This window comes from Thunnus albacares, chromosome 8, assembly GCF_914725855.1.
Source record: "Thunnus albacares chromosome 8, fThuAlb1.1, whole genome shotgun sequence".
In the NCBI taxonomy this organism is placed as follows: Eukaryota; Metazoa; Chordata; class Actinopteri; order Scombriformes; family Scombridae; genus Thunnus; species Thunnus albacares.
The window spans coordinates 30,218,809-30,288,068 of NC_058113.1; the positions used below are offsets into that span (position 1 = coordinate 30,218,809).

At 38.4% G+C, this 69,260-nt stretch overlaps 2 protein-coding genes and 2 long non-coding RNA genes across 6 annotated transcripts; 1 reads left to right on the forward strand and 3 right to left on the reverse strand.

Annotated features, from left to right (window-relative positions):
- The first annotated feature begins 1,619 nt into the window (after positions 1-1,619).
- LOC122987423 lies at positions 1,620-19,513 on the forward strand. 3 transcript variants are annotated; one of them, XM_044359310.1, is made up of 4 exons: positions 1,620-2,141; positions 4,111-4,166; positions 4,285-4,644; positions 4,778-5,362. In XM_044359310.1, the coding sequence occupies exons 1-4, from the start codon at positions 2,113-2,115 to the stop codon at positions 4,987-4,989; spliced, it is 657 nt and encodes a 218-aa protein (XP_044215245.1). In that variant the 5' UTR covers positions 1,620-2,112; the 3' UTR covers positions 4,990-5,362. The 3 variants fall into 3 exon arrangements, 2 of the variants coding, with proteins under 2 accessions (XP_044215245.1, XP_044215246.1); XM_044359311.1 differs by lacking the exon at positions 4,778-5,362 and adding an exon at positions 18,240-19,513 and having other exon boundaries at positions 1,621-2,141; XR_006404486.1 differs by lacking the exons at positions 1,620-2,141; positions 4,111-4,166; positions 4,285-4,644; positions 4,778-5,362 and adding exons at positions 17,548-18,106; positions 18,240-19,513.
- LOC122987434 lies at positions 13,070-26,097 on the reverse strand. The gene is made up of 3 exons (XR_006404488.1): positions 26,007-26,097; positions 13,478-13,709; positions 13,070-13,344 (listed from the first exon to the last, which is right to left on the reverse strand). It is a non-coding gene; the product is annotated as an uncharacterized LOC122987434 (long non-coding RNA).
- On the reverse strand, positions 22,816-24,199 carry LOC122987433. Its single transcript, XR_006404487.1, has 4 exons — positions 24,128-24,199; positions 23,720-23,804; positions 23,555-23,614; positions 22,816-23,455 (listed from the first exon to the last, which is right to left on the reverse strand). It is a non-coding gene; the product is annotated as an uncharacterized LOC122987433 (long non-coding RNA).
- Positions 26,098-48,120: 22,023 nt separating the features above from the next.
- Positions 48,121-60,526, reverse strand: LOC122987422 (NACHT, LRR and PYD domains-containing protein 12-like). Its single transcript, XM_044359309.1, has 7 exons — positions 60,372-60,526; positions 59,986-60,197; positions 57,990-58,112; positions 55,926-56,099; positions 50,994-51,170; positions 49,323-49,496; positions 48,121-49,159 (listed from the first exon to the last, which is right to left on the reverse strand). The coding sequence occupies exons 2-7, from the start codon at positions 60,114-60,116 to the stop codon at positions 49,141-49,143; spliced, it is 798 nt and encodes a 265-aa protein (XP_044215244.1). The 5' UTR covers positions 60,117-60,197; positions 60,372-60,526; the 3' UTR covers positions 48,121-49,140.
- Between the last annotated feature and the right edge of the window lie 8,734 nt (positions 60,527-69,260).

Genomic DNA, 69,260 nt, shown 5'->3' on the forward strand with positions numbered 1-69,260 from the left:
CAGACATTTCAGGTAAAATCCCTGTTTCATGTCATTTCAAAAGCTTTTTTGAATAAAATGACATTGTGTGATTCAACAAAAGAGTGAAATAAATGCAAGAAATCAGTGCTGTAATTCCCTGTAATGCAAGGGTGGAATATAAAAAATATCTATAACTTTACTGTCTATGTTAATACTTTGACAGGGGAGTGTGTGCAGGCAGGCAGCCGACTGTGGGAGGGTGAAGAGGGAGCTGAGAGACAGATGATGGAGGGGAGTTGGTGTTAGGAGCAGCCATGGGGGACAGTCCTCTGTGGCTGGGGAGGGAGAGAGCCTCCATGTGAGGTTCAGGAGGTGACTGGGGACCTTGCTGTTTGGGTCCTGGCTGTTGCTGCAGGATCTTGCTGTTTTCAGCCAGCAACTGCTCTCTGTCCACCCTGACCAGAGCTCTACAACACACAGTCAGAGCAATAGAAAGGACTGTGTACATGCAAGTAGAGACTAGAGACATAATTAATGTGTTATATCAGTTTGGGAAAAGTATCTGTGGTGGACCTGTTTGATATTGTTCCATGTTGACCAGTCTACATTTTAGTGTGAAGAAATCATGTGTGTTTAGGGGGAAAATCGTAGGATTTTGTTTTGCCTCTTTACTGCCACCTGCTGTCAAAAGTGTCAATAGTTCTGTCAAAAAGTGCAGTAATTATAAAGAGGAAACAGCTCCTATTAAACAATAATTTGCTGCATTATAAAGTGACTTTATCAATAAATGTGATACATGTCCTGATCACATTTATGGATTATGCTAGTCAAGGCAGCAATATTTCTCTGAGCAGTTATGAATATATTTAGAAAACAGGATCCAATGACTCCCTGAACGTAAGGAAAACAGGGAAGAGAATAAATAGTAGAAGCTGGTGAGTGTTGGAAACGCATTAGATGGTTTTGGACTTTTTACAGGCAATGTTGGACGTAAGAAAAAATGAAAATTAGATGAGTGTTAAGGGAATGAATAGAGAGAACCACTTCCTGAAGGAGTCTGAGTCTATGTAACCCTCTGGTAACTTGGGAACACTCTCTTTATTATATGGTCCCCCCGGATTGCCCCTATCATCCTGTAGATGATAAAAAGGTAAACACACACTTTACCTTTATATTTCAACATGACCACATCCGCAGCTTCTGTCTCTCATTCTCTCACTTACACTCTCCTCCATTCACCAGCAGGAAGCAGGATTTGGGGTCAGGGAGGCAACTTCAGGTTTGACTTTGGGTTTTCAGTCCTTAAACGCTGGTTCACTTTTTACCGGGTCCATCACCATGGTAACTGACGCTGAACAGCTCAAATGTTCCGGAGCAGGTTAACTTCAGAGGATCGGATCACAACCGGTCAACACTCTGACCACTGACCAATCAGATGACTGGAAAAAAGAGTCATCATTCCTACAAGATCTCGACATGGACAAAAGTCCTGAGTTTACAATAAAGTGACGAGTAAAAAAGAGCAAATATATATATATCTCTATAGGTCAGTGGAAACATTTTATTGCTCTAGACTTTCTATTTCCACTCTGGTTTTAAAACAGAGCTTTTAACAAACAGAGAGATCGTTTGCGACACTATTCACATAATGATGATTTTAGCTGCATTTTAATAGTATAAAGTTTCTTTTATCCCCGGAGTGACAGCTGACAGTGTGGATGATTTTACACTCTGATTCATCACTGCAGCTCAGAATAACATGAGACAACTGTGTGATGATAACTGGAAATAAAAACGAAATATTGTCTTTTATCAGAACAACAACCTGATCTAGTGTTAACTGGCTCCTATGATCATAAATGCAACATTTCATTCAGAAAGACTCATCAGTTATTAACTACTTGTCCACTCTTTACTCTCTCTTTACTGACTCTGATGACGTCGCTCGTGATTAACAACCCCGCCTCTTTCACATGAACGCGCTCGCAGCTGGAGAACCCAGAGTTGACTGAGCAGCTTGATAACCGGCTTCGTAGTTCTGGTTTTCTGGACGGTCAATGTTAAGTTCAGTGGAGCCAGGTAACGAAAAGATATCCAGGGTATGTTGAACTTGCTTCGTAGTACAGGCCTCCGGTCAATTCCTGGATTTTAATGAAGGGTTGGATTATTTGCACAGAAACGTGAGTAAAAGACTCGTTTAATTTTACTTTTTTCAATGGTTGATGTATTCATGTCTCGAGCTAATGATGAGCTTTGATATTGAGAGATTTAGTGTATAAAGTACACTCAGCAGTGTGTCATTGCTGTTTTTTTCTCTCATGTGAGCCGTGTGTTTTGACTCTACTATGGTTTGAAATTTTTATAGCACTCATCTGGATATTATGGATATCATCAAGGTTATGGAGATATTACATTATACATACTAGCAAATGCAAGGTGAGGCTAATGTTAGTCATTATTTTTGTATATATATGTTATATTTGTTAAATAACACGTTAGCGTGGCAGGGGAGGATAATCGCCTGTTTGTCAGTCGGAGTATATCGTGTTTCGACATAAGTGCACAATCAAACCACTCCTGCCGAGTTTTCATTTCGGCCAGACACGGATGCTCAGAGTGAAGGAGTAGTCTGGGGAAAGTAACTAACCGCGCACACAACTTCACTCATGGTGTAAGATGCTTTATTCCATAACAGCAAACTGTTAAATACTAGAAACATCGTAGAGTTAGTGTGGAGAACAGTAACACTAATCACTGTGTACCAGATAACATCTGTGGTGATTTAGAACACAATTTACCTAAACTTATGTCCGTAAACACGATGTCTCACATGCTGGGAACTCCGTCCACCTACCCCCAACAACTACAGTATTAAATCAAATAAAACAACTGGTAAATGTGTCTGAAAAGAAAATTAGTGGTTAAAGAAACAAGAAAAAGAAAAAGTTTAAGGAGAAAGAGAAACAGTTTACGCCTGGCATTGACATGCGTCTTGAGTGACTGCCTGTGATCAGATCTCACTTCTCCGCTCTATATGCAAATAAACACGTACATAATTTCTGTTTGCAAAGACCAAATGTGTTGTTGTTTTTTGCGTCTGAACATATATATATCGTCCAGCCTGCAGAGAATGTTGCCTTTGGCTGTTTCATGTTTATTACGTGACAACAACACACACACACACACACACACACACACACACACACACACACACACACACACACACACACTTTTTAAGTGTAAGAGACATAAAAATATGAGACAATTTTAGACTTAAGTGGGATTTACTTTATATTTAGTGAGAAATACTGTTCAGGTGTTCAATAAATGTCCACCCTGATGGTCTGAGGCTGGTAAATGGGATGTCAGGCTACACTGAGGAGAGCTTAGAGGTGTTGCTGTATACTCACCATGCAGTCACAGCATCTTGACCATTTGTGATTTCATCAGGTGGGGAACATGATGTAGTTTGATTTGGTTTGTTGTAAGATTTCATGTTACATTCTATTTGAATATGTGTTGCTATAATTCAGCAGATCATGCTGTAAATTATGGTGGTGGTTTGGTGTTTGAGCACCTGCCCCTCTAAAGGTCTCTGTACAGCCCTGTTCATACACAATATAATCAATAGTTGTCCAGGCCCTACTTACCACTGTGGTATGCAAAGGTAAGACTCAGGGAGCACTAGCAAGGAAGCTAAAACAATAATCAACAATCAACAATAATCAGAACCTGATTGATAGGAAGGGATGGGCAAGTGAACAGACAAGGGCTGTGTTCAAGATCAGTTTGGGGGAAGTGTTTCCTAGTGCTCCCTACCACACGAAGAACCCTGAAATATTAACTGCACCTTCAGATATTGTAATCAACTTAACCTGCAGCATCTTGTAGCACAGTTACATTACTGCACACAGACACCTGAGAAAGGCTTTTAAAAACATGTTACTTGAACTGAATTCATAGAAGAACAAACTGTAGACTGACTGAGATCTGACTAAAAGTACTTTGGTCAGTCATGTATAATAAGGAAGATGAACATGAGCACATGTTGTGATGCATGAATGAAGCCTGACTTATCTTTTCACAAGTGTGATGACTGAACTTTGACCTCATGTGTTGATGACTCCTCTCCTCTGTCTCCTCTCACAGGGAGAAGATGATCTGCAGGATCCTTCTGCTCATCAGCCTGACCTCCTGTGTCTGTGGTTAGTTTAAACCTTCAGTTTGACATAAAGATGAACAACAGAATAAACGTTTAAGGGCTCAAATGTTAAAGTTCTTAGTTTGTCTGGTCCTCACTTTCCCTCTCTGTCTCCTCAACAGGAACATTTGTATTGAACGTGACAGAGACCTCCTACCAGGCAGAGGAGAACCACAACATCACACTGGAATGGATGTTTACAACCAAAACTGACAGTTCCTCCACCGTACTTATAATTATTTGTCAACTGTTAACTGATGTTAAATGCTTGGTCCTGTATCATCTATCTGAGGGTGTTGAGGTCTCAGAGTCTCAGGATGGACAGTTTGCAGGACGAGTTCAGTGTGACAAAGACGCCCTCAGAGAAGGACGAATCAGACTTCATGTGTCCAGACTCAGGATTGATGACTCAGGTCTGTACCAGTGTGAAGTGAGAACAAATTATGGTTGGAACATAGGAAAAGGCCGACTCAATGTCACTGGTAAGATGATTCAGTAAAACTCAGCAGAACTATGAAATATGTTCCAACTTAATGTGTTGTGGTTATTTAGTTTTCTTTAGTGAAATGTTGTTTCTTCACATGAATGACACAGATGTGTTTGGTGTCTTTACAGCAGCGAGGGATTGGCCTGAACCTGAGAGACCAAACACAGCGAGTCGGGAAAGGATCGGCCTCTACTGTGTACTGGGACTGACAGCAGCAGCTATATCTGTACTGGCTGTTTATTCATTCACTCTCTGCCTGTTAAACAAGATTTATACTCGGTCCAGTGGTGGATTTCAGAAAACTTATAGTTTAGCAGATGGATCAGAGGAAACAGTTTGATTTGCTTTTATACCAAAGAAACAGAACATACTAGTTTCCCATTGGCTGTCAGGTAACCATAGCAACAACATTGATGCTTCATGCACTTAAATTACAAACTGTAAAAACTAATAATGGAAAAAACACATTCTGCCTTTATTTTATGCTTTTCTGTGAGTGTTGGGACATGCTGGACACTTACACATCGATTATGTATGTATAAAGAGAATGAACATAAAGGTAATTATTTAAGTTGTGTATGATGGACACCAGGGTGTCTAGTTGGACTATTCATGTTAAACATTAAGTCATGTTAAGAGATGTAATGTTGATGGTATGATGTCAACATGACTGTCAACAGATCATTTTCACTGTCTATTTTTGATGAGAAAAGCCTCACACGGGAAAAAATAGGCAACACACCAAATCTCTAGATGATGCACAGCTGCAGCTACGCCTGAGCTGCGTGGCTCAGGTGCTACCAGGTGTGCTCCTGTCAGTTCCCCTGACCACTGGTGCTGGCAAAACAACTGGAGTTGGTTCCTGGACGTGGCACTGCGGCTGCCCACTGCTCCTAGTGTAGAGGATGGGTCAAATGCAAAGGTCACATCACACAACCATCTGACAGTCATCCTTAGTGAGGACTTATTGTGCTAATTAGGAGTTCCAAGCTCTTGTCAAATAATATTTCTCATCTATTTAGGGTGTAAAGTTTCCAAAATCTAATTTAACAATGCATTGCCTTTCCTCATGTACAGTTTATAATGTGTACATATTGTAAATAAATCCCTATTTTTATGATAGAAAGTTTGACTCTTTTGTGTGTCCATTCTGATAGGTAATCCAACCCAGTGAACAATGAGTTGTGATGTTCAAACCTCAAACAAGTCTGAAATGAACCAAACACTCTACAAACTTGTGTTCTCTACTAGCACCTCTGTATGTTTTAACCAAGTTACAACTAATCACATATAATTTTTTGCATGTTGTTACTCTTAGTATGTTTTACTGTTATGTATTTGTACATGTTCTATTGTGTATATATTTCATATACTTAATTACAACACAGAATCTGTAGTAAGAGTTCATGTGAGGCACTGCTCTGAACCAGACTGTCTGAATCTTTATTGGCAAGAAAGGGCCACAACATTTTGTTTTATGATCTTCACACAAAACAGAAACACACAAATAGATGTTACAAGAAAAGAAAATACATTGTAAAAAATAAATACATCTATAGAGAGAAAGAATATGAGGTGAGCAAAAATAAAAACCAGTTTATTTCCAAAATTGCCTGAAACATCTTTTCAATTCGTGGGGTCAATAAAACAGACCATTGAGGAGTTCAATTAGATTTTTGAGAAATCAAAGAAAAATCCTAAAAAAAAGTGCTTCAATACTGATAAAGAGAATTTAATTTTTTTAAGTTGGAAACAACTTAAAACTACAGTGGATTCCTCAATTTGTACATCTTCATTTCTTATTGTAATATGTGGCAATACATATTAATACACAAGTAACATTTTTTATTTGAAAAAATAATCTGCAAGATCGTAAGTCAGATCACACTGAAGCATAAATTCTGAGCAAATATCACAGATAAAACACATAACAGCAGCAGATCTCTGTGATACATCTGTTATGTTTCAATGAGACTAAAGGTGTAAATGAGCACACAGCTGTAACCTGCAGCCAGGTCAATTCCTTTTAATATTTTTTTTAACTTTTAATTTTACTTTTTCCAATGGATGATATTTTCATGTCTCAACCCAACGATGAACATTAATATTGAGAGATTTGGTGTATAAAGTACACTCTGCAGTGTATCATCGCTGCTCTTTCTCTCATGGTAGCCGTGTTTGTCGACATTGTGCTTCTTTATAACTGTATTAAGCTTCAACAATGTTCATTTATATCATGCAAAAGTACTCGTTATTGGGAATGGAACAGGTTGGTAGTCTTCAAAGCGAAAAGTGTGTTTAGTAGTAGTTCTGGTAATCACATGTTTGCTGAAATGAGGGGCGGGATAGTGGATCCAACCTCATCAGTTTGCATTAAAACTAAACTAGATTTCGTGTGAGTGAGTGTTAGTAGGCTATGTAAGAGTAGAGTGTACAAGAAAAACTGCAAATCTGTAGGAGATTTAGCTTTGTATGACATTTTGATGATAAAGCGATTCTGTAATATTAACCAAACGAAAGGTTAACAGCGATCACAAACCATAAACACACACAAGACATACTAATATTTCTAGGCAGGTATTCACACTATAAACACGATAATCCGTCTTTTCAATATCTGTCAGTTTACCGAGTACAGGAACTCGTGGACATATTTTCTAAATTTACGACAATTTTGGGTGCAACCGGCATACGACATTTTACATGCAAGTTATTAATAAAGTGCTAAAGTGTGCTAAGTGTTAAATACGCGCTGTTTGATGTTTGTGTGTGTGTGATCATAAGTAAGGGAACTTTGTATCGCTATTTCTTTCATGCGGTTTGGTTCGATAGTGCGTCAAACCCACGTGCGTTGGATTAAAGCCGTTTTACATCATCATAACATTTACTAAACACACAAAAAAACAATCTCAGCTTTGTCATTAAATCCCATACCATACCCACCTAAAATGATAAGCGGAGAAAGGTATATTTTCATCTTGCTGAGTTGTTATTATTGTTCTGTTAGGTTTGCAGCAGGAGTTCCCCTCTCCGCCTTCTTCCGTATGAGTGAGAGGCGGGACTGGAGAGTGACAATGATCTTTATTCCGTTTCGACAGTAGTGAAACTAATTTCCTTGTGACTGGCTGTGACTATATAAGAGTAAACTGCATTTCTGTCGGAAGACTCTGTCTGTGTTTCTCTCACAGCTCATCAACCTTCTTCGTGAACTTCTGCAGCTGTTTACATCATCATGTCTCCGGATTTTCCGCACTTTGCTCTGCTGTTGTCACACTGTAAGTAGTTTTTAATTTACTTTTTTAAACGTGAAACATGTATTTTACTAAATTGATTGAAATGATAGTTATTGTAGGGCCTATCTGATAATTTTGAAATAAACAAAAGCTGATTGCATTTATCAACTAAAAATGGATGAGGCTTAAGTAAATCTTTTTCAATCAGAGTGGGGTTTTTTTTGGGGGGGGGGGGGGTGCGGTAGACTCGAGCTTAGACCGATCGGCTGAAGTCTATACGGGATGTGTACTTTATTTTACTTGATATTCACCTATTCGTTCACTCATAGTCCTATAATGATGGTCTGAAGGGGAGTAACTGACCGCGACCACGACTTCATTCATGGTGTAAGATGAACAGCAAACTGTTAACTACTAGAAACATCGTAGAGTTAGTGTGGAGAACAGTAACACTAATCTCTGTGTACCAGATAACATCTGTGGTGATTTAGAACACAATTTACCTAAACTTATGTCCGTAAACACAATGTCTCACATGCTGGGAACTCCGTCCACCTACCCCCAACAACTACAGTATTAAATCAAATAAAACAACTGGTAAATGTGACTGAAAAGAAAATTAGTGGTTAAAGAAACAAGAAAAAGAAAAAGTTTAAGGAGAAAGAGAAACAGTTTACACCTGGCATTGACATGCGTCTTGAGTGACTGCTTGTGATCAGATCTCACTTCTCCGCTCTATATGCACATAAACACGTACACAATTTCTGTTTGCAAAGACCAAATGTGTTGTTGTTTTTTGCGTCTGAACATATATATATCGTCCAGCCTGCAGAGAATGTTGCCTTTGGCTGTGTGATGTTTATTAGGTGACAACAGCACACGCACACACACACACACACACACACACGCCACAGAGCAAATCATAGTCTCCTACATGAGAGAAGAACAAGATTTCATGTTACATTGTGTTTGAATATGTGTTGCTATAATTCAGCAGATCATGCTGTAAATTATGTTGGTGGTTTGGTGTTTGAGCACCTGCCCCTCTAAAGGTCTCTGTACAGCCCTGTTCATACACAATATAATCAATAGTTGTCCAGGCCCTACTTACCACTGTGGTATGCAAAGGTAAGACTCAGGGAGCACTAGCAAGGAAGCTAAAACAATAATCAACAATCAACAATAATCAGAACCTGATTGATAGGAAGGGATGGGCAAGTGAACAGACAAGGGCTGCGTTCAAGATCAGTTTGGGGGAAGTGTTTCCTAGTGCTCCCTACCACACGAAGAACCCTGAAATATTAACTGCACCTTCAGATATTGTAATCAACTTAACCTGCAGCATCTTGTAGCACAGTTACATTACTGCACACAGACACCTGAGAAAGGCTTTTAAAAACATGTTACTTGAACTGAATTCATAGAAGAACAAACTGTAGACTGACTGAGATCTGACTAAAAGTCCTTTGGTCAGTCATGTATAATAAGGAAGATGAACATGAGCACATGTTGTGATGCATGAATGAAACCTGACTTATCTTTTCACAAGGGTGATGACTGAACTTTGACCTCATGTGTTGATGACTCCTCTCCTCTGTCTTCTCTCACAGGGAGAAGATGATCTGCAGGATCCTTCTGCTCATCAGCCTGACCTCCTGTGTCTGTGGTTAGTTTAAACCTTCAGTTTGACATAAAGATGAACAACAGAATAAACCTTCAGCCTCACAAACACATTTTATGACTTCCATTTTAAAATATGTCAGTGAAAACATTAGAACTATTAAAGCTGGTAGATGACAGTTGGGAAGATCCTCTATCTTCAGTTATTGATTAGATTGTATTAATTATTGGCATCATGCATTACCTTTTTATACTCTTGTATCTTTAAACACTTAGCTGTATTTCTAAATATATATAGGTGGAGTTTAAGGGCTCAAATGTTAAAGTTATTAGTTTGTCTGGTCCTCACTTTCCCTCTCTGTCTCCTCAACAGGAACATTTGTATTGAACGTGACAGAGACCTCCTACCAGGCAGAGGAGAACCACAACATCACACTGGAATGGATGTTTACCACCAAAACTGACAGTTCCTCCACCGTACTTATAATTAATTGTGAACTGTTAACTGATGTTAAACCCTTGGTCCTGTATCATCTATATGAGGGTGTTGAGGTCTCAGAGTTTCAGGATGGACAGTTTGCAGGACGAGTTCAGTGTGACAAAGACGCCCTCAGAGAAGGACGAATCAGACTTCATGTGTCCAGAATCAGGACTGATGACTCGGGTCTGTACCAGTGTGAAGTGAGAACAGATTATGGTTGGAACAGAGGAAAAGGCCGGCTCAATGTCACTGGTAAGATGATTCAGTAAAACTCAGCAGAACTATGAAATATGTTCCAACTTAATGTGTTGTGGTTATTTAGTTTTCTTTAGTGAAATGTTGTTTCTTCACATGAATGACACAGATGTGTTTGGTGTCTTTACAGCAGCGAGGGATCGGCCTGAACCTGAGAGACCAAACACAGCGAGTCGGGAAAGGATCGGCCTCTACTGTGTACTGGGACTGACAGCAGCAGCTATATCTGTACTGGCTGTTCAGTCATTCACTCTCTGCCTGTTAAACAAGATTTATACTCGGTCCAGTGGTGGATTTCAGAAAACTGACAGTTTAGCAGATGGATCAGAGGAAACAGTTTGATTCACCTTTATACCAAAGACACAGAACATACTAGTTTCCCATTGGCTGGCAGGTAACCATAGCAACAACATTGATGCTTCATGCACTTAAATTACAAACTGTAAAAACTAATAATGGTTAAAACACATCCTGCCTTGATTTTATGATTTCTGTGAGTGTTGGGACATGCTGGACACTTACACATTGATTATGTATGTAAAAAGAGAATGAACATAAAGGTAATTATTTAAGTTGTGTATGAAGGACACCGGGGTGTCTAGTTGGACTATTCATGATAAACATTAAGTTCATGTTAAGAGGTGTAATGTTGATGGTATGATGTCAATATGACTGTCAACAGATCATTTTCACTGTCTATTTTTGATGAGAAAAGCCTCACACGGGAAAAAATAGGCAACACACCAAATCTCTAGATGATGCACAGCTGCAGCTATGCTTGAGCTGCGTGGCTCAGGTGCTACCAGGTGTGCTCCTGTCAGTTCACCTGACCACTGGTGCTGGCAAAACAACTGGAGTTGGTTCCTGAGCGCGGCACTGCGGCTGCCCACTGCTCCTAGTGTAGAGGATGGGTCAAATGCAAAGGTCAGATTTCGTTTCAGTGTATGTGAGTGCTGAGACAAAAAAGAAATCTTGATCTTAACACAACCATCTGACAGTCATCCTTAATGAGGACTTATTGTGCTAATTAGGAGTTCCAAGCTCTTGTCAAATAATATTTCTCATCTATTTAGGGTGTAAGGTTTCCAAAATCTAATTTAACAATGCATTGCCTTTCCTCATGTACAGTTTATAATGTGTACATATTGTCAATAAATCCCTATTTTTATGAGAGAAAGTTTGACTCTTGTGTGTGTCCATCCTGATAGGTAATCCAACCCAGTGAACAATGAGTTGTGATGTTCAAACCTCAAACAAGTCTGAAATGAACCAAACACTCTACAAACTTGTGTTCTCTACTAGCACCTCTGTATGTTTTAACCAAGTTACAACTAATCACATATAATTTTTTGCATGTTGTTACTCTAAGTATGCTTTACTGTTATGTATTTGTACATGTTCTATTGTATATATTTCATATACTTAATTACAACACAGAATCTGTAGTAAGAGTTCATGTGAGGCACTGCTCTGAACCAGACTGTCTGAATCTTTATTGGCAAGAAAGGGCCACAACATTTTGTTTTATGATCTTCACACAAAACAGAAACACACAAATAGATGTTATAAGAAAAGAAGATACATTGTAAATATATATATATATATTTATATATATGTAGAGAGAGAGAGAGAGAGAGAGAGAGAGAGAGAGAGAGAGAGAATATAAGGTGAACAAAAAGAAACATTATTAAATTTTAAAAATTGCCTAAAACCTCTTTTCCATTCGTGGGGCCAATAAAACAGGAGTTCAATTTGATTTTTGAGAAATTTCAGTCAGCAAAGAAAAATCCTAAAAAAAGAAGTGTTGCAGTATTGATAAAGAGAATTTACTTTAATTTCTTAAAGTTGGAAAAAACTTAAAACAACAGTGGATTCCTCAATTTGTACATCTGAATTTATTATTTTAATATGTTGCAATACATATAAATACACAAGTAACATTTTATATTCAAAAAAATAATCTGCAAGATCATAAGTCAGATCACACTGAAGCATAAATTGTAAGCAAATATCACAGATGAAACACATAACAGCAGCAGATCTCTGTGATACATCTGTTATGTTTCAATGAGTCTAAAGGTGTAAATGAGCACACAGCTGTAACCTGCAGCCAGGTGAGGATCTCTTAACAAGATGAGCTGACTTCCAGTGAAGTGTTCCCTCTGCTGGTCTTTATCCTTAATACCAGTATTTCCAGTTCAAAGGTTTACAAGCAGGATTAAAAACAGTAAATCTCAGTGTCAATTGCACTATCACTCTCTCCAGGAAATACACGGGACCACGGTTCTTCAGTTATAGATGGCTTTATTTCTCCTCATCATCACCACCATAAATCGCTATGAGCCACCGTCGAACTGTTCAAATAAACATTTGTACAGAATAAAGACACATTCTCATCACACACAGACTGCAAATTCATCTGCTTGACGCAACACAACATGTGAACAAACAAACCTCGCTGGCTGCACACAACCGAGAGGGAATGAGTCCACTTGATCAAATAAAATCTTGAGAAACAAAAATATAGTCTTTCATAAAATATCTTTCTTGAAACAGAAAGATAAATCTTCAACAATGCAACAATGTTGCTCTTCTTGAACTTAACAACTTCTACGTTTTTCTTACTTCTCCTGCTTCATATGTTTACATGCCCTCTTGCGGGCGTATTGTAACAACAAAAAATGTCCAAAAAAAGAAATAAAATATGTAACAAAACAACAACAATGAGATAAATAATATTTAAATAAATGCACATTACAATAAAATAACAAAGATCAATGTTGAGAAATTAGTTTTTACAGTTTGTAAGTGCGCAAAGCATCAATGTTGTTGCTATGGTTACCTGACAGCCAATGGGAAACTTGTGTGTTCTGTGTCTTTGGTATAAAAGTGAATCAAACTGTTTCCTCTGATCCATCTGCTGAGCTGCAAGTTTTCTGAAATCCACCACTGGACCGAGTATAAATCTTGTTTAACAGGCAGAGAGTGAATGAATAAACAGCCAGTACAGATATAGCTGCTGCTGTCAGTCCCAGTACACAGTAGAGGCCGATCCTTTCCCGACTCGCTGTGTTTGGTGTCTCAGGTTCAGGCCAATCCCTCGCTGCTGTAAAGACACCAAACACATCTGTGTCATTCATGTGAAGAAACAACATTTCACCAAAGAAAACTAAATAACCACAACACATTAAGTTGGAACATATTTCATAGTTCTGCTGAGTTTTACTGAATCATCTTACCAGTGACATTGAGCCGGCCTTTTCCTCTGTTCCAACCATAATCTGTTCTCACTTCACACAGGTACAGACCCGAGTCATCAGTCCTGATTCTGGACACATGAAGTCTGATTCGTCCTTCTCTGAGGGCGTCTTTGTCACACTGAACTCGTCCTGCAAACTGTCCATCCTGAGACTCTGAGACCTCAACACCCTCAGGCTGATGAGCAGAAGGATCCTGCAGATCATCTTCTCCCTGTGAGAGGAGACAGAGGAGAGGAGTCATCAACACATGAGGTCAAAGTTCAGTCATCACACTTGTGAAAAGATAAGTCAGGTTTCATTCATGCATCACAACATGTGCTCATGTTCATCTTCCTTATTCTACATGACTGAGCAAAGGACTTTTAGTCAGATCTCAGTCAGTCTACAGTTTGTTCTTCTATGAATTCAGTTCAAGTAACATGTTTTTAAAAGCCTTTCTCAGGTGTCTGTGTGCAATAATGTAACTGTGCTACAAGATTGCAAGATGATTCAGGTGTAAACTGTTTCTCTTTCTTTCAACACCACTACATCCTGCAATTCTTCCTCACTTCTGGCTCCTCTCTCCTGATTCCTTCACTCACTCTGGAAATGTAAAAAGTCTTCCATGTAAAAATCGGAGTGAGGATGAAGCAGAACTTTAACACGTATGCTGATAATTACAGTAATTGTGGACAAACAACACACAGTGGGAATGCATAAGCAGTCAAGCTATCCAAACTATCAAACTGCATTAACATTACTGTCATGTAAAGGAACAGCACTAGATAAATGGGACGCTTAAAACAACACTAATGTCAATTTAAAAAACTTTAGCTTTACTGAAGAGTTTTCGCTGCTACTTCGTTGTGTTTTGTCAAACACATTATAATTTGATGCTGCATATTGTCTCTGCATGTGCCAGTGTATAAAGGCATTTATCATATAAAATGCAGTCAGCTTTTGTGTGTATTCACAAATATCAGGTCAATCAATTCACTAAAATGCATGTTTCACGTTTAAAAAAGTAAATTAAAAACTACTTACAGTGTGACAACAGCAGAGAGAAGTGCAGAAAATCTGGAGACATGATGATGTAAACAGCTGCAGAGCTTCACGGAGAAGGTTAGTGAGCTGGGAGAGAAACACAGACAGACCTCCGACAGATTTGCAGTGTCTCTTGTATACTTTTCCCTTAAATTGTTTAGATTTAGGCCCGCCCCTCATGTCAGCATGAAGTGCTTGAAGTGCTGAAAGTCCTTTACTATATTCTGCAAACGCAACTTGTTGTACTGCTAATTTGTTTACCTCGTTTGCATCAAAAAGTACCTACTACTATTTCTCTTGAAACATGGCCAGTTACATAAATGGCGTAGTCTGGAGGAAGTAATTGATTGACCTGATATTTGTGAATACACACAAAAGCTGACTGCATTTTATATGATAAATGCCTTTATACACTGGCACATGCAGAGACAATATGCAGCATCAAATTATAATGTGTTTGACAAAACACAACGAAGTAGCAGCGAAAACTCTTCAGTAAAGCTAAAGTTTTTTAAATTGACATTAGTGTTGTTTTAAGCGTCCCATTTATCTAGTGCTGTTCCTTTACATGACAGTAATGTTAATGCAGTTTGATAGTTTGGATAGCTTGACTGCTTATGCATTCCCACTGTGTGTTGTTTGTCCACAATTACTGTAATTATCACCATACGTGTTAAAGTTCTGCTTCATCCTCACTCCGATTTTTACATGGAAGACTTTTTACATTTCCAGAGTGAGTGAAGGAATCAGGAGAGAGGAGACAGAAGTGAGGAAGAATTGCAGGATGTAGTGGTGTTGAAAGAAAGAGAAACAGTTTAGTTTCAGTTTAGTACGTAAATGTAAGACTCAGGGAGCACTAGCAAGGAAGCTAAAACAATGATCAACAATAATCAGAACCTGATTGATAGGAAGGGATGGGCAAGTGAACAGACAAGGGCTGCGTTCAAGATCAGTTTGGGAGAAGTGTTTCCTAGTGCTCCCTACCACACGAAGAACCGTGAAATATTAACTGCACCTTCAGATATTGTAATCAACTTAACCTGCAGCAAATGCAAAGGTCACATCACACAACCATCTGACAGTCATCCTTAATGAGGACTTATTGTGCTAATTAGGAGTTCCAAGCTCTTGTCAAATAATATTTCTCATCTATTTAGGGTGTAAGGTTTCCAAAATCTAATTTAACAATGCATTGCCTTTCCTCATGTACAGTTTATAATGTGTACATATTGTCAATAAATCCCTATTTTTATGAGAGAAAGTTTGACTCTTGTGTGTGTCCATCCTGATAGGTAATCCAACCCAGTGAACAATGAGTTGTGATGTTCAAACCTCAAACAAGTCTGAAATGAACCAAACACTCTACAAACTTGTGTTCTCTACTAGCACCTCTGTATGTTTTAACCAAGTTACAACTAATCACATATAATTTTTTGCATGTTGTTACTCTAAGTATGCTTTACTGTTATGTATTTGTACATGTTATATTGTATATATTTCATATACTTAATTACAACACAGAATCTGTAGTAAGAGTTCATGTGAGGCACTGCTCTGAACCAGACTGTCTGAATCTTTATTGGCAAGAAAGGGCCACAACATTTTGATTTATGATCTTCACACAAAACAGAAACACACAAATAGATGTTATAAGAAAAGATGATACATTGTAAAATATATATATATATATATAGAGAGAGAGAGAGAGAGAGAGAGAGAGAGAGAATATAAGGTGAGCAAAAATAAATTATTTCAAAAAAATCTCAGTCAGCAAATAAAAAAATCCTCAAAAAAAAGCAAATATCACAGATAAAACACATAACAGCAGCAGATCTCTGTGATACATCTGTTATGTTTCAATGAGCCTAAAGGTGTAAATGAGCACACAGCTGTAACCTGCAGCCAGGTGAGGATCTCTAAACAAGATGAGCTGACTTCCAGTGAAGCTCCCTCTGCTGGTCTTTATCCTTAATACCAGTGTTTCCAGTTCAAAGGTTTTCTCTCAAACATACATGTGAAAGACTGATAATCAATAACAGACAGTAAATAAGAGCTCAGTTCAATTCAGTTCAAGTAACGTTTTTAAAAGCCTTTCTCAGGTGTCTGTGTGCAGTAATGTAACTGTGCTACAAGATGCTGCAGGTTAAGTTGATTACAATATCTGAAGGTGCAGTTAATATTTCAGGGTTCTTCGTGTGGTAGGGAGCACTAGGAAACACTTCCCCCAAACTGATGTTGAACGCAGCCCTTGTCTGTTCACTTGCCCATCCCTTCCTATCAATCAGGTTCTGATAAATGGTAAATGATGAATTGATGGACAACACTGAATAAAACTTTATTGTGTTAACTTATTGACACTTTTCCCGCTCTGACACAGGCTCTTTTTTAAAGATAAATGTGCAGCATCCGCACACACACTTACCACTGTGGTATGCAAAGGTAAGACTCAGGGAGCACTAGCAAGGAAGCTAAAACAATAATCAACAATAATCAGAACCTGACTGATAGGAAGGGATGGGCAAGTGAACAGACAAGGGCTGCGTTCAACATCAGTTTGGGGGAAGTGTTTCCTAGTGCTCCCTACCACACGAAGAATCCTGAAATATTAACTGCACCTTCAGATATTGTAATCAACTTAACCTGCAGCATCTTGTAGCACAGTTACATTACTGCACACAGACACCTGAGAAAGGCTTTTAAAAACATGTTACTTGAACTGAATTCATAGAAGAACAAACTGTAGACTGACTGAGATCTGACTAAAAGTCCTTTGCTCAGTCATGTATAATAAGGAAGATGAACATGAGCACATGTTGTGATGCATGAATGAAACCTGACTTATCTTTTCACAAGTGTGATGACTGAACTTTGACCTCATGTGTTGATGACTCCTCTCCTCTGTCTCCTCTCACAGGGAGAAGATGATCTGCAGGATCCTTCTGCTCATCAGCCTGACCTCCTGTGGTTAGTTTAAACCTTCAGTTTGACATAAAGATGAACAACAGAATAAACCTAAAGCTGGTAGATGACAGTTGGGAAGATCCTCTATCTTCAGTTATTGATTAGATTGTATTAATTATTGGCATCATGCATTACCTTTTTATACTCTTGTATCTTTAAACACTTAGCTGTATTTCTAAATATATATAGGTGGAGTTTAAGGGCTCAAATGTTAAAGTTCTTAGTTTGTCTGGTCCTCACTTTCCCTCTCTGTCTCCTCAACAGGAACATTTGTATTGAACGTGACAGAGACCTCCTACCAGGCAGAGGAGAACCACAACATCACACTGGAATGGATGTTTACAACCAAAACTGACAGTTCCTCCACCGTATTTATAATTATTTGTGAACTGTTAACTGATGTTAAACTCTTGGTCCTGTATCATCTATATGAGGGTGTTGAGGACTCAGAGTCTCAGGATGGACAGTTTGCAGGACGAGTTCAGTGTGACAAAGACGCCCTCAGAGAAGGACGAATCAGACTTCATGTGTCCAGAATCAGGACTGATGACTCGGGTCTGTACCTGTGTGAAGTGAGAACAGATTATGGTTGGAACAGAGGAAAAGGCCGGCTCAATGTCACTGGTAAGATGATTCAGTAAAACTCAGCAGAACTATGAAATATGTTCCAACTTAATGTGTTGTGGTTATTTAGTTTTCTTTGGTGAAATGTTGTTTCTTCACATGAATGACACAGATGTGTTTGGTGTCTTTACAGCAGCGAGGGATTGGCCTGAACCTGAGACACCAAACACAGCGAGTCGGGAAAGGATCGGCCTCTACTGTGTACTGGGACTGACAGCAGCAGCTATATCTGTACTGGCTGTTTATTCATTCACTCTCTGCCTGTTAAACAAGATTTATACTCGGTCCAGTGGTGGATTTCAGAAAACTTACAGCTCAGCAGATGGATCAGAGGAAACAGTTTGATTCAATTTTATACCAAAGACACAGAACATTCTAGTTTCCCATTGGCTGGCAGGTAACCATAGCAACAACCTTGATGCGTCATGCACTTACAAATTGTAAAAACTAACTTCTCAACATTGATCTTTGTTGTTTTATTGTAATGTGTAATTGAAACTGAGATTCACTGTTGCTGTTTTTAATCCTGTCTGTTACAGTGAGCTCTTATTTACTGTCTGTTATTGATTATCAGTCTTTCACATGTATGTTTGAGAGAAAACCTTTGAACTGGAAACACTGGTATTAAGGATAAAGACCAGCAGAGGAAGCTCTTCACTGGAAGTCAGCTCATCTTGTTTAGAGATCCTCACCTGGCTGCAGGTTACAGCTGTGTGCTCATTTACACCTTTAGACTCATTGAAACATAACAGATGTATCACAGAGATCTGCTGCTGTTATGTGTTTTATCTGTGATATTTGCTTAGAATAACAGAAACCAGCAATTTCTCTTTTTAATATCTCAAACTACAACACTGATGAAAGTGCTTTGTGGATGGACTGAAAATGACTTCAAATGTGTTCCAAGCTGTAAATGAATAGTGTCAGGCAAAGCAGTTTACTCCTTGTACCACAGATTAAATACCTTTGAATCACAGTGTAGAAGTTAATAGTCCAAATTCACCCATTCATGAATCTCACAATATCTTCTGTTTTTTTATTTGTAAACAAATTATATCAGACTTTGTGCACACTAAGTGTCATCCATAAAACATCACTGGTGGTGAATTGTAAAATGTAACCATTATAGATTTTTTTTAGTGTTTACAGTGGAAAAGTAAGTTTCTTGTTGACAAATCTGCTTGGATACTGACCTGCACAGACACATTGAAAAAAAGAGGATCCAAAACATTAAAAAACAAACAAGAAATGAATGTATTTATGTTAGATTACTATATAAAGAAATTGTAGACACACATCCTTTTATCAGAAATGCAAGTTTTATATGTGTACAATCATTGACAGTATATAATAAAGTCATTGCAGACAGGAGGTGTTAATTTTGTTTTTAACACAATACTGCCACCTACTGGACCTTTTTGAAAGGTATTTTTTTTAAAAATAGATGAATTAGAAATACTGTATGTTGTCAACTATCTGTTTCATTTCAGACATTTCAGGTAAAATCCCTGTTTCATGTCATTTCAAAAGCTTTTTTGAATAAAATGACATTGTGTGATTCAACAAAAGAGTGAAATAAATGCAAGAAATCAGTGCTGTAATTCCCTGTAATGCAAGGGTGGAATATAAAAAACATCTATAACTTTACTGTCTATGTTAATACTTTGACAGGGGAGTGTGTGCAGGCAGCCGACTGTGGGAGGGTGAAGAGGGAGCTGAGAGACAGATGATGGAGGGGAGTTGGTGGTAGGAGCAGACATGGGGGACAGTCCTCTGTGGCTGGGGAGGGAGAGAGCCTCCATGTGAGGTTCAGGAGGTGACTGGGGACCTTGCTGTTTGGGTCCTGGCTGTTGCTGCAGGATCTTGCTGTTTTCAGCCAGCAACTGCTCTCTGTCCACCCTGACCAGAGCTCTACAACACACAGTCAGAGCAATAGAAAGGACTGTGTACATGCAAGTAGAGACTAGAGACATAATTAATGTGTTATATCAGTTTGGGAAAAGTATTTGTGGTGGACCTGTTTGATATTGTTCCATGTTGACCAGTCTACATTTTAGTGTGAAGAAATCATGTGTGTTTAGGGGGAAAATCATAGGATTTTGTTTTGCCTCTTTACTGCCACCTGCTGTCAAAAGTGTCAATAGTGCTGTCAAAAAGTGCAGTAATTATAAAGAGGAAACAGCTCCTATTAAACAAATATTTGCTGCATTATAAAGTGACTTTATCAATAAATGTGATACATGTCCTGATCACATTTATGGATTATGCTAGTCAAGGCAGCAATATTTCTCTGAGCAGTTATGAATATATTTAGAAAACAGGATCCAATGACTCCCTGAAGGTAAGGAAAACAGGGAAGAGAATAAATAGTAGAAGCTGGTGAGTGTTGGAAACGGATTAGATGGTTTGGACTTTTTACAGGCAATGTTGGACGTAAGAAAAAATGATAATTAGATGAGTGTTAATGGAATGAATAGAGAGAACCCCTTCCTGAAGGAGTCTGAGTCTATGTAACCCTCTGTTAACTTGGGAACACTCTCTTTATTATATGGTCCCCCCGGATTGCTCCTATCATCCAGATGATAAAAAGGTAAACACACACTTTACCTTTATATTTCAACATGACCACATCCGCAGCTTCTGTCTCTGTCTCATTCTCTCACTTACACTCTCCTCCATTCACCAGCTTAGAAAGACACAAAAAAACATACAAACACACAGAATTAACAAAAGTCACTGTCTATTTAGAGTCTAAACTCAGAGAGAACAATTTAATTGCATAATACCAGGTAAGGCTTAATTTGAGAGTAATGACTGACTATCTTGCAATATAATATAATATGAAGTGATCCATTTTGTGTGTAAATATACAGTTCATTAATTAATAAATATGATGCACACAGCTCGCAGCGTGACTTAATAGTTAGGGGAGAACGGGGTAAATTGAGCCAGTGGGTAAAATGAGACACCCCCTTTATCTAGAAAACCATAAACAAAAGTAATAATGTGACCACAAATAAAGAAAGTATAGTTCACATCACTCAATCCATCTTGGACTCCAGCACATGGAGAGAGTGGTCAGCAAAACAGAGCAAAAACAAAAGATTTTTGTCATGTCAAGTGAATTCATCATGTTACTAAAGTTATCAGTCTTGTATCTTAATTAAAATAAATCAGTTTTGGACATTATTACATGTTGATTTAAGTCAGTGTAAGCTACAAAACAAGGTCATAAACTTAGCATAATTGTGGATCTGAGCCACTGTGTGAAACAGTTTTGTCAAAATGAAGGTTGTGGGGTAAAACGTGCCAGTGATGTTGGAGCAAGTTGAGTCAATGGTTCAATTTACCCCCCAAAATTATTTTCTGATATTCTAGAGACTAGACACACTGTTCCTGTTCATGTTTGATCACCGTTACAAGTGTTACAATGTTGATGAATAAATACCTAATTGTTATCTAATGTTATGTTTAAGCCAAACACAAACATGCTGTACATACAGACGGGTGACAGATTAAAGGAAAAACCAACATAAAGTGTTTTAGTAAGGTGTTGGGCCACCATGTGTCACCAGAACAGCTTCAATACACCTTGGCATTGATTCTACAAGTCTCTGAAACTCTTCTGGAGTGATGAACACTATTCTTCAAAAAGATATTCCCTCATGTGGTGTTTTGATGATGGTGGTGGAGAGCGCCGTCTAACACCTCAGTCCAAAATCTCTCATAGGTTTCAATTGGTTTGAGATCTGGTGACTGTGAAGGTCATAGCATATGATTCACATCATCTTCATACTCATCAGACCATTCAGTGACCCCTCATGTCCTATGGATGGGGACATCCTGGAAGAGACCACTCCCATCAGGATAGAAATGTTTCATCATAAGATAAAGGTGATCACTCACAACATCTTTGTATTGATTAGCAGTGATTCTTCCCTCTAAGGGGTCAAGTGGACCCAAACCATGCCAGCAAAATGCCCCCCAGAGCATAACAGAGCCACCAGACCCCCTCACTGTAGGGGTCAAGCATTCAGACCTAGACCAGTTTTTCCTTTAATTTGTCACCTGTCTGTAGACACAAAAGCACATTTACACACACATTCTTTCTGTAGCTACAGTAACACACAAAGATCAGTTTAATCTTTACTGAAAATGTGTGTCCCTGCCCTGCCTCTTTACATACAACCATGCCATTCAGTACAACACTGGAAACAACATTGAAAAGTGACTCAAACGTGCCCTCTGCAGACCTGAACCAGTGGACCAGATGTTATAACTTCTCATCACTATTATATCTCACAAATGTAGTTTACAAGATGATACTTTTTGGAACATGAAATCAATTAAAATCCCACTTTTACAATAAAAAAGTAAGCTGGTTGCATGATGTGAGTTTGGGACAATATATAGTAACTGGTGGTGGAGGTATGTACAGAAAAAGAAGGTAACCTGTTTCACACTTAATCCTTTTGTTTTGTTGACACTGACTTCACTTTCTAAATGTTTGGGGTCACAGTACAGACCCTACTGCTGAATGAGTAAAAATTATAAAAACTGCAACAAATTTCCCCCTTTTATTCATACTTTATTAAAACCAATATGTAGAAACGTATTGAATGTTTGCAACAAACTTGCACATTTTCTGACAGTGAGAAAATACAGAATACAGAAATGGCCATAAAGCATTGTTATTACAACAAATAAGGTGATATTTCTCGTTTTATACATGCATGAACAAAGTCGTTTTGTTTGGCAAAAAGTCATTCACAGACAGAAATGTACATGATGTCTAAATGTTCACATTACTTATATTTGGGTTTAATTACACCCCATAGAGGTCTAAAAGGAGTGAGAGGACTAAGTCATTGACTTCTTATTAACAAACTGTTATAAAGCTTCAATAACTGAAAGGTAGTGCTGTGTAAAAACTACTACCAACACCAATCACAGAAAATCAACTGTAATTATCAATGTTTTACAGCTGGGGACCCCTAACAGAAGTAATGCATAATTTTCTGCTGCGGACTTCTGAAACATGTCATCAGTTTAAAATCATGTTTATATGCATTTCTCATTTCTCAATTATGCAAAATCATTAAATGTCAAGCTGATAACACAACAGTAAGTACAGTATGTGTGTGAGCTGTTAAAATAGGCTCCAGGACAACCAATAGAATGATGGTATGTTTACTTAAAGATATGAAAATACAAAATCTTTAGAGCTCAAACAAAACAATTTTAGAATTGATATAATAGAATTGATTAGAAGAATTTTTAGTTTAAGCTGCATGGACACGTTGAGAAGGAGGGCTGTCATCAGTCAGTCCAGGATCACAGTCAGCGTCCCTGAAGGTGTAAAAAGTCAGCCCAGAATCAGTTCCCTTACTGTATATCTACAATTGCACGTACTGTGGGGAATATGCTGCCTGCTAAATGTTCACTAACCTCTCACTGGTTTATCCAGAGCTTTGCATGCTTCTTAGGGGTTCAGTCACACCAGAGTCACTGAAACAAGTTCATATTAAAAAGCAGAAAGTGTTTCTTTTCTGTAACATCACAGTTTAAAATATGAATAAAGGAATTTTATGAATAAGACATAATTTCACTTACTTTGTTGGCTGTTGATTGCGGTCTCTGTTTCTCTTTTTACAGCAGAAATATGCAGTGAGACCAAAGACTAATATTAGTGCTAAACCTGTGGAATCAAGAAGTTGACATTTAATATAATTGTATAAATATACAATAAATGCAGCCCATGATAAAATTTAGATCTCACCTGGCTGTCTTTAGTTTAGGCAGCATTTGAAAGACAAGTAATTCAGCCATGAGAGAAAGCAAGTAGACAGAGGATGGCAGAGTAAAAGCAAATAGGATTAGTAGCAAAAAGACAGATTTTACAGAATTGAATAATAACACTTCATGGCAGACATGGGTAACAGTAACAGTAACTTATCCAGAAGTTGAAAAAACATGACATAGACAGACAAAGTATCACATTTATTGGTGTTCAGTACTTACCAAAAACTCCCCAAAGTCCCCATTTTGCATGGTCCTCCCTGACATTTTGTTGATCCTTGGTGGAGATGGGAGTTGATGTAGGAGCTGGAGGAAAGAGGAAAAGCTCCAGTCAATAGTCAATCACATCAGCGGGCAGCAGGATGAAAGGTGTGTATCTGCATGAAAAGCTTACCATTGATAAAATCACAAATGTTGTTACGGTCTAGTTGAAAAAAACAAGAGAAGTGTTACATAGTGTCAATCAACATACTGTACGAGTTGGATAGAAACATTTCATTGAGAACACATATAACTCTAGGATTTCATTTGACATGAAGAGTGTTTTGTTTTGCTTTTTGTGACATGTGCACTGATTTCAAGTCAGCAAAAAGTGGCAGCAGAGTGTTTTCAAGAGTTCAAATGTGGATGGTCTGGTAACTTTTAGCAGTGGGCAGAGATTTAATTTCTCTTCAACAAGAAATGATTGCAACAAACAGCGCCCTCAGCTGGAACCATCAGTCCCTGACAACAAAGAAACTTTAAAACTGTATAAAGCACCCTCTCATCAGTCGACAGCTATCTTTACTGTGAGAGATTATAAGCCCGAGCATGATATGCAGCACCAAATCTAGTTTGAAACAATTACGTTTACATGCACACTAGCATCCTGCTTTTATCCTTTGATCATATTCAGGATGTAATGTTCTCATTGAACAGGAAAAACCTCGTTCCTCTCCCTGTATCAGCAAGTGTGTGTTTAATTCCTCAACATCCCTGCTACTAGTATGAACCCTGTGTGGTTTCTGGTTGTCTTGGTAACAAAATAATAGAGTAAATAAACAATGTATACAGGTGTCAGACAACATGTGTCATCATTACAATGTTGTTCTTCCTTTTGTTTGTTTTACGGACAAACTTCACATGACAGACTGAACAAAAACCTGGATAAGAGGTTTACATGACAGTATCTCTACCTCCTTCACAGTACAAATGTAGAATATTCAGGTTTTTCAATATTGTGTTGAAGGGTTATTCAGGTTTCTGAAACTTAGATATTAAGTTTTTAATGTGCAAATACAATAAAAACTCCTAAAACACCATCAAAGCTGGGATACTGGTGTGCATGTAAACACACTTGATCTGTGCAATCTGTTGTTTTCTGAGCCAGGTGTGAATGATTTCAAGAAAATCACACTGAACAGTATTTTAAGTGCTTAGAAAGTAAATACCTGGACATTTTTCGGTCTTCATATATTCATTGGCCCCTTCAAACTGACAGACATGATCTGTATCCCTGGAAATGAATGCCCGACCGTCGTGCTGGCAGACAGTATTGGGTGGTGGAAGGCCTGTGCAACTTCTGATGTCGGTGTTACTGAAGACTAGCTCATCATTGCAAAACACACGAGTCACATCAGTGGCACATCCTGGGGTCTCGCAGAAAAACAGCTGCACAGGACTGTGTCGATGATACACTGCAGAGTGTACTTTATACACCAAATCTCTCAACATTAACGCTCATCGTTGGGTTGAGACATGAAAATATCATCCATTGGAAAAGTAAAATTAAAAGTGCCTTAGCCTACCCGAGAGTTTTTCCTCACGTTTCTGTGCAAATAATCCAACATTTCATTAAAATCCAGGAATTGACGGGATTACTTGTGAAACATCACCGTGTTGGGATATTCTCTACTCTACTCTTGTATATTCGGTAAAGTACCGGTATGAACCTCCTGAAAGACAGCTGTGGTATTATGATTATAACAGAAATCATATAAAACTGCAGTCAGCTTTTGTTTATTTCACAATTATCAGATAGGCCCTACAATAATTATAATGTCAATCATTTTAAAAAAAAAGCATGTTTCATGTTTTAAAAAGTAAATTAAAAAGTACTTACAGTGTGACAACAGCAGAGCAAAGTGCAGAAAATCTTGAGACATATAGAAGCAAACTGTTGCAGAACTTTACGAAAAAGGTTGAGCTGCAGGAAGCACAGAAAGTTACCCTCTGTGTCAACCGTTATCTTTACTTTTATACATCTGTGAAAATTGTCAGAAAACAAGTCCGCTATTACTCACCAGTATCTTGCTTAATTCTGAGCAAGGAACTCACAGAAGGTTGGCAGGGAGTGTACACTATAGTTTACTCAGTAGAGCGTTTCACGAGTTAAATAGAAAGAGGAACAGCCTCACACATTTGAGGTTTTCCACTGGGCTAAGTTGCTAACCGCAAATACGGGTTTGCGCATGCGATTTAGCTAAATTTGAGTCAACAGGAATCCACCGAGATTAAACCCATTACATTTTGATGTGAACGGTGTTATGAAAGCCACAGTATACAATCAATGCTACTTAACCACTGTGCACTGTAGAAACATTGTGCAAACAGAGCTATGTCAGTTCCACATTAAGAGTTGTCTGAGGGAAGTAACTAACCACCCACACAACTTCACTCATGGTGTAAGATGCTTTATTCCATAACAGCAAACTGTTAACTACTAGAAACATCGTAGAGTTAGTGTGGAGAACAGTAACACTAATCACTGTGTACCAGATAACATCTGTGGTGATTTAGAACACAATTTACCTAAACTTATGTCCGTAAACACAATGTCTCACATGCTGGGAACTCCGTCCACCTACCCCCAACAACTACAGTATTAAATCAAATAAAACAACTGGTGAATGTGTCTGAAAAGAAAATGAGTGGTTAAAGAAACAGACAATATAGAGATAAGAGGTGTCTGTAAAGTAAGTAAGTAAACCCGGAGTTTCTCTCTGTCTCTTCTCTCTTACAGACTCAGACACGCTGTTTCATCTCCTCATTCATTCAGTCCGTATTTTAGAGCATATCGAAGCACATTCATTAGCGGAGGTTTACTATCTGGTTGGATATTAGTTGAGTTGATCAGTCAGTTTGAACAGCGGTTTTTGCCTTCACATTCAAATATTACACAGCGTGAATTCACCCTCAGCTCAGAATAAAACCTCTGCTTGTATCAGAGCCATAATGAACCACTGATATACAACAATAACAGACTTGATGGAGGAAACAACATTCTTGATCTTTACCTTGTTTATCATTTTGATATCAGGACTCCTCGTTAAACTTTGTTATGTGCACTTTGTTCACTTTATTGAAATTATGCTGAGAAGCACGTCTACCTCATAAACCACCTCATCTGTGTGATTTATTTTCAAATGAAATATAACATTAACATTTATATCCTGTCTATCGTGTGCTTGAAGCTTGTAATGAAGTATTCAGGTTAAGACCCTTCAGAGCTGCTTGTTCTCATGTGTTATGAACACTGGTGTTAAACTAGTGCCACACAGGAAGTGATGCGTTTGTTTATAATGACCACAACAATCTTTTCATCATGTTTGTTGATCGTCTAACGTCATGAAAACTGTAAAACTGTGAGTTCTGACCTTCTTTCCAGAATTTATATCTTTAACTTCTCAACATTGCTCCCTGAGTCTTACCTTTGCCTACCACAGTGGTAAGTAGGGCCTGGACAACTATTGATTATATTGTGTATGAACAGGGCTGTACAGAGACCTTTAGAGGGGCAGGTGCTCAAACACCAAACCACCAACATAATTTACAGCATGATCTGCTGAATTATAGCAACACATATTCAAACACAATGTAACATGAAATCTTGCAACGAACCAAATCAAACTACATCATTGTTCCCCACCTGATGAAATCAGAGGGAGACTATGATTTGCTCTGTGGTGTGTGTGTGTGTGTGTGTGTGTGTGTGTGTGTGTGTGTGTATGTGTGTGTGTGTGTGTGTGTGTGTGTGTGTGTGTGTGTGTGTGTGTGTGTGCTCTTGGCACCTAATAAACATCACACAGCCAAAGGCAACATTCTCTGCAGGCTGGATGATATATATATGTTCAGACGCAACGCTAGAGCAGGGGCCTGTTTCAGAAAGCAGGTGTCAAAGTGACACATAATTCTAGTCCTACTTGATCTTATATTTTATCTTCTTTGGTCTTATTTTTGTTATATACATCTGGTTTTAGTGAGTTGCCCTGCATGCTTTTTTTATATGGTTTTATATTTTCTGATATTGTGTTTTAACTTGGCCTGAGTGCATTGAACTCTAATTGATCAAGTGATGGACTAAGTGAGAACACCGGTGAGTGTCCATCAATTCACCATTTACCAGACTTACATTTCCTTGATGATGATAAAGTGGAATCTGACTGTGTATCAGGCTGCAGCTACATCACATTTTAAATATATTTGTTCAGCTTTAATCTGACGGACAAAACACAGGAGGCAGCAACTGAAGATGAAAAATATAGTTAAAGATTTAAAACATATATAGATCAAAGACATAGAGACATGACTGTAGCTCTCAGTCTGATCCAGTAATAACGTGTTTGGTGATTTGCACTTGAAAAGGCGTCGAGGTTAAAATACAGAATATTTTAAATATTTAGACATCTATTTGTATCTCAGCTCAACAGCATTCAGTGACTTTATTTCAGCTTCTTCAACAACTGTAATAAATGTAAACATTGTCACTAAAATGCTGTTAAAACACGTTAAGATTATGCTCCCTATTTAAAAATCTCACTTTCAAACTACATTCTTCATCCGCATCACAATCCTGCTCACTCAGCATATTAACATATAATCTCCAGTATTATAGGAATTATATTCCATCAGTGCGACCAATCACATCATGAGTGATAGAGATAATTATTCATTGATCCCACATGTCTAAAGCTTCATACCGATTGTTTAAATTGAAACTGAGATTATACATTATGTGCAATAAAGATTTCAGTGCAGGAGCTGCTCTGCCTCCTGTGTTTTGTCCGTCAGATTAAAGCTGAACAAATATATTTAAAATGTGATGTAGCTGCAGCCTGATACACAGTCAGATTCCACTTTATCATCATCAAGGAAATGTAAGTCTGGTAAATGATGAATTGATGGACAACACTGAATAAAACTTTATTGTGTAAACTTATTGACACTTTTACCGCTCTGACACAGGCTCTTTTTTATAGATAAATGTGCAGCGTCCGCACACACATGCATTCATATCTTTAAGTCCACTGGATTAAAATAGAGGTCCTGCCTTTTATTTACCTGTTGCCATAGTGACTCGTAGTATCGGAGCTTGACTGAACCTGCTTTCTGAAACAGGCCCCTGCTCTAGTGCTGCGTCTGAACATATATATATCATCCAACCTGCACACACACACACACACACACACACACACACACACACACACACACACACACACACACACACACACACACCACAGACCAAATCATAGTCTCCTACATGAGAGAAGAACAAGATTTCATGTTACATTGTGTTTGAATATGTGTTGCTATAATTCAGCAGATCATGCTGTAAATTATGTTGGTGGTTTGGTGTTTGAGCACCTGCCCCTCTAAAGGTCTCTGTACAGCCCTGTTCATACACAATATAATCAATAGTTGTCCAGGCCCTACTTACCACTGTGGTATGCAAAGGTAAGACTCAGGGGGCACTAGCAAGGAAGCTAAAACAATAATCAACAATCAACAATAATCAGAACCTGATTTATAGGAAGGGATGGGCAAGTGAACAGACAAGGGCTGTGTTCAAGATCAGTTTGGGGGAAGTGTTTCCTAGTGCTCCCTACCACACGAAGAACCATGAAATATTAACTGCACCTTCAGATATTGTAATCAACTTAACCTGCAGCATCTTGTAGCACAGTTACATTACTGCACACAGACACCTGAGAAAGGCTTTTAAAAACATGTTACTTGAACTGAATTCATAGAAGAACAAACTGTAGACTGACTGAGATCTGACTAAAAGTCCTTTGGTCAGTCATGTAGAATAAGGAAGATGAACATGAGCACATGTTGTGATGCATGAATGAAACCTGACTTATCTTTTCACAAGTGTGATGACTGAACTTTGACCTCATGTGTTGATGACTCCTCTCCTCTGTCTCCTCTCACAGGGAGAAGATGATCTGCAGGATCCTTCTGCTCATCAGCCTGACCTCCTGTGTCTGTGGTTAGTTTAAACCTTCAGTTTGACATAAAGATGAACAACAGAATAAACCTAAAGCTGGTAGATGACAGTTGGGAAGATCCTCTATCTTCAGTTATTGATTAGATTGTATTAAGTATTGGCATCATGCATTACCTTTTTTATACTCTTGTATCTTTAAACACTTAGCTGTATTTCTAAATATATATAGGTGGAGTTTAAGGGCTCAAATGTTAAAGTTCTTAGTTTGTCTGGTCCTCACTTTCCCTCTCTGTCTCCTCAACAGGAACATTTGTATTGAACGTGACAGAGACCTCCTACCAGGCAGAGGAGAACCACAACATCACACTGGAATGGATGTTTACAACCAAAACTGACAGTTCCTCCACCGTACTTATAATTAATTGTCAACTGTTAACTGATGTTAAACCCTTGGTCCTGTATCATCTATATAAGGGTGTTGAGGACTCAGAGTTTCAGGATGGACAGTTTGCAGGACGAGTTCAGTGTGACAAAGACGCCCTCAGAGAAGGACGAATCAGACTTCACGTGTTCAGAATCAGGACTGATGACTCAGGTCTGTACCAGTGTGAAGTGAGAACAGATTATGGTTTGAACAGAGGAAAAGGCCGACTCAATGTCACTGGTAAGATGATTCAGTAAAACTCAGCAGAACTATGAAATATGTTCCAACTTAATGTGTTGTGGTTATTTAGTTTTCTTTAGTGAAATGTTGTTTCTTCACATGAATGACACAGATGTGTTTGGTGTCTTTACAGCAGCGAGGGATTGGCCTGAACCTGAGACACCAAACACAGCGAGTCGGGAAAGGATCGGCCTCTACTGTGTACTGGGACTGACAGCAGCAGCTATATCTGTACTGGCTGTTTATTCATTCACTCTCTGCCTGTTAAACAAGATTTATACTCGGTCCAGTGGTGGATTTCAGAAAACTTACAGTTTAGCAGATGGATCAGAGGAAACAGTTTGATTCACTTTTATACCAAAGACACAGAACACACAAGTTTCCCATTGGCTGGCAGGTAACCATAGCAACAACCTTGATGCTTCATGCACTTAAATTACAAACTGTAAAAACTAATAATGATTAAAACACATCCTGCCTTTATTTTCTCCAGTAAGTGGCCATGGTATCAGAGCCATAATGAACCACTGATATACAACAATAACAGACTTGATGGAGGAAACAACATTCTTGATCTTTACCTTGTTTATCATTTTGATATCAGGACTCCTCGTTAAACTTTGTTAGATCTGAAATGTGCACTTTGTTCACTTTATTGAAATTATACTGAGAAGCATGTCTACCTCATAAACCACCTCATCTGTATGATTTATTTTCAAATGAAATATAGCATTAACATTTTTATCCTGTCTATCATGTGCTTGAAGGTTGTAATGAAGTATTCAGGTTAAGACCCTTCAGAGCTGCAGCAGCCACACAGGAAGTGATGCGTTTGTTTATAATGACCACAACAATCTTTTCATCATGTTTGCTGATCGTCTAACGTCATGAAAACTGTAAAACTGAGTTCTGACCTTCTTTCCAGAATTTATATCTTTAACTTCTCAACATTGATCTTTGTTGTTTTATTGTAATGTGTAATTGAAACTGAGATTTACTGTTGCTGTTTTTAATCCTGTCTGTTACAGTGAGCTCTTATTTACTGTCTGTTATTGATTATCAGTCTTTCACATGTATGTTTGAGAGAAAACCTTTGAACTGGAAACACTGGTATTAAGGATAAAGACCAGCAGAGGGAGCTCTTCACTGGAAGTCAGCTCATCTTGTTTAGAGATCCTCACCTGGCTGCAGGTTACAGCTGTGTGCTCATTTACACCTTTAGGCTCATTGAAACATAACAGATGTATCACAGAGATCTGCTACTGTTATGTGTTTTATCTGTGATATTTACTTAGAATAACAGAAACCAGCAATTTCTCTGTTTAATATCTCAAACTACAACACTGGTGAAAGTGCTTTGTGGATGGACTGAAAATGACTTCAAATGTGTTCCAAGCTGTAAATGAATAGTGTCAGGCAAAGCAGTTTACTCCTTTGTGACAAAGTGGGTGAGAATACACCATTTGTCCCTACTTTCACCATCAACGCCACATAGCTCATGAATTTAAACATGCTTGTTAAGAGTTTGTTTAGCCATATGTCCATGATCAATCTGTAACTTGCAGACACATACTATCCCGGGTTTGTTAGTGGTTTGCATTAAGTTTGGTTACAGTCCACATACCAGCAACATTTTTAGTTAAAGTAATACAACTTATTTATTGGGTTAGTTCTGCATTTCATAATTCAATCATTCTTTTTGTGCTACTTATCATAACCACCATGTGCTCCACAGACAACAGGAGGAGACACCCAACAATGTCCTGTATTTATACACTGGGTGACATCTTTGTTAATGTCACTGGGTTGGATAATGTGGGGGGTGGTAGTAAATTATGTTAAGTAAGTTATGTACTGTGACTTTGATCTGTTTATGTATGGTTGCAAGTGCATTATATGGTAAGCTATGGAAAAGTGTTTCACCATGGAGGTTGGTAAGATTGAATAACTTTATCTCTTACCTGTTTTTGGGAGAGACATGGGATGTGCCTGCAGCAATGGTACAGCCCAGATTGACTCTGATGGACTGCTGATGGAAGGGTCTATTTAATTTTATTTTTTGTAAATAATTTTTTTGTTGTTCTTACATGTGAAGCATGGTGCCAATTTTTCTTGTAAATAAACCACCTTGTGACACCTGGACAAGGTTTCCTGTGTCTGCCTCCTACCAAGTGACCAGCCACTCCGGTCAAGCTACACCACATCCTTGTACCACAGATTAAATACCTTTGAATCACAGTGTAGAAGTTAATAGTCCAAATTCACCCATTCACGATACTCACAATATCTTCCGTTTTTTTTTACTATTATTATTATTTATACGCAAATTATATCAGACTTCGTGCACACTAAGTAGCATCCATAAAACATCACTGGTGGTGAATTGTAAAATGTAACCATTATAGATTTTTTTAGTGTTTACAGTGGAAAAGTAAGTTTCTTGTCACAAATCTGCTTGGATACTGACCTGCACAGACACATTGAAAAAAAGAGGATCCAAAACATAAAAAAACAAACAAGAAATGAATGTCTATATGTTAGATTACTATATAAAGAAATTGTAGACACACATCCTTTTATCAGAAATGCAAGTTTTATATGTGTACAATCATTGACAGTATATAATAAAGTCATCGCAGACAGGAGGTGTTAATTTTGTTTTTAACACAATACTGCCACCTACTGGACTTTTTTGAAAGGTATTTTTTTTAAATAGATGGATTAGAAATACTGTATGTTTGTCAACTATCTGTTTCATTTCAGGCATTTCAGGTAAAATCCCTGTTTCATGTCATTTCAAAAGCTTTTTTAAATAAAATGACATTGTGTGATTCAACAAAAGAATGAAATAAATGCAAGAAATCAGTGCTGTAATTCCCTGTAATGCAAGGGTGGAATATAAAAAACATCTCTAACTTTACTGTCTATGTTAATACTTTGACAGGGGAGTGTGTGCAGGCAGGCAGCCGACTGTGGGAGGGTGAAGAGGGAGCTGAGAGACAGATGATGGAGGGGAGTTGGTGGTAGGAGCAGCCATCGGGGACAGTCCTCTGTGGCTGGGGAGGGAGAGAGCCTCCATGTGAGGTTCAGGAGGTGACTGGGGACCTTGCTGTTTGGGTCCTGGCTGTTGCTGCAGGATCTTGCTGTTTTCAGCCAGCAACTGCTCTCTGTCTACCCTGACCAGAGCTCTACAACACACAGTCAGAGCAATAGAAAGGACTGTGTACATGCAAGTAGAGACTAGAGACATAATTAATGTGTTATATCAGTTTGGGAAAAGTATTTGTGGTGGACCTGTTTGATGTTGTTCCATGTTGACCAGTCTACATTTTAGTGTGAAGAAATCATGTGTGTTTGAGGGGAAATCATAGGATTTTGTTTTGCCTCTTTACTGCCACCTGCTGTCAAAAAGTGTCAATAGTGCTGTCAAAAAGTGCAGTAATTATAAAGAGGAAACGGCTCATATTAAACAATAATTTGCTGCATTATAAAGTGACTTTATCAATAAATGTGATACATGTCCTGATCACATTTATGGATTATGCTGGTCAAGGCAGCAATATTTCTCTGAGCAGTTATGAATATATTTAGAAAACAGGATCCAATGACTCCCTGAACGTAAGGAAAACAGGGAAGAGAATAAATAGTAGAAGCTGGTGAGTGTTGGAAACGCATTAGATGGTTTTGGACTTTTTACAGGCAAAGTTGGACATAAGAAAGAATGAAAATTAGATGAGTGTTAAGGGAATGAATAGAGAGAACCACTTCCTGAAGGAGTCTGAGTCTATGTAACCCTCTGGTAACTTGGGAACACTCTCTTTATAATATGGTTCCCCCGGATTGCCCCTATCATCCTGTAGACGATAAAAGGGTAAACACACACTTTACCTTTATATTTCAACATGACCACATCCGCAGCTTCTGTTTCTGTCTCATTCTCTCACTTACACTCTCCTCCATTCACCAGCAGGAAGCAGGATTTGGGGTCAGGCAGGCAACTTCAGGTTTAACTTTGGGTTTTCAGTCCTTAAACGCTGTTTCACTTTTTACCGGGCCCATCACCATGGTAACTGACGCTGAACAGCTAAAATGTTCCGGAGCAGGTCAACTTCAGAGGATCGGGTCACAACCGGTCAACACTCTGACCACTGACCAATCAGATGACTGGAAAAAAGAGTCATCATTCCTACAAGATCTCGACATGGACAAAAGTCCTGAGTTTACAATAAAGTGACGAGTAAAAAAGAGCAAATATATATATATCTCTATAGGCCAGTGGAAACATTTTATTGCTCTAGACTTTCTATTTCCACTCTGGTTTTAAAACAGAGCTTCTAACAAACAGAGAGATCGTTTGCGACACTATTCACATAATGATAATTTTAGCTGCATTTTAATAGTATAAAGTTTCTTTTATCCCCGGAGTGACAGCTGACAGTGTGGATGATTTTACACTCTGATTCATCACTGCAGCTCAGAATAACATGAGACAACTGTGTGATGATAACTGGAAATAAAAACGAAATATTGTCTTTTATCAGAACAACAACCTGATCTAGTGTTAACTGGCTCCTATGATCATAAATGCAACATTTCATTCAGATAGACTCATCAGTTATGAACTACTTTTCCACTCTTTACTCTCTCTTTACTGACTCTGATGACGTCGCTCGTGATTAAGAACCCCGCCTCTTTCACATGAACGCACTCGCAGCTGGAGAAGCCAGAGTTGACTGAGCAGCTTGATAACCGGCTTCATAGTTCTGGTTTTCTGGACGGTCAATGTTAAGTTCAGTGGAGCCAGGTAACGAAAAGATGTCCTGGGTATGTTGAACTTGCTTCGTAGTACAGGCCTCCGGTCAATTCCTGGATTTTAATGAAGTGTTGGATTATTTGTACAGAAAAGTGGGGCAAAACTCTAGGGTAAGGCAAATTTAATTTTACTTTTTCCAATGGTTGATGTTTTCATGTCTCAATCTAACGATGAGCATTAATATTGAGACATTTGGTTTATTAATGAAACTGCAGTGCATTATCGCTATTCTTTCCCTCATGTAAAACGTTTGTGTTTACTGTATGCGTTGCTATAAGTATGTGTAAAATTAATATTAGTCGTGTTTGGTTTATATTACCGTATGCTTGCACATATTAAGTAGAATCTGTACACTTTTTGTCGTTACTTTTTCCGCATGTTATTTGAATCTGTTACGCAGAAATGTCATTGAATGGGAAGCAGTGTTCATTCGTTGCGCGAGAAGCTCCACCGGAAACGAAACCACGGATAGAAAGTGGTACAGGAAATAGAGTCATCATGTGAATACTCATTTCCCGGTGTTAACCGATATTCAATGACAGGGTCCGGAGAGGATTACGAAACCGCCCACACAACTTCACTCATGGTGTAAAATGCTTCATTCCATAACAGCAAACTGTTAGCTACTAGAAATATCATAGAGTTAGTGTGGAGAACAGTAACACTAATCACTGTGTACCAGATAACATCTGTGGTGATTTAGAACACAATTTACCTAAATTTATGTCCGTAAACACAATGTCTCACATGCTGGGAACTCCGCCCACCTACCCCCGACAACTACAGTATTAAATCAAATAAAACAACTGGTAAATGTGACTGAAAAGAAAATTAGTGGTTAAAGAAACAGATAATATGGTGACGGTATTAATAAGTATTAATGAAAATCTTTTACTATTAGATTTTGATGAATTAAAATTGACTACAGTATCCAAAAGAAAGACAAACAAGACCAAACAAGACTACATAATTTCTGTTTGCAAAGACCAAATGTGTTGTTTTTAATCGGCGGGAGGACCGGGGGTCCAAAGCTGTTTTTTAAATAGATGAATTAGAAATACTGTATGTTGTCAACTATCTGTTTCATTACAGACATTTCAGGTAAAATCCCTGTTTCATGTCATTTCAAAAGCTTTTTTAAATAAAATGACATTGTGTGATTCAACAAAAGAATGAAATAAATGCAAGAAATTAGTGCTGTAATTCCCTGTAATGCAAGGGTGGAATATAAAAAACATCTATAACTTTACTGTCTATGTTAATACTTTGACAGGGGAGTGTGTGCAGGCAGGCAGCCGACTGTGGGAGGGTGAAGAGGGAGCTGAGAGACAGATGATGGAGGGGAGTTGGTGGTAGGAGCAGCCATGGGGGACAGTCCTCTGTGGCTGGGGAGGGAGAGAGCCTCCATGTGAGGTTCAGGAGGTGACTTGGGACCTTGCTGTTTGGGTCCTGGCTGTTGCTGCAGGATCTTGCTGTTTTCAGCCAGCAACTGCTCTCTGTCCACCCTGACCAGAGCTCTACAACACACAGTCAGAGCAATAGAAAGGACTGTGTACATGCAAGTAGAGACTAGAGACATAATTAATGTGTTATATCAGTTTGGGAAAAGTATTTGTGGTGGACCTGTTTGATATTGTTCCATGTTGACCAGTCTACATTTTAATGTGAAGAAATCATGTGTATTTGGTGGCTTCCTATTGGATGAAATCATCCAATCAATTTTGTTTTGCCTCTTTACTGCCACCTGCTGTCAAAAGTGTCAATAGTGCTGTCAAGAAGTGCAGTAATTATAAAGTGAAAACAGCTCCTATTAAACAAATATTTGCTGCATTATAAAGTGACTTTATCAATAAATGTGATACATATCCTGATCACATTTATGGATTATGCTGGTCAAGGCAGCAATATTTCTCTGAGCAGTTATGAATATATTTAGAAAACAGGATACAATGGCTCGCTGAACGTAAGGAAAACAGGGGAGAGAATAAATAGTAGAAGCTGGTGAGTGTTGGAAACGCATTAGATGGTTTTGGACTTTTTACAGGCAATGTTGGACGTAAGAAAAAATGAAAATTAGATGAGTGTTAAGGGAACGAATAGAGAGAACCACTTCCTGAAGGAGTCTGAGTCTATGTAACCCTCTGGTAACTTGGGAACACTCTCTTTATTATATGGTCCCCCCGGATTGCCCCTATCATCCTGTAGATGATAAAAAGGTAAACACACACTTTACCTTTATATTTCAACATGACCACATCCACAGCTTCTGTCTCTGTCTCATTCTCTCACTTACACTCTCCTCCATTCACCAGCAGGAAGCAGGATTTGGGGTCAGGGAGGCAACTTCAGGTTTAACTTTGGGTTTTCAGTCCTTAAACGTTGTTTCACTTTTTACCGGGCCCATCACCATGGTAACTGACGCTGAACAGCTCAAATGTTCCGGAGCAGGTTAACTTCAGAGGATCGGATCACAACCGGTCAACACTCTGACCACTGACCAATCAGATAACTGGAAAAAAGAGTCATCATTCCTACAAGATCTCGACATGGACAAAAGTCCTGAGTTTACAATAAAGTGACGAGTAAAAAAGAGCAAATACATATATATATATATATCTCTATAGGTCAGTGGAAACATTTTATTGCTCTAGACTTTCTATTTCCACTCTGGTTTTAAAACAGAGCTTCTAACAAACAGAGAGATTGTTTGCGACACTATTCACATAATAATGATTTTAGCTGCATTTTAATAGTATAAAGTTTCTTTTATCCCCGGAGTGACAGCTGACAGTGTGGATGATTTTACACTCTGATTCATCACTGCAGCTCAGAATAACATGAGACAACTGTGTGATGATAACTGGAAATAAAAACGAAATATTGTCTTTTATCAGAACAACAACCTGATCTAGTGTTAATTGGCTCCTATGATTATAAATGCAACATTTCATTCAGATAGACTCATCAGTTATGAACTACTTTTCCACTCTTTACTCTCTCTTTACTGACTCTGATGACGTTGCTCGTGATTAACAATCCCGCCTCTTTCACATGAACGCGCTCGCAGCTGGAGAAGCCAGAGTTGACTGAGCAGCTTGATAACCGGCTTCATAGTTCTGGTTTTCTGGACGGTCAATGTTAAGTTCAGTGGAGCCAGGTAACGAAAAGATATCCTGGGTATGTTGAACTTGCTTCGTAGTACAGGCCTCTGGTCAATTCCTGGATTTTAATGAAGGGTTGGATTATTTGCACAGAAACGTGAGTAAAAGACTCGTTTAATTTTACTTTTTCCAATGGGTGATGTATTCATGTCTCAACCTAACGATGAGCATTAATATTGAGACATTTGGTGTATAAAGTACACTCTGTAATGTATCATTGTTGTTTTTTTCTCTCATGTGAGCCTTGTTTATTGACTTTATGCATCTCTATTATGTTTTTATTTTTATAGCACTTATCTGAAGTTTATATATTTTGTCAAGGCCAACGAGATACTATGATACAAGTGCTCACAATTGCAAAGTGAAGAACATGAAAGTCATGGAACTTGGGTAAGTTAACGATTAGGCATTGCAGGGGAAGACATTTGATGGTACACATAGTGTGAGTTCTACTACTCTCCTCCCACTACCCTCCGCCCATTTCCTCCCACTGTAGACATGGACAAAATGTTACATATGAGGAAGTCTGGGGAAACTAACTAACCGCGCACACAACTTCACTCATGGTGTAAGATACTTTATCCCATAACAGCAAACTGTTAACTACTAGAAACATCGTAGAGTTAGTGTGGAGAACAGTAACACTAATCACTGTGTACCAGATAACATCTGTGGTGATTTAGAACACAATTTACCTAAACTTATGTCCGTAAACACAATGTCTCACATGCTGGGAACTCCGTCCACCTACCCCCAACAACTACAGTATTAAATCAAATAAAACAACTGGTAAATGTGTCTGAAAAGAAAATTAGTGGTTAAAGAAACAAGAAAAAGAAAAAGTTTAAGGAGAAAGAGAAACAGTTTACACCTGGCATTGACATGCGTCTTGAGTGACTGATTGTGATCAGATCTCACTTCTCCGCTCTATGTGCAAATAAACACGTACATAATTTCTGTTTGCAAAGACCAAATGTGTTGTTGTTTTTTGCGTCTGAACATATATATATCGTCCAGCCTGCAGAGAATGTTGCCTTTGGCTGTGTGATGTTTATTAGGTGACAACAGCACACGCGCGCACACACACACACACACACACACACACAAAACACTCTTTAAGTGTAAGAGACATAAAAATATGAGACAAGTTTAGACTTAAGTAGGATTTACTTTATATTTAGTGAGAAATACTGTTCAGGTGTTCAATAAATGTCCACCCTGATGGGCTGAGGCTGGTAAATGGGATGTCAGGCCACACTGAGGAGAGCTTAGAGGTGTTGCTGTATACTCACCATGCAGTCACAGCATCTTGACCATTTGTGATTTCATCAGGTGGGGAACAATGATGTAGTTTGATTTGGTTTGTTGTAAGATTTCATGTTACATTGTGTTTGAATATGTGTTGCTATAATTCAGCAGATCATGCTGTAAATTATGTTGGTGGTTTGGTGTTTGAGCACCTGCCCCTCTAAAGGTCTCTGTACAGCCCTGTTCATACACAATATAATCAATAGTTGTCCAGGCCCTACTTACCACTGTGGTATGCAAAGGTAAGACTCAGGGAGCACTAGCAAGGAAGCTAAAACAATAATCAACAATCAACAACAATCAGAACCTGATTGATAGGAAGGGATGGGCAAGTGAACAGACAAGGGCTGCGTTCAAGATCCGTTTGGGGGAAGTGTTTCCTAGTGCTCCCTACCACACGAAGAACCCTGAAATATTAACTGCACCTTCAGATATTGTAATCAACTTAACCTGCAGCACCTTGTAGCACAGTTACATTACTGCACACAGACACCTGAGAAAGGCTTTTAAAAACATGTTACTTGAACTGAATTCATAGAAGAACAAACTGTAGACTGACTGAGATCTGACTAAAAGTCCTTTGCTCAGTCATGTATAATAAGGAAGATGAACATGAGCACATGTTGTGATGCATGAATGAAACCTGACTTATCTTTTCACAAGTGTGATGACTGAACTTTGACCTCATGTGTTGATGACTCCTCTCCTCTGTCTCCTCTCACAGGGAGAAGATGATCTGCAGGATCCTTCTGCTCATCAGCCTGACCTCCTGTGTCTGTGGTTAGTTTAAACCTTCAGTTTGACATAAAGATGAACAACAGAATAAACGTTCAGCCTCACAAACATATTTTGTGACTTCCATTTTAAAATATGTCAGTGAAAACATTAGAACTATTAAAGCTGGTAGATGACAGTTGGGAAGATCCTCTATCTTCAGTTATTGATTAGATTGTATTAATTATTGGCATCATGCATTACCTTTTTATACTCTTGTATCTTTAAACACTTAGCTGTATTTCTAAATATATATAGGTGGAGTTTAAGGGCTCAAATGTTAAAGTTCTTAGTTTGTCTGGTCCTCACTTTCCCTCTCTGTCTCCTCAACAGGAACATTTGTATTGAACGTGACAGAGACCTCCTACCAGGCAGAGGAGAACGACAACATCACACTGGAATGGATGTTTACAACCAAAACTGACAGTTCCTCCACCGTATCTATAATTAATTGTGAACTGTTAACTGATGTTAAACCCTTGGGCCTGTATCGTCTATATGAGGGTGTTGAGCTCTCAGAGTTTCAGGATGGACAGTTTGCAGGACGAGTTCAGTGTGACAAAGACGCCCTCAGAGAAGGACGAATCAGACTTCATGTGTCCAGAATCAGGATTGATGACTCGGGTCTGTACGTGTGTAAAGTGAGAACAGATTATGGTTGGAACAGAGGAAAAGGCTGACTCAATGTCACTGGTAAGATGATTCAGTAAAACTCAGCAGAACTATGAAATATGTTCCAACTTAATGTGTTGTGGTTATTTAGTTTTCTTTAGTGAAATGTTGTTTCTTCACATGAATGACACAGATGTGTTTGGTGTCTTTACAGCAGCGAGGGATTGGCCTGAACCTGAGACACCAAACACAGCGAGTCGGGAAAGGATCGGCCTCTACTGTGTACTGGGACTGACAGCAGCAGCTATATCTGTACTGGCTGTTTAGTCATTCACTCTCTGCCTGTTAAACAAGATTTATACTGGGTCCAGTGGTGGATTTCAGAAAACTTACAGTTTAGCAGATGGATCAGAGGAAACAGTTTGATTCAATTTTATACCAAAGACACAGAACACACTAGTTCCCCATTGGCTGGCAGGTAACCATAGCAACAACCTTGATGCTTCATGCACTTAAATTACAAACTGTAAAAACTAATAATGACTAAAACACATCCTGCCTTTATTTTCTCCAGTAAGTGGCCATGGTATCAAAGCCATAATGAACCACTGATATACAACAATAACAGACTTGATGGAGGAAACAACGTTCTTGATCTTTACCTTGTTTATCATTTTGATATCAGGACTCCTCGTTAAACTTTGTTAGATCTGAAATGTGCACTTTGTTCACTTTATTGAAATTATGCTGAGAAGCATGTCTACCTCATAAACCACCTCATCTGTATGATTTATTTTCAAATGAAATATAGCATTAACATTTTTATCCTGTCTATCATGTGCTTGAAGGTTGTAATGAAGTATTCAGGTTAAGACCCTTCAGAGCTGCAGCAGCCACACAGGAAGTGATGCGTTTGTTTATAATGACCACAACAATCTTTTCATCATGTTTGCTGATCGTCTAACGTCATGAAAACTGTAAAACTGAGTTCTGACCTTCTTTCCAGAATTTATATCTTTAACTTCTCAACATTGATCTTTGTTGTTTTATTGTAATGTGTAATTGAAACTGAGATTTACTGTTGCTGTTTTTAATCCTGTCTGTTACAGTGAGCTCTTATTTACTGTCTGTTATTGATTATCAGTCTTTCACATGTATGTTTGAGAGAAAACCTTTGAACTGGAAACACTGGTATTAAGGATAAAGACCAGCAGAGGGAGCTCTTCACTGGAAGTCAGCTCATCTTGTTTAGAGATCCTCACCTGGCTGCAGGTTACAGCTGTGTGCTCATTTACACCTTTAGGCTCATTGAAACATAACAGATGTATCACAGAGATCTGCTACTGTTATGTGTTTTATCTGTGATATTTACTTAGAATAACAGAAACCAGCAATTTCTCTGTTTAATATCTCAAACTACAACACTGGTGAAAGTGCTTTGTGGATGGACTGAAAATGACTTCAAATGTGTTCCAAGCTGTAAATGAATAGTGTCAGGCAAAGCAGTTTACTCCTTTGTGACAAAGTGGGTGAGAATACACCATTTGTCCCTACTTTCACCATCAACGCCACATAGCTCATGAATTTAAACATGCTTGTTAAGAGTTTGTTTAGCCATATGTCCATGATCAATCTGTAACTTGCAGACACATACTATCCCGGGTTTGTTAGTGGTTTGCATTAAGTTTGGTTACAGTCCACATACCAGCAACATTTTTAGTTAAAGTAATACAACTTATTTATTGGGTTAGTTCTGCATTTCATAATTCAATCATTCTTTTTGTGCTACTTATCATAACCACCATGTGCTCCACAGACAACAGGAGGAGACACCCAACAATGTCCTGTATTTATACACTGGGTGACATCTTTGTTAATGTCACTGGGTTGGATAATGTGGGGGGTGGTAGTAAATTATGTTAAGTAAGTTATGTACTGTGACTTTGATCTGTTTATGTATGGTTGCAAGTGCATTATATGGTAAGCTATGGAAAAGTGTTTCACCATGGAGGTTGGTAAGATTGAATAACTTTATCTCTTACCTGTTTTTGGGAGAGACATGGGATGTGCCTGCAGCAATGGTACAGCCCAGATTGACTCTGATGGACTGCTGATGGAAGGGTCTATTTAATTTTATTTTTTGTAAATAATTTTTTTGTTGTTCTTACATGTGAAGCATGGTGCCAATTTTTCTTGTAAATAAACCACCTTGTGACACCTGGACAAGGTTTCCTGTGTCTGCCTCCTACCAAGTGACCAGCCACTCCGGTCAAGCTACACCACATCCTTGTACCACAGATTAAATACCTTTGAATCACAGTGTAGAAGTTAATAGTCCAAATTCACCCATTCACGATACTCACAATATCTTCCGTTTTTTTTTACTATTATTATTATTTATACGCAAATTATATCAGACTTCGTGCACACTAAGTAGCATCCATAAAACATCACTGGTGTTGAATTGTGAAATGTAACCATTATAGATTATTTTAGTGTTTACAGTGGAAAAGTAAGTTTCTTGTTCATGAATCTGCTTGGATACTGACCTGCACAGACACATTGAAAAAAAGAGGATCCAAAACATAAAAAAAACAAACAAGAAATGAATTATGTTAGATTACTGTACAAAGAAATTGTAGACACACATCCTTTTATCAGAAATGCAAGTTTTATATGTATACAATCATTGACAGTGTATAATAAAGTCATTGCAGACAGGAGGTGTTAATTTTGTTTTTAACATAATACTGCAACCTACTGGACTTTTTCTGAAAGTTTTTTTTTTTTAAAAAATAGATGAATTAGAAATACTGTATGTTGTCAACTATCTGTTTCATTTCAGACATTTAAGGTAAAATCCCTGTTTCATGTCATTTCAAAAGCTTTTTTGAATAAAATGACATTGTGTGATTCAACAAAAGAGTGAAATAAATGCAAGAAATCAGTGCTGTAATTCCCTGTAATGCAAGGGTGGAATATAAAAAATATCTCTAACTTTACTGTCTATGTTAATACTTTGACAGGGGAGTGTGTGCAGGCAGGCAGCCGACTGTGGGAGGGTGAAGAGGGAGCTGAGAGACAGATGATGGAGGGGAGTTGGTGGTAGGAGCAGCCATGGAGGACAGTCCTCTGTGGCTGGGGAGGGAGAGAGCCTCCATGTGAGGTTCAGGAGGTGACTGGGGACCTTGCTGTTTGGGTCCTGGCTGTTGCTGCAGGATCTTGCTGTTTTCAGCCAGCAACTGCTCTCTGTCCACCCTGACCAGAGCTCTACAACACACAGTCAGAGCAATAGAAAGGACTGTGTACATGCAAGTAGAGACTAGAGACATAATTAATGTGTTATATCAGTTTGGGAAAAGTATTTGTGGTGGACCTGTTTGATATTGTTCCATGTTGACCAGTCTACATTCTAGTGTGAAGAAATCATGTGTGTTTAGGGGGAAAATCATAGGATTTTGTTTTGCCTCTTTACTGCCACCTGCGGTCAAAAAGTGAAGTAATTATAAAGCGAAAACAGCTCCTATTAAAAAAATATTTGCTGCATTATAAAGTGACTTCATTAATAAATGTGATACATATCCTGATCACATTTATGGATTATGCTGGTCAAGGCAGCAATATTTCTCTGAGCAGTTATGAATATATTTAGAAAACAGGATCCAATGACTCCCTGAACATAAGGAAAACAGGGAAGAGAATAAATAGTAGAAGCTGGTGAGTGTTGGAAACGTATTAGATGGTTTGGACTTTTTACAGGCAATGTTGGACGTAAGAAAGAATGAAAATTAGATGAGTGTTAAGGGAATGAATAGAGAGAACCACTTCCTGAAGGAGTCTGAGTCTATGTAACCCTCTGGTAACTTGGGAACACTCTCTTTATTACATGGTCCCCCCGGATTGCCCCTATCATCCTGTAGATGATAAAAAGGTAAACACACACTTTACCTTTATATTTCAACATGACCACATCCGCAGCTTCTGTCTCTGTCTCATTCTCTCACTTACACTCTCCTCCATTCACCAGCTTAGACAGACACAAAAAAACATACAAACACACAAAATGAACAAAAGTCACTGTCTATTTAGAGTCTAAACTCAGAGAGAACAATTTAATTGCATAATACCAGGTAAGGCTTAATTTGAGAGTAATGACTGACTATCTTGTAATATAATATTGTGTGTAAATATACATTTCATTAAATAATAAATATGATGCACACAGCTCGCAGCGTGACTTAATAGTTAGGGGAGAACGGGGTAAATCAAGCCAGTGGGTAAAATGAGACACCCCCTTTATCTAGAAAACCATAAACAAAAGTAATAATGTGACCACAAATAAAGAAAGTATAGTTCACATCACTCAATCCATCTTGGACTCCAGCACATGGAGAGAGTGGTCAGCAAAACAGAGGAAAAAAAAAAAAACAACAGATTTTTGTCATGTCAAGTGAATTCATCATGTTACTAAAGTTATCAGTCTTGTATCTTAATTAAAATAGATAAGTTTTGGACATTATTACATGTTGATTTAAGTCAGTGTAAGCTACAAAACAAGGTCATAAACTTAGCATAATTGTGGATCTGAGCCACTGTGTGAAACAGTTTTGTCAAAATGTGCCAGTGCCAGTGATGTTGGAGCAAGTTGAGTCAATGGTTCAATTTACCCCCCAAAATTATTTTCTGATATTCTAGAGACTAGACACACTGTTCCTGTTAATGTTTGATCACCGTTACATATGTTACAATGTTGATGAATAAATACCTAATTGTTATCTAATGTTATGTTTAAGCCAAACACAAACATGCTGTACATACAGACGGGTGACAGATTAAAGGAGAAACCAACATAAAGTGTTTATTAAGATGTTGGGCCACCATGTGCTACCAGAACAGCTTCAATACACCTTGGCATTGATTCTACAAGTCTCTGAAACTCTTCTGGAGCGATGAACACTATTCTTCAAAAAGATATTCCCTCATGTGGTGTTTTGATGATGGTGGTGGAGAGCGCTGTCTAACACCTCAGTCCAAAATCTCCCATAGGTTTCAACTGGTTTGAGATCTGGTGACTGTGAAGGTCATAGCATATGATTCACATCATCTTCATACTCATCAGTTCATTCAGTGACCCCTCATGTCCTATGGATGGGGACATCCTGGAAGAGACCACTCCCATCAGGATAGAAATGTTTCACCATAAGATAAAGGTGATCACTCACAACATCTTTGTATTGATTAGCAGTGATTCTTCCCTCTAAGGGGTCAAGTGGACCCAAACCATGCGGGCAAAATGCCCCCCAGAGCATAACAGAGCCACCAGACCCCCTCACTGTAGGGGTCAAGCATTCAGACCTAGACCAGTTTTTCCTTTAATTTGTCACCTGTCTGTAGACACAAAAGCACATTTACACACACATTCTTTCTGTAGCTACAGTAACACACAAAGATCACAGTTAAATCTTTACTGAAAATGTGTGTCCCTGCCCTGCCTCTTTACATACAACCATGCCATTCAGTACAACACTGGAAACAACATTGAAAAGTGACTCAAACGTGCCCTCTGCAGACCTGAACCAGTGGACCAGATGTTATAACTTCTCATCACTATTATATCTCACAATTGTAGTTTACAAGTTGTCAGGGACTGATGGTTCCAGCTGAGTGCGCTGTTTGTTGTAATCATTTCTTGTTGAAGGGAAATTAAATCTCTGCCCACTGCTAAAAGTTACCAGACCATCCACATTTGAACTCTTGAAAAAACTCTGCTGCCAGTTTTTGCTGACTTGAAATCAGTGCACATATCACAAAAAGCAAAACAAAACACTCTTCATGCCAAATGAAATCCTTCGTCGAAACAAAATACTTTCGACGATGGAGCCGCCTCCTTCCTCTGAGTTCAACACCCCTTGGGTCAAGTTCTTTAAGAATTAAGCGTACCTCTTCTTTCTTGATGTGTAATCCATTCTCCTTGCATGTGCTCCTTGCACAGCTAGCCACTTGTTTGTAACTGTTGGTGAATGAAATCAACCACACGATCCAAAGGGGTGTATCCCTTGCGCTGAAACAGACTACATGCCTTCAAAATTCGTTTTAAATGTCTTTCAGACACAACATAGCGATGACGACTTGCAAGCAAAGCAGCAATGTCCTTACAATGAAGTCCTAGTTCGAAATACAGCCGAATTAACTCCTGAACTGGCATTTTCACACAGACCTCAAACCAAATGCAGTGGATCTCCCACAAAACATGCGCACGCATCCAATGCTTTCTCGTGCGCACGAGAACATTTCGTGTGAGCACGAGATGTTTTCTTGTGTGCACGAAAAAGTAGTATCTTGTGAGCACTAGAAATTTTCTAGATTAAACATATCTAAAAAAAAATTTTCCCCATGTCCCTTTAGGGGCTCCGTATAATTTTAATAGTTCAGCATCACCGCCGATAGACAGCGAACAGGTCAGGTGCACTGACTCAGTACCATGTCTTTCTTACACAGGAATAACATCAACATAAAATAGACACGGCCCGACCCCTAGGTTGGGAACCACTGGACTAAACTAGCTAACTGTATACAGGGTTCAATGTTAATCTTTTTTTTAATTAATTTTTATTTGCTCCTATACAAATTGTTTTATTTATTAGCGGTTATTAAATAACAACAAAGACTAAAGTAAACTGTCATGTTTAATCTTTATTTAATTAAATGAAACAGAACAAACACACAGAGTCTCATAGATGTGAAGCAACAAACATTCTTGCATATCAGAAATGTTATGACCCATCTCCTATATTTCACTGAACACTAAATCTTTTGATCAGCCGGTTCTTTCATATAATGGAATAGACTCACTAACCTGATGGCAAATACATTTTTTAGACTCATTTCTTCCACTTCAAGCTTCCTGATTTCCATCTTTAGTGCTTCTCATTCTCAAGAGTATTTATAGCAGTGAAAAATTACATGCTGCACTGATTCCTCTAATTGACAGATCTCACATAATCCTGAGGGATGTTTGTTTCACGCATCACACTACTAGCCTACTCAATATTATATGTTGATATATAATATTCTCTGATATGTACAATCCTGTAAATCCTGTAAATTAATGGTTATGGTGTCAAGTGATTCTGCAATAATCTGCAGTGTCACTCTGGTTTCAACAGATACAGATGATCACATGTTTGACAGTAAAGAGGCATTTAAAACTTAAATACAAAGACATGATTTTTACAAGTCTTTCTAAACGAGCCTCTGCTGGAGATGATCCACATGGACCAAAATCCAGACTCAGACTCAGGTCCAGGAGGAGGGTGGAGGAGGTGGTTGAGTGAAGGAGTCTGTGTGTGTCTGCAGAGACTGTGTAGAAGGACAGAGCAGCAGCAGAGCAGTCCAGATACACTGATGATACTCTGTCAGATCCAAAGGAACACACAGGGATGATGGTGGACTTGACTTTGTGTCTGACAGTGGAGCTGTTCTCAGATCAGTTCAGACTGCGGCACTGAGAGTCATCTCCACTCCTTCTGATTCCTCTGTCAGTCACTGCTGGATGAAGCCCTCCTCTCCACTCTACCTCCCAGTAACATGGCTGAGTCAGAGCCTCTCACACAAGCTGCTGCTGCTGCTTCACCCTCTCTGGATCATCAGGATATAACTGATCCTCTCTCAACACGAACTCCTGGATATTCACTCTTACAGAGACCACCCCCATCTGATAAGAGAGGAAGAAACAACGGAGCTCATAAATCAGTGTTTAGTGAGACTCACTTCATCAGCTGTCAGTCAGTGATGCAGCACATCCAGTATAAAGACCAGTTTGTGTTTAATACAAAACTGCTGAAACCAGCACAGATTGACTCCAACTCTCCACTGACCTCAGAATCTTCAGTCTATAGTATGGACTCTCCTTCAGATTAGACAGCAGCTTCACTTCTGAAGACGACAGGTAGTTTCCCCACAGATCGAGCTCTCTCAGATGGGAGGGGTTGGACTTCAGAGCTGAGGCCAAAGAAGCACAGCTGATCTCTGACAAACTGCACAACCTCAATCTGAATAAAGAAGAAATCATGTAGCGTTAGAAGCAGATTATTCTGATTGAAATCATTCAATGTTTCATAATCTGTTCAGAGCTGAAGAGGGTTTAGAATGTACAAGTTAATAAAATGGAAACTCCAAACACCTGAACCCAACAGGATGCAGGTTAAACACTGTCAAATACAAACAGTGAAAAAGAGCTCTCATTAATATTAATGACAACTTGCTGCTACTTCAATAAAAGCACAGTGACTTAACAGTGAATTAGCCAGTGCAGCTTTTTCATGTTATATTAAATATGAAGACCAAAAAGATGCTCAGTATGGATCAGTATAAAGTCTATGTGGTCATAGATGTTTTAATGTTATCAACTGATTTAAACCAAAGATCTGAATGTTTGAAAGTATGTTTTTAAATTGTTAACTATGGTTTAAAATTAAATAATTACAGCCCCACTCCAGCCAGTGTTACTTCCTATTTAACAGTTAACATTGTTTCTCAAACAGAAAATGGGGGTGTGGTTAATAGTGAGACGTAATATGTTACCATGGCAACCAGATTGCCATTCTAGCACACTGGTGATGTTTAGCAATGGTAGTGATATTATAGCCTAACCTGTCCACTTAATACAGCATTAGCTATATAGCCTAGGTTACACGTCAGTAACAGAGATATGTGAAATCTATAGGTGAAATCAGACGATGACTTCTTTATTGATGGATCATGTAACATAACCAATGACATTTTGTTTTATTTTTTACTGAATGTCCATAAACTTTCCTCCTCAGGCCCGGTTCTACGTGGATGCAAAAGCATGCATTGCAACCTCAGTTCAATATTTTGCATCCTCAGTTGAAATTTGAATAATAAATGCCAAGTGCAGCGTGGAAGGTCTTAGGCGTACGGACTGTGTGGACAACAAATAACGTAGGAATCATCCACATTCATTTATATATCACTGCAGACTGATTTACTGACTTTCCTGCTTTAAACATATTAAACACTATTTTCTGTGCTGATTTTGGTTGGATTCATATTTTAAGCATTAATCCATTGTTGCAGCATGTCTGCATCCAGTAGCCTATTTAGTATGAAACACAGGCGCCTGATACTGTATCAGTAGCCTACATGATGCTCACAAAAACAAAGAATTTTATGAAGATGACATATGACTGCAGCGTTTTGCTATAGTCATACGTCATTATTTCCTTTTAGCAACAGCTTAACGATGAGTGCAAAATTAAATAATTTTTCATAAAATATTTGGTGAACATTGTGGCTATTCAACATGTTCAGGAAATGACTCATAAAAATGTGAAAAATCTCAAAAATGTCAAAATAAACTGGAGGGGAGCTTTAAATAGTATTTAAATATTTGAAAACAACATTTGAATGTCTAAATCTGAAGGGGGTTTTACCTCATAAAAATCATCCTTATGTCTGCAGTTTAGTGTCACCACAACTTTCACATCATATTAATCTCAGCACAGAAGTAAGAAATGGTGTTTGACCTCAGAGTCTCCAGTCTACAGTTTGGACTCCCCAGAAAATCACACAGCAGCTTCGTTCCTGAATCCTTCAGACTGAAGTTTTTACTCAGATCAAGCTCTCTCAGATGGGAGGGGTTGGACTTCAGAGCTGAGGCCAGAGAAGCACAGCTAATCTCTGACAAGCTGCATTTCATCATTCTGAATAAAGAAGAAATCATGTAGCGTTAGAAGCAGATTACATGGGTGGAAGAGCTCCATTTACAGACGAATTTCCGTTAAAAGTGAATTATTTGTTCTGTCATAGTCCGTTTATTTTTACCGCTAACACAAAAAAGATTTTACTCTGCCACTGCATTTCTGCTTTTCACTTTGTATAGGATTAAACGGCTAGAGAAAGAGATGTTCATTGTTCCAGACGTCAACGCTTGTTCCAGCTTCCTGCAGTTGTTTACACATCGACTTATACATCTTTTATCGAAAATAATCAAAGATATGGCAGTTTTATTTAATGTGCACTTATTTCTCTGTAGGGATGGGTACCAAAACCCAGTATTAAACTGGCCCCGGGGATAAATTATTAAAGACTGTAGTACTGATAAGCTCAGATGTTACCAGTTCTTTTATCAGTACTTTTTAACATTTTAGTCTAATTTATTCTCAAGCTGCAGCCTCTCCTCCACACACACACACACACAGAGAAAAGTCAGCGAACAGCAGAGCACATGTGAAGTGAAGATTACTCGAATTGACAACAACTACGCTCGTTACTCCGTAAGTGCAATAACACCTTAGAGTATTGGCTTTTTACTACCTATCAATACACCTGATCAACAGGCATAAACATGTACAAAAGTGATATTTTCAACTGCTCTGTCCACAGTCTCTCATCCACTGCTGCTATGTTTTACACAACCACAGCGCGCTAGCTTGGCTAATGGCTAATTGTTACCAACAAGCTAAAACTAAAGCTGTCTGTATGTAGTCTAACTGTTTAGCTTAGTTTGTCACCAATCTTCAAATTTGGCTCATTCTTGTAAACTCAGCTGCTGGCTGAGACAAAGCAGCCTCTTGTCACTATCAGTGGTACCTGCAGCAGTCAATCACATCAGCAGCAGAGGGAGGAGAAGGAGGACAGGAGGAAAGGCTGATAATGACTGATGTCTATGTTCTTCTTTCTTTCTAAACTTCACTCAGTATTTGGATGTCAATATTATTTTATTTTATTGACATTTTAGATTTGTTTCCAGAGATATTGAGTTTTTACAGTGACTTTATTGTTGTAAGCATTACTGTTGCTGCTCTAGAAACAATGTTTAGTCCTGTTCCAAATTTATTCTTTTTTAAAAAGAATTATTCATTAATAAAAAAGAACCTATAAAAGTATTGATAAAGAACCAAACTGATAAGGATTACCAGTAAGACTAGTGATTGTCAGTGTTCAGTCACATATGTTAATATGAAATTGACAAGATTTTTAACCTTTTTCTTTTACTGACTGATGTAGATTCTGGTTGCCTTTAAAAAGTTGATAATGATAATAAGTATAGATATTTATGTTATTTTTATTCTAAAATATAGTTGAACAGTTAAAATAAGTAGGCCTACAAGTTTTTTGTTCAGTAAGGAGAGAAATAGCATACTTTTTGAAGGTAAAATATTTTATTTTATACTTTTCATGCATAAATTGGTGCCTTTGACAGGGACAAAAATCATGGCCAGAATGCACCAAATTGCACCATTTAGAGAACATTTTTTAGGGGGGGGCATGCCTCCGGACCCCCCTAGGTGACTTCACACCTCGGCGTTCGTCGGTGGACACCAACAGAAAAAAGTTGAGTCAAATTTTTTTTTTTCTCACCAGCACCCATGTATAGGCCTACATCTTGCTTTAATTTTTAACAAATGTCCATAAATTTTCCTCCTCAGGCCCGGTTCTACGTGGATGCAAAACCATGCATTGCAACCTCGGTTCAATATTTTTAACCCTCATTTTAAATTTAATAATAAATGCTAAGTGCAGCGAAGTAGGTCTTAGGCACATGGACTGCGTGGACGTCTCCATGCCAGGGCTCGACATTAAGGCTTGTCTGATTTTTTAATAGGACAAGTAGAAGAAAATTTACTCGCCCTACTGGACAAGTTAAAAGTCTCAAAAAAACATGTCTTATGTGCAGTGTTTCCCCTACCATTTCCTGACCCCCCGCCCCTCCCAAAAGAAACAAATAAAGACAAATGTAACGTATACTAACATGATAGCAGGAGCGCTAAATGCACGTAAATGCCGTTTATCCACCTCTCAACTTCAGAAACAGTATTTATCCAAACTTCTATCACTTTACAGCGGCTAGCTCAGACTAGGTTCCTACCGCAGTTTGTTGCAGCTTCTAGGAGGGCTCGTTTTGTTTTCCGGTTGAACACTGTATCTCTGTATGAGGCACGGAGACGGCTGTTACTGTTAACATGAACCAACAAACCACCACCTGCTCCTGCTACGCAGGTGTTTAAAACAAACGAACCCTCCGTGCTGAAGCTAGCGGGCAGCCTAGAGCAGCTTTCATGGGACAGACGAATGAATCAGAGTTCAGAGGATCATATATGACATTAACTGATGTGCAGCATCAAATAATAATGTCAGATAAAATACAACAAAATAAGTAGCTAGAAAATCTCTTTTCTTTTTTAAAAGAAAAGCTTTTACATTTTCAGAGTGAGTGAAGAAATCAGGAGACATGAGACAGAAGTGAGGAAGAATTGCAAGATGTCACTTAATGGTGTTGAAAAAAAACAAGGAGAAAGTAAAGAACTGATTCAAAACAAAGAAGATGCAACTGATTCAAGATTTAAAGAAAAAGTTGAAGGAGTGAAGAGAAACACTCAGAGGCAGCTGCCTCTGTGTGTTTCTCTTCAGGCGTCAGGTGATGGAGAGACATGAACACATTCAAAGCAGGAGGCAGAAAAAACTGTTAATGTCTGACTTCCACCTGTATCTAGATGAATTATTGTTCTGTAAATATTTTTAAAGGCACAATCTGTTATCCAAACTAAAGGACATCCTAACAAACAAAAGTCAAAGCACAAGATTCAAACCTGCTACAAAAGGACTTACAGATCTTTTAACACAGATACTAACACTACACAACAACTCTGTTAACATGATGTTTTCTTCAGCTGTTAGAAGGTTGTTGACCTCGGTAACTGTTGTAAATACAGCACTAAAATTAACAGTTTCAGTTATTAGGAAACAAAATGCTGATTCATCATTCATCTGATTAATTTATAAATCAAACTGTTGTCTTGATTTGGATTTAAGTTCAAGCAAATTAATTCTCCATAAGTCAGTTTTGTTATTTTGTTATATTACAAACATTGATCTATATTAAGGACCACATAGAGGCTGTGAGAATCCAGATTTGTTTCTAAGATAGAGACTTATTGGTCCATCTATCCTTCCATAAGGCCTATGTTTATTTATGTGTTGTAAATAAATATTGATAATATTTGTTTAATATTCATTTACCTATTTTTTCTGCACTTGTTTCATTTCAGCTCAGTGCAGAGAAATACAGCGATACAGAGAACTGCCTTACTGCGCGCATCTATAACGACACTGTCGACACTGCATACCTGTATCTGTGACACGCCTGCTCTGTAACAAAAGTAGTACTTTCAGGGGGCCTACCAACCGCCCTGAAAAAATCCTAGTGGAAACAATATCAATCATCATAATTAAACGTCAAAAGGCTGATAAATGATTAATCTATAGAGCTCATATTGAAACAGACTTTACAAAGTGCTTCACAATTCAGGATTAAATGAAAAGATTATTAACAGGGAAGCAATGGCTTTAATAAAATTCATAAATTGAATCATTTATATGTTGACACTGTTTGGATGCTTTCAACTGTTTGTTCGTCTGAATTCTGCGTTCACAAACAAAATGAAAAAAGTAGATCAATTGGTGTGGTGGCCACATCACTGGTCTCATAGCTCTGAAACACTTGTGCCAATCACCGTTATCACATGATAACGACAGCTCAACAAACAAAAAGCTTTTCTTCAGGAAATGTCTGGATGGTTCAGAGCGTCACGACATGAACACACATCACCACAAATCTGCAGCCAAAGACAGATGGAGTGGTTTTTTCATCAGTTAATATAATAACAATAGAAATTTAAAAAATGGTTTGGTGAAGCCGTTTATATGATTATTGCCCATCATACCGATGCTATTTCAGCAATAATTGTAGCCTAATGTATCTTACCTTGTACACGGTCACATAGTTTAGTAATTAATGTTACACAACAGCGTTTGCATCGTAATGTATCTCATGGATAAAACATGAGATGTTACTTTTGCTAAAAAGAAAGTTGGAAAAGAGGCTGATGAGCCCCGCTAACTTGAAGTCTCCTTCATAAAAAGGCAGAATATTGAGTTATAACCAACCTGTCTGATTTGTGTAGAGGTGTGTGTGGTTATACTGTAGCAGCCTAGTGTCATCAGGAGATTTAATGAAGGTAAACACAGTGAACAGTCGTGTGTAACGGCACTGCACTCTGGTGCAGCACTTCTCAGAGGCTGCAGATTTATCAACATATCAGTCCTGCTGACTTCAGATGCTGCAGGGATTTAATGAAGTGGAGGAGGAGCTTTTCATACAGTATAAATAGCTGTGGACAATAGATACTGTACACATTCATTTATAGATCACTGTACACTGATTTACTGACTTTCTTGCTTAAATCATTTATTTTCTGTGCTGATATTGGTTGGAGAGTGTTTAATTGAAATAAATGATTTATATTTTATTAATCTGTTGTTGCAGCACGTCTGCATAACGTATCACAGCAGTGTTCTACTAAAGGGGATTTTACCTCATTAAAATCATCCTCATGTCTGTAGTTTAGTGTCACCACAACTTTAACATCATATTAATGGTAGAAATGGTGTCTGACCTCAGAGTCTCCAGTCTACAGTGTGGGCTCTCCAGAAAATCACACAGTAGCTTCATTTCTGAAACTTGTATTTTGTTGTTACTCAGATCCAGCTCTCTCAGATGGGAGGGGTCGGACTTCAGAGCTAAGGCGAGAGGAGCACAGCTGATCTCTGACAAACTGCAGTATTTCATTCTGAATAAAGAAGAAATCATGTAGTGTTAGAAGCAGATTATTCTGATTGAAATCATTCAGTGTTTCATAATCTGTTCAGAGCTGAAGAAGGTTTAGAATGTACAAGTTTATAAAATGGAAACTCCAAACACCTGAACCCAACAGGATGCAGGTTAAAAACTGTCAAATGCAAACAGTGAAAAAGAGCTCTCATTAATATCACATAGGCTTGGCTATGTTGCAAATTGGGCCTAGATAGGTGATATATATTAGGGATGTCAATGATTCATCGATTATGGGTTAATTGGCATTAATAATTCAACCGATTGAAAATACACTAACCGATAATGCAGAAGACAAGGGATGTGCAGTGTAACTGTCAGAAAATGTTCTGCAGATTTGCTGCAGTTCGCAGTTGCGCCACCAGGTGAAGCCTCTTACTCTTTTAGTGAAATTGAGTTACAGGTGTTTTTGGTGATTGCCTGTAAGGGCCGCACAAGCTGTAAAACGAACGCACCTCCCTGCGAAAAAAAAAGTTGCAGACTCGCAGCAAGCCTCGATCTGTGCACTGTGTTGTCTGGTTTGACTCTGAAGCATAAAGCTGTGAAAACTCCACGGAGTTGTTGTCTGGCGGCTGTGTGGTCATGCTAACGCTAAACTAACATGTTGAACAGAAGCAGCTGCTCGGTTAATGCAGGCTGAGAGCTGACTGTCAGACAGCAGGACTCTAATTACACATGCTTCCAACAAAATCAACACAAAATTGACTAACTGTCTAAGCGACACTCCCCTGATCTGAGTATAAATGTATTTTAGCGGTGGCAGGAAATGGACAGATAAAGTCAAAGCAACAGTATTGTTCCGTCCCCAGGACATCTGTCCAGCTGAGCAATTGTTTCCAGCAGCTGGACTAACGTTAGCTACAGTAAACACACGTCACTCCATCATGTAGATCAGGTCTGCAGATTATTTTATATAAAACCAGTCAGATGATGTCTGTTGTGGGGAGACTGTTGTAATCTGTTTTACATTTACATTGTTACATTATAATACCAACTGTGCCTATAAATTATATTCATTTATTTTAGTCTAAAATAACCCATACCTGTGTTTCTTATCTGGCTGTCTTACTAAACATTTAGTGATCTGCCTGTAGTTTGCTATTAACACAAACTCAACACTTCACTGCTTTACTTTAAAAGCCTTCCATTAAAGAGAGCTGATTATGTCCTTTCCTGCTTTACAGTGCCTTTGGGCAGTTTATCTTGGGTTAGTTAGGTTTGAACTGAGGTTAGAAGTGGTCTAAAAATTGTGGTAGACCAGCAGTCTAAGACAGACAGAATGTAACAGTATGTTACATGCTTTAGTAAGGTCTACTTACTAATGATTCAGAGCTTTCAACTGCAAGCTCCAAAAAATTAGTAAGTGGACCTTTGAGCTTAATTTTCTTCATAATATTTTATATAAGCAGTTAGCTGAAGAGAAAACTCAAACACACATAATCAAGGTGAGCAAAGCATTTCTACAAATAACCTTTTCACCACATATTGCACTATAATATGCACTGAGTCAACATGATATCTGGTAGCTTATAACAGCTGACCTGAGGTATATTTTGAGCAAAAACATGAGAAAATGAATTACACATTTGAAGCACATTCTTTCAGGTTTTGAATAGTTGCAGTTCTTTACAGTGACTTCAACGTTGGGGCAAAGATGTATGAATATCTTCTTGAAGTGGAAATTCTGACATGGAGGTTCTCAGGTTGTGACAGAAATACCATCTGTAGTTTCTGTTTATAAAACGCAGATTAAGATCCATCTTAGTTTGAAACAGTGTATAATAATACTTCTGCATCATGAATAGAAAATATTTTAGCAGAGCAGTTTACAACAGAAACAGTCTCTTACTTTGTGTCTGAGGGTCCAGGTTCATTCCTGAAGGTTGGAGGATGATCTCTGGACCAGTCATTCTTCATAGACAGACAGTCTGATGCTGGAGACTTTGCTCTCTGTCTGTGGTCTGTCTGACCTCTGTAACACACCAAGATGTTTTTATTCATATAATGTGACTCCTTGAAAGAAATTTTAATATACAAACAAAAATATACATCGCAAGCAGCGATGACTGGACCCTCACATCTCGCATGCATCAGAGGGAGCGACATCTGTGGTATCGCTTCTGGAGGTCGGTTGATACGGCTTTGAATTTTCTGGATTATAGGACACTGTGTGAATGGGTAAAATATTATTTCCCATGTGCAGTGTGTGGCGCTGGCTGACATATTGGAAATTGTGTGTACATTTATAAACCATGTGTCATTTAGGCTTCACTTCCTGTTGCCTGTAGACAGTACTACACAAGTGAAATATTAATGCAGAAATACATTTACCAGAGGGCAACTGTCATGGATATACATTTTCATGATTATTGGATATTGTATGTAGGATTTAAATAACACCTCCTGTGTCCACAATGTGGCGATACACCCACTAATTATACGTAATGTTGCTGTATATCATGTGTAGACCACACCATGGGTACATCCCAAGTCTCTTAAATTGCATCCACGTTTCCCTCACTTGCGTCCTTTCCTTGTGTCTCAGTCCCTCCCACTGTGGATGCATGGAGAGACGCAAGGAAACCAAGTGAGGAGAGAGGAAACAAGGAAATATGTTTTTAGACACATGGGACATTCTTTCGTCTGAAGCATCACATGAAGCGACGTCTGTTTCTGATGACGGCAGAAGCTGATCACAGCTGGATGAGCTGTCATTCGACTTTCACAGCTGTAGCAATTTTTCATGGAGTTTGTGTCTGCACACATGTGCACTGTGATAATACTAATAAAGGTGAACAGTTATCACTGCCAGAGCAGCTGTTTTCTCTCTGCAGCCTGTTAGCTGTTTAACAAACACCTGCACATGAATAACAACCTGTATTCAGTATTTATACTGTGTCCTGCCCAGAGGCACATGAACCATTTCTACTGGCAGAATGCGTTCATATTATTTATTAATTGTTTGAGTTTGTATTTATTGATATTCTGATTGTGAATTTATTATTTAATAAACCAGAATATGATTAGGGTGTCTTTTGAACAATGGAAATTGTTTATTTGGCTAAATATTTCAAGGAAAATTGAAATTATGTAACTCATATCAAACCTGAAGGTTAGGATTTTTCAGTGTTGCATGTGACTGAATGGATATGACGACAAATGAGCCCAATCACTATAAAACATGTAATTTCCCACCACTTCTGACACATGTGGAAAGTTTCATGAATTTTCAAGTACCTTGAGCCCAAGACCCCAGGAAAAGCAGCAGGCTTTGAAGCCAACCGACACAGCAGCTAAACCATGTAATTACAACTTCTAGGCTCATCATGTGATGCACATTGGCCCAAAAGGCATTTTTCCAGCACACAATCATGGGAAAAGGCTAAACGGGAATTAGCCATCTAAGCTGGCAGAAGTCTCTGCTGCTCATGCTCTATGGGCCTCAAAGATGTGGAAGATCTGAGTAATTTTATACCTGGAAGTTTTTGGCTTCATGCATGGACGTATAAAGAGAACTGGATACAGAGTAGGAGGCCAGGGCCCGTTCATTCCTATTAAAATTGTGGTGAATGAAGCCAAAAAAGTTTGACTTCTGGGTATAAAATTACTGCGCTATGGAGCCTGCTGGCAACGCCCAAGCCCTATCACTATAAAAGATATCATTTCTGCTCACTTCTGATGCATGTGCAAAGTTTTGTGAGTTTTCGAGCACCTTAAACCCCACCTCTCTCTCTCTCTTCTCACCACTCTGACCTAATAATCCCTACAAAAACAACAGGTTCCTCACACTTTCAGTGCCAAGGCCCTAATGAGTCATATAAATGAGTTAGTAGCAGCTCTCTTACTTTGTGTTTGAGGGTCCAGGTTTATTACTGAAGGTCGGAAAATGATCGTTGTGCTGGTCACTCTTCATAGACAGAACGTTGGATACTGGAGGCTCTGCTCTGTCCTCCTCTTCCTCCACACAAACACTCATCTTGTGGACTTCAGTAAACCAGTAAGGTAAACCAGTAACACTGACTGTGAGTTTAGAAAGCAAGATTCAAGAGAAATAAGTCTGTTGAAGAGTCACAGCAACGAGAGAGAAAACACCCAAACAAGTTAGTATCTGCCTGTTTTATTTCCTCTTTATATCCACAAAAGTTCATTCTAACTGTTCTCCCCTCTACAGTCCTCAGGGTGAAAACTGACTGAGACTTTCATGGTAAAATAATGTTTTATTAACACTTACCCTGCGTCAGATATCAGTTTTTATCCATCTGCTCTGCTCCGTTGAAGACTTTCAGTTCCAGTACTGCCACCTACAAGAAATCACGAGCCTATCAACGTGTGTGTGTGTGTGTGTGTGTGTGTGTGTGTGTGTGTGTGTGTGTGTGTGTGTGTCATAAACATAACATGTTTATGAGGATCTTTTTTGGCTTAAACAGGTTTTGGTCAAAATGTTTTAGAATGTAACTTTCCGTCATTACTATGTAATTTACCAGAACTTGCAGTGTTATGTAACTTTTTTCTTTTGAATTTCACCTTTATTTGTTAGTGTAGGACATGTCTTCACATTGAGTTGCTCAGTTCAGTGTCATCCTCAAGGTAACATCAGTAGTAAATATTAAATAAAATTTGTCTTATCAAAAGTGTGTTGTGAGGATAAGACTCCTCTTTTTTCCACAGCACTGTCAAGTCTTTTTTTCCTCCATTTTACTCGCGTAACTACATACAAATTTGTGTTTTCAGCTCTGAACACAGAGCTCAGAACACGGGTGATCTACGTTCAACACTGTACCTGAACGCCTCCTGTGTAGACCGGGAAACTGCTGAGTCTCTACCGCGGTTTGCCGTTATTTGTGGTCGCGCCAGCATCGCTGTCCTCTCCTCTGCTCTATTTGTCGGTGTTTGTGTTTAGCTTAGTTTCTAACGTGTATTAAAATGTGTGATATTCCTGTAAACTTAGCTACTGGCTGAAACAGCCCCTCCTCTCAACCAGCAGCAGAGGGAGGAGGACGACAGGATGAAGATAATGACATGTCTGTGTTCTTCATTCTTTCTAAACTTAACTCGAATTTTTAATGTCAGGAATATCATTTATTTTACTGACATTTTTTATTTCTTTCAAGTGTGATATTGTTGAATTTATATAGTGACTTTGCTGATGAAAACCTTACTGTTGTAGCTGTAAGAAACAATATTTTGTCATATTTAAAATATAAATCTATTCTAATCCTGTTCTGAATTTATTTTATTTTTTTTAATAATGTTTAAAAAAATCTTTAGTAATGAAAAAGAGTATTGATATGGACTCTTATTTCTTTCTTCTGGTGTTTCGTTCATTCCACCAATGCAGTCAACAAAGCAACATAACTCATCACTATAACTACTATCTCTACTGTTATCAGATCATTTTAACACCCGCAGACACAAACATGGTGAAAACTGCTGGTTACGTTACCTTTATATGTTGAAAATAATCTGAATCAAGCTGATGAGTGAGGGTGAAATTAATCAGCAGCTTCAACCAGGAAACCAACCAGGTCTGTTTTAAGGTCTGTTGATTCACAAACAGTCTCAACTCTCTGTATTCATCTTTAATCTGAAGTGTTCTTTAAGGAAATCTGATAACAGATCAGCAGCTCTGAACTTTGGAACAAAAAACCCGGAACAAAAGTCTAATATTAACAGACAGTATAAATCTTTATCGGTTGGATCATAAAGTCTGATGCCGGGACGCTGGAAGTCGGTCAGAGTTGAGGTCAGAGAAAGTCTATATAATGACGTCACATTAAATGCTGCGCAACATTCATGATTTCTGTATAAACCTGAACGGCCAACAATATTTTACACCAGTTTTAGAACATTTTACACTTCAACAGAAAGCAAACTTGAACACCAACATGCTGTGTGTCAAAGCAATATAGTAACATGTTCAGCTATATTGTAACCAAGACCAAAGTGAGGAGACAACAGGTAAATAAAAGGCAGAGCCTCCATTTTAATCCAGTGTAGGTAGAGTATTAATTCATGTGAATGTGGACGTTGCACATTTATCTTTAAGAAAAAGAACCAGAGTCAGAGAAAAGTGTCAATAAGTTAAAACCATTAAGCTTTATTCAGTGTTGTCCATGAATTCATCATTTACCAGACTTACATTTCCTTAATGATGATAAAGTGGAATCTGACTGTGTATCAGGCTGCAGCTACATTACATTTTAAATATATTAGTTCAGCTTTAATCTGATGGGGATAAAACACAGGAGGCAGCAACTGAAGATGAAAAATATAGTTCAAAATTTAAAGAATATATAGATCAAAGACATAGAGACATGACTGTAAGCTCACAGTCTGATCCAATAATAATGTGTTTGGTGATTTGCACTTGAAAAGGGATCAAGGTTAAAATACAGCAGATTTTAAATGTTTAGATGTCTATTTGTATCTACTGTAGCTACTTCAACAAATGTAGCAAATTCAAATACTGAAATGCTGTTAAAACATGTTCTTTCAAACTACATTCTGCAGCTGCACCACAATCCTGCTCACTTTGAAATTTTAATATACAATCTCCAATATTATGAGTATGATGTTCCATCATTGCGACCAATCACATCATGAGTGATGGAGATAATTATAAAGCTTCATACCCATTTTAAAAAAATGAAATTGAGATCACACATTATGTGCAATAAACATTTCAGTGCAGGAGCTGTTCTGATAAACTGACAGCTGTCTTGTGTGCAGAGTCACAGTGTTATAACAGAAGGACATGCAGAGGTTTTATTGTGTAATATTTGAATATCAGAGAAAAAAAAAACGCTGTTCCAGGAATGACTGATGTGCATAAAAGCGTTAACTTCAGATAGTCCTGAGTAATTAAACTAATATCCAGCCAGGATTCAGATTCTGACTGACAGTAAACCTCAACTAATTAATGCGCTTCAATACGCACTTTGATACAGCGAACAGCTTAGCTTCACACCATGGTGTCACCATGGTAACTGATCCAAAGTTTAAGTTACCATGGTAACTGACCAACAGTTTAAGCTAGCTCTCTCTCTGGAACTGAAAACCCAGAGTTTCCCTCATCTCAGGCTGAACAAACTCAGAGTTTTCACTAATCCTGCTTTCTGGAATACACCTCAGGTATCACTTTCTTTCCTATTAACATAAACTTGGCATAAAAAGTAAGGAAATTTGTGTTTGGTAGATTATTACTTTGTTGTAACAATGCTTCTTGGCAATAAATCTTATACCGTTGGAAAGTCTGCTTATTTCCCTTTTAAATGGTGCCAAATTTGTAAGGAACATGCATTTGTGGGATGAGCAGCAGAGCTGAGTATGTGGGTTGCGCCCATGAAAATTTGCCAAATCTTCTCTGCCATTGCCAAACAGCATATTTTGCTGTTGCTATTGACTTTTGTTTTGAGCTTCTGGTACCCCCAGGTGCTTCCAGGAGGCCTGCCATGACTGCCCTTCACCGTCAGGCCCGTTTGCGCTGGTGCCAGCAACATGTGCACTGGAACCTGAACATGTGGAGGAATGTTATGTTCAGCGATGAGTCCAGATTCTGCCTACGGCAGTTGGATCATAGGATCAAAGTGTGGAGAGGATGCGGAGAACGTTATGCTGATTGCTGCACCGATAGAGTAACATCTTTTGGTAGAGGCAGTGTGATGGTGTGGGGCAGCATCTCCCTCACTGGAAAAATGAGGCTTGTCATCAAGGCAATCTCAATGCAGAGAGATGTCGAGATGAGATTCTGCAACCAGTGGTAATCCCATATCTCCACAGTCTGGGACTGAACTCTATCCTCCAAGATGACAACGCTCGCCCCCACAGAGCGGGGTTTATCAGAGACTACCTCCAGAATTTGGGAGTGGAGAGGATGGAATGGCCTGCCAGCAGTCCTGACCTCAACCCCATTGAACACTTGTGGGATCAGCTTGGGCGTGCTGTTCGTGCCAGAGTGACCAACACAACCACGTTGGCTGACTTGCGACAAATACTGGTTGAAGAATGAGATGCCATCCCGCAGCAGTGTGTGACCAGGCTGGTGACCAGCATGAGGAGGAGGTGCCAGGCTGTTGTGGCTGTGTATGGTTCTTCCACACGCTACTGAGGCTCCTGTAAATTGTTAAATTGCCAATATGTCTTGTTTCTTCAAACTTCAATCATCCAATCCAACAAACACCAAACAAGAGTCAATGGCAGAATAAGCTGTTTGGCATTGGCAGAGAAGATTTGGCATATTTTTCATGGGCGCAACCCACATACTCAGCTCTACTGCTCATCCCACAAATGCATGTTCCTCACAAATGTGGCACCATTTAAAAAGGGAATGAACAGGCTTTCCAACGGTATAAGATTTATTGCCAAGAAGCATTGTTACAACAAAGTAATAATCTACCAAACACAAATTTCCTTACTTTTTGTGCTATGTTTAGGTGAACACAACCAGTGTGACATTCTATCTCAGCAGCCGCAGAATGACAGAAAGAGAAACTAAATGACATTTGAAAGTGAGGGTGGGAGTAAACTCTTGTCTCTCTCATGGCGCTCCAACTGTAAGACTGACTGAGTCTGACATTTTCAACTTTTCAAACATTACAGTTTACTGAAGAGACCCTTTCACACTGTCACTACAAAACATTTTTTCCTTTAATTTTTAAAGGTTAAATCTCTGTTGAGCTGTTCTGGAGTTCTTGAAAAAAGCTGCAAACATATAAAACTAATCTGTATTAACTAATGCAGGCCGTAGGAGGACAACCGCTTGTTCTTTAATACTCCTACAAGGCTAATCTGGCCATTAAAGTAAACTAGCAACTCTGTGTATTTTCATTTTTAATCAGTTGGTAAGTGCACAAAAAATATTTTTGATCTACAATCGCTTTGGAAATCAAAAATTACCAGCATTACCTTTTAAGATGTTGTAAATTTCAACTGAATACACACTGGAAACCTCACTTGGTGTTGTGAAGTGCAGCCTCACAGAGCTGTTTAACTGTAGACTCTAACCCAATCTCTCTTGTTGAATTAATTGTCTTTTTTTATAATTTTATTTTAGTTTTATTGTCAGTATTACAGTCGTAGCGACTACTGGCAACAATGTAAAAGTCGCTGAGAGGCTGAGGTTGGGCCTTGTTTGCCATTTGTCTGACATGCTACCAAAAAGATTAGCTGAGATCAAAAAATAAGTTTAATAACTTTTATTAATGAAAAGGATCAACTTATTATAATGTGCACAAAATATACTCAAAATAATCACAGCGATGTGACCAGTCAACAAAAAATACGGCGACCCACTCACCCTCTGTCTCTTTCTTACCAGCCGGCATGCAGGTGAACAGGTGCTTATATTAACTATAGGATATCACCGCCCATATCCATGTGACCTGATTATCAATCACCTTGATCGTGCAATAATAAATAAACCAAAATAACCCAAAATATAAACCACACAAAAAATTATTACTTTGCAGTTCATTAAAACTTGACAGTTAATCCATTCATGGCTCCTACAACAGTCATGTCAATTTTTTTTAATCTCATCTCATTCTTTGCGCTTACATAAAAACTTTTTTTTTTCTTTTTTTGTCAGAAGCTTTATTGTGTTCTTTGCTTTCCAGCACATGCAAACACATCCATGTATTACTCAAGCATGGTTTATTGAAATTACCTCCCCATGACTGTAATAGGAGAGGTAAGATCAATGGATGCAACATCCTGGCAGTCTGAAAATTGAAAAGAAAGATTTGTACTCATTAAGATTATACAAGTCAAAGTCTTCACTTAGTGGAAAGGACAAGGTGAAGAAATCTTCACACAAATACAGTAATAATGTTTATAAAGATTATTGCTTTGCTTCATCTGTTTCTCTAGATTTCTTCTTTGTGTCTGAGTCTCTCAGAGCTTTGCAGGGCGTGTTGTTAAGTGTGGCTTCCTGTCTGACTCAACCACAGAGGAAATTAGAGCTTGTTTGAGAAGAACTAGTCACTAGTCTAACACGTATTACTGGGAAGTACGTGACAATACATACATGTTGGAACTCTAAAATGCATGCATTGTCACGTATTCAGTTTTCAGAGTGAGGCGCCACAGCTTCTCTCCACCAACCACAAAACAAATATACAGTTCTGAGAGTCCATGTCTGAAATATAATGGAGGGCTAACTTGTGTTGTTTACATTTCCTTCTATTATTTTGGTCTGTTTTGTCTTGTGTTTTGAAGTTCTTTTTTTTTTTTTAGGAATTTCATATTGAAAAAGCTGCAAATGTGGAGGGTACCCACTTGATTTACCTGATATCTAACTCAGGCTACTGAACCTTCATTTTAGCCTAAGTTGAATTTAACAATGCAAATATGAACAAGAGGAACAATTAGAGACCTACAACTATTTTAATGTACAAATGGGCCTTGTGAGTTTTCTGTTAAGAATTATTGTCACACCATTTACCATGTAACTTCCCGGAACTTATGGTGTAATTTTCTCGTATGAATCAGTACGTTACATGTGTATATGTGTACTGAAATCAAATGTTTTTGCTCATGGCGGTTATGACAATCATTTTTTTATGCATGTGTGTTTGACAGGCAAGCTTCACCCACACTCAAGAGATTTATTATGCTTATGTTTTCTACTTCATTGTATGAATTTCAATAGAAAAAGTCGAGAAATGGGTCTATACTTTTGAAAATTGGCTCCTAGCAGCCATGTTGGTCCAGCACTGCAGCAGCTCATAACAGGCAATCTTACCTCTCTCCAGTGCACAGCTATGAAAGGCTTGTATTGTCATCCGAGGATGAAAAAATAACAATACAGTAATGTAATAATATACATAGTATATCTTTAATTACACAATAATAAGGTACGCAGGAAGTTATGAAAAATGATTTTATTCTTTAATTACACATAAACCACAACATATGTGCTGTTCTCCCAGTCTTACTCTGTAAGTACAGACTAGTTACCCTATAAGTACATGGTAACAACAGGGAGCGGGCTGTTTTATTAAGTTCACACTGTTCACACTGTGTAGTAGTGAAGCGAGTGCAACTTGAGGCGACAGGACAGTGAGGTTACTGGCAGTCAAGCAGATCCCAAGTTACAACAATATTCCCACGCATTTCTCTGGAGTACGAGCCTCATGAGCTCAAACTTCACCTGAAACCAAATTATGTATGCAGGCATTCACATTTGTGTGTGTGTGTAATTGGTTGAAACAATGAAGGAATGCTCACTCACACACGACTTTCCTTTGCAAGCATACTGGTATCTTATCACTTTAAGTAAGTGACTCATGACGGTAAAGCACACCCTCTCGTCAGAAATTGCTTAACTATACTATACTAATACTCCTTCACCCGTCCACTTGGTTTCTAGTGACAAAGACCCGACCCGGGTCCAAATCATATTCACTTTCATACTTGGTATGAGCTTTGATCACATGATTCATTGTAATCATCAAAAGAGAATTTTTTTGAGGCATATGGAGTGTGTGAGCTTTTGTTTTGGGTACACAGGAAGGTGTGTGTGTGTGTGTGTATGTGTAGTAGTGAAGCGAGTGCAACTTGAGGCGACAGGACAGTGAGGTTAGTGGCAGTCAAACAGATACCAAGTTACAACAATATTCCCACGCATTTCTCTGGAGGAAGAGCCTCATGAGCTCATAAACGTCAGCTGACACCAAAGTATGTATGCAGGCATTCACATTTGTGTGTGTGATTGGTTGAAACAATGAAGGAATACTCATCTTTCAACAAATTCAGTTTTCCATCAGAGAAAAAATTATTTGTTGTGTTTTTTTTTGTTTGTTTGTTTAATTTTTTATGATCCTTTTAATTAAAACACTATGTGTACAGGTGGCTTGAGTAAAATAGTCAAATAATTTTTTACTAAATGAATACATAATAGAAAGTGTTCTCATGTGCACAGCCAAACCAACAATGAACTCATCTATTTACAAGTTTGTATCCAAAGCCTGATGTATCTTATTCCTCTGTGCCGTAGACCTCTGTTGTTGTTGATTAAAAACACGTCACCGCTGCACTGGGTGACATGTTCCTTCATCCCAAAGATTTTGGTGACGTTAGTTTGTTTAGAAACGGCTCCAAAGACTAATAACAGTGATCACATTTTCAGTCTCCAGAGAGTAGTTCTGTGTAAAGCAGATTATACTGAGCATGCGCATGGACACGGTTCTGTTTACAGTGCTTTGCTAGCCTATTCTGATTCACATACTTATATGCTTATAAGTAGATCAATTCATTGTTGGTTTGGCTCTGCACATGAGATTTGTTGACAATAAGAACAATATTGAAAATCGCCAGCCATATCCTTATAAAATATGAATATATACAGCATTTCTGAAATATTCAACAGATACTTTGTATAACTTAATTTAGGAAACTGAAGATTTCCCTTTTTTAATCTCACTTCAAAACCCCTGACAACTTGGTATCAAATCATAAATGTTGCTCTGTGCGATGGCCGCACTTGCAGCCACACAGCTGCATTGAAGTTTGTATCCCAGCTGGCACTCACACTTTGGTCTCTTTTACATTTGTAGTTCATTTTTTCCTCAGTTAGCTAATTTTAATTACATTTCACATTACATACAAATAAATAACAACACACTGGATTTTGTTTCATACATCATACTCATTTTATTTTACAGTTTGGCAGTACATTAGCTTCTATTTGTAGCACGCACATTTGGTTAACTTTTGTACAGTCATTAGTTTAAGTTGTTCTAATTTTAATTTTTGAGTTACCAGTGTTGGGGTGCTGCTCCTGGAGGACATCTGGCCAGGCCTGGGCAAAGGATGTGCACCAGGACATGGAACGGTTAAATACAGGAAGTGGCCAATGGGGTTATACCAAGTCCTACCAAGGGAGGAACTGTTTATTTCAAGTTTAGTCATATTGTTTGTTCTTCTTTATTGAATGTTTAGTTGGGTATTTCTGGTTTCGTTGATTTAGTTGAGTTAACCTGTTTTGGGGGAGAATTCTGTTGTTTATTGCTTAGTTGGCAGTGTTTGTCATTTGCCAGTTACCCCTCTTGTGTTATGGTCTGATCAGCCAGTATATATGTTCCCCTTTGTGTTCATTTTGGGGGGTCTGTTAGAAAGGTTA

Excerpts from the sequence above, each read along its gene's own strand:
- LOC122987423 (XM_044359310.1), top strand. The coding sequence starts at position 2,113 with ATGAAGGGTTGGATTATTTGCACAGAAAC. Across the intron at positions 2,142-4,110 it reads TGGATTATTTGCACAGAAAC|GGAGAAGATGATCTGCAGGA; the intron begins GTGAGTAAAAGA and ends CTCCTCTCACAG. Across the intron at positions 4,167-4,284 it reads CCTGACCTCCTGTGTCTGTG|GAACATTTGTATTGAACGTG; the intron begins GTTAGTTTAAAC and ends TCTCCTCAACAG.
- LOC122987422 (XM_044359309.1), bottom strand. The coding sequence starts at position 60,116 with ATGAGTGTTTGTGTGGAGGAAGAGGAGGACAGAGCAGAGCCTCCAGTA. Across the intron at positions 56,100-57,989 it reads CCTGGACCCTCAGACACAAA|AATGAAATACTGCAGTTTGT; the intron begins GTAAGAGACTGT and ends TTCTTTATTCAG. Across the intron at positions 51,171-55,925 it reads TGTAGACTGGAGACTCTGAG|AATGATGAAATGCAGCTTGT; the intron begins GTCAGACACCAT and ends TTCTTTATTCAG.